Raw genomic sequence first — 60,906 nt, 5'->3', positions numbered from 1 at the left:
AATTCCCATGTCTCAGCAGATTAAGGAAACAAGTTTGATCCCGGCCCAGAAACTTCCACATGCCTCAAGTGTGACCAAAAAAAATAAAAATAACAAATAACATAAAATAAGACAACACATGGAGTTCCCGTCATGGCTCAGTGGTTAAGGAATCCAACTAGGCATTGCCGTGAGCTGTGGTGTAGGTCGCAGACTGGCCTGGATCTGACATTGCTGTGGCTGTGGCATAGGCTGGCTGCAACAGCTCCAATTAGACGATTAGACCCCTATCCTGGTAACCTCCATATGCCATGGGTGTGGTCCTCAAAAGACAAAAAAAAAAGTTAATACAGGAGTTCCCATCATGGCTCAGAGTAAACAAATCTGACTAGCATCCATGAGGACTCAAGTTTGATCCCTGGCCTTGCTCAGTGGGTTAAGGATCTGGCCTTGCCATGAGCTGTGGTATAGGTCGCAGATGTGGCTCTGATCCCAAGTTGCTGTGGCTCTGGTGTAGGCCAGCAGCTGCAGCTACAATTCAACCCCTAGCCTGGTGGAAACCTCCATATGCCGTGGGTGCAGCCCTAAAAAGACAAAAGAAAAAACAGATAGATAAATAAATAAAATAAAGCAAAAAAAAAAAAAAAGTTAATACAGCTTGTGTATGCCCTTCTAATTTTTTTTTTCTTTTTCATCTTATGGCCAGACCTGCAGCATATGGAAGTTCCAGGGCTGGGGGTCAACTGGAGCTGAAGCTTCAGGACTACACCACAGCCATGGACAACACTGGATCCGAGCCTCATCTGCAACCTACACCACAGTACCAGGTCCTTAACCCACTGAGCAAGGCCAGGGATCGAACCTGAGATCTCAGGGATACAATGTCGGGTTCTTAACCTACTGAACCACAACAGGAATTCTGCATATGCCTTTCTAAACTGCTTTTTAGAAAATGTTTTTAAAGATTTAAATAATACAAGTGAGATTTAATAGATTTTGACCTATATCAAGAGCATAGGGAGTTTCCATCATGTCTCCGTGGTAATGAACCCAACTAGTATCCATGAGGACTCAGGTTTGATCCCTGGCCTTGCTCAGTGGGTTAAGGATCTGGCATTGCCGTGAGCTGTGGTGTAGGTCACAGACTCTGCTTGGATGCCATGTTGCTGTGGCTGTGGTTTAGGCTGGCAGCTACAGCTCCAATTTGACCGCTAGCCTGGGAACTCCCATATGCCATGGGTGCGACCCTAAAAAGACAAAAAAAAAGTCTATTTTCTTCTTTTGTCAACTTTACACTTACGTATTCATGGACAGAAAATGTACTTGAAAGTGAAAGAGTTTATTCTACCACAGCCAAGAAAACCAACAAAAGGAAAATGCAGACTACCCAATAGGAGAAAATATTTGCATCATGTATCTGATAAGGGTTAATATTCAAATTGTACAAAGAACTCATACAACTCAACAGCAAAAAAAAATTTGATTGAAACATGGGCAGAGAATCTAAATAAACATTTTCTAGAGAAGACATACCTGTGGCCAACAGGTGCATCAAAAGGGGCTCAACATCACTAATCACCAGGAAAATGCAAATCAAAACCACGATGAGATAGCATCTCCAGCCTATTAGAATGGCTATTATCTAAAAGACCAGAGATAAAAAGTGTAGGTGAGGTGTGGAGAAAAGGGAACCCTTGTACACTGTTGGTGGGAATGTAAATTGTGAGGCCACTATGGAAAACAGTACAGAGGTTCCTCAAAAAATTAAAAATAGAACTACCATATGATTCAGCAATTCCACTTGTGAATATTTATCCAAAGGAAACAACAACAACCAAAAAAACTCATAATGATATATGGAGCATTTTTACTACAGCATTATTTACAATGACCATGACATGGAAGTAACCTAAGTTTCCATCAGCGAATAAAGAAAACGTGGTTTACATATAATGGAATATTATTCAATCATAAAAAAGAATGAGATCTTGCTATTTGTAGCAACATGGATGGACCTTGAGGGCATTATGCTAAGTGAAATAAGGAAGATAAAGACACATACCATATGATCTCATTTATATGTGGAACCTAAAAAAAAAAAAAAAAGAACTCATAGGTACAGAGAACAGACTAGTAGTGATTGCTAGAGGCAGGGCAGAGATCAAAGAGAACAAACTTCCAGTTATAAAATAAATAAGTCCTGGGGATGAACAGCATGGTGACTATAAGTAATAATACTGTGTTGTATATTTGAGAGTTGCTAAGAGAGTAGATCTTAAAAGTTGACATAAGAGCTCCCCGAGTGGCACATCGGAAACGAATCCGACTAGGAACCATGAGGTTGAGGGTTCTATCCCTGGCCTCGCTCAGCAGGTTAAGGACCGGGCATTGCCATGAGCTGTGGTGCAGGTCGCAGACCCTGCTCGGATCCTGAGTTGCTGTGGCTCTGGAGTAGGCTGGTGGCTACAGCTCCAATTGGACCCCTAGCCTGGGAACCTCCAAGTGCCACAGGTGTGGCCCTAAAAAGAAGAAAAAAAAAAGTTATCATTAGAAAAAAATTGTAACTGTGTGATAAATGTTAACTAGACTTACTATGGTGATCATTTCACAATATATGCAAATACCGAATCACTGTGTTGTACACCTGAAACTAACATGTTCTATGCCAATTTTATCTCAGTAAAAGAAAGTAATGGACTTATGACATAAAAGTAATATAAATGAACCGTGATGAAGTTCCCTGGTGGCTCAGCAGATTAAGGATCCAGCATCGTCACTGCTATGGCTTGGGTCACTGCTGTAGCTTGGGTTTGAATCCTTGGCCTGGGAACTTTCACATGCCATGGGCATGGCCAAAAAATAAATGAACCATGAAATCAGTGGAAATTATTTTGAAGTTGAAAAGCAAACTGAAAAAAAATTTTTCAGATTATAAAAAAAAGGTAATTCAATAAATGGAATAGACAAATTTTGAACAGAATAAACAAGTACTTGGACTTTGTAATAATCCAACTAAAAAGGGGAAGAAATTCATATAAACATACTGAGAAAATAGTGAATTTCTTGCCGATTTGACATAAAACATTGACACTAATGGAAATTGCATAAAATTCACGAGTACTGTAACAAATCTGACTAGTATCCATGAGGATGCTGGTTCAATCCCTGGCCTTACTCCGTGGGTTAAGGATCCGGCATTGCTATAAGCTGTGGTGTAGTTTGCAGATGCAGCTCAGATCCTGCATTGCCGTAGCTGTGGTGTAGGCCGGCAACTGCAGCTCTGATTAGACCCCTAGCCTGGGAACTTCCATTTGCCATATGTCACGGGCGCAACCCTGAAAAGAAAGAGATAAAAAGAGGAGTTCCCGTCGTGGCGCAGTGGTTAACGAATCTGACTAGGAACCATGAGGTTGAGGGTTTGATCCCTGGCCTTGCTCAGTGGGTTAACAATCTGGCATTGCCGTGAAGCTGTGGTGTAGGTCGCAGAAGCGGCTCAGATCCCGAGTTGCTGTGGCTGTGGTGTAGGCCGGCAGCTACAGCTCTGATTCGACCCCTAGCCTGGGAACCTCCATATGCCGCTGGAGTGGCTCAAGAAACGGCAAAAGGACAAAAAATAATAATAATAATAAAATAAAAATAAAAAAACGAATAGGAATTTACCAACAAGAAACTGAAACCAAAGAAATATTCTAATTTATCAATAATAACAGTGTTGGTCAAAAGCATGCCAGAGGAAAAACTGAATTATCTCGATTCTCTATATTAAGTAATATTATAAAATCATTGTCACGTGATTAGACAAAGAATAAGCAGCCAAAAAAGGTAAGGATGAAAACTATTTGAGTTGTTTCAGGCAGCGAATTCATACAAATCTTATGTTACTCTTCCAGATGTTATGGTTATAATATTTGCCAGATTGTTTTAAATGTATAAATTGCTGTGACTTATTATTCTAAATAAATGTTTACTCCTGTAATTAATTTATATATATATATATTTTTAATGAGAATTCCAGGATTTCCCGTTGTGGCACAGTGGAAAGGAATCCAACTAGGAACGATGAGGTTGCAGGTTCGATCCCTGACCTTGTTCAGTGGGTTAAGGATCTGGCGTTGCTGTGACTTGTCGTGTAGGTCACAGACTTGGCTTGTATCTGGCACTGCTGTGGCCAGCAGCTGTAGCTCCAATTAGACCCCTAGCCTGGGAAACTCCGTATGCTGCAAATGTGGCCCTAAAAACAAAAAAAAACTAAAACAAATAAATGGGGATTCCAAAATTGTATAAGCTTCAGGCCTCAAAAAACACAGTTCTGCCCTGATAAGTGGGGAGGCAACTTTTCCCTTCTCAGCAAAACTTGGCTTAAATGCACATGGGTGTCTGATGGGGCTGAGGGGTGCCCTTGCTCTCACCTCCCAGCCTCAGGCTCGCTCCGCCCACTCCTCCCCGCGCCATCCTCCTCCACCTTCTTCCTTGTGCCCTTCCTTTTCTTCCTCTCTTCCCTACTTGTTGTGCATCTTTGGGACTTCTTCCTTTCACTCCAACCCCCAAGCTTTCATTTCTCTCTCCTCCTCGGCTCACCCCCTTTTTCAGCATTCTTATTGCTCACCAAGCCCAGGGATGAGAACAGTGAGGGAGATTTAAGGTCACAGACTCAGCTCAGATTCAGCATTGCTGTGGCTGTGATGTAGGCTAGCAGCTGTAGCTCTGATTCGACCCCTATCCTGGGAACCTCCATATGCCTTGGGTGCGGCCCTAAAAGCCAAAAAAAAAAAAAAAAGGAGAGGCTGCAGCTGCCTGAGGAAGAGGGCAGGTCCAGATTCTCTGCCCAACCCTAACCTCACTTCCAGCTGCCCAACCCTTCCTAGCAAGTTGCTACTCCAGGAGAAGTCTCAGAGTAAATCCTGGACTGCAGAGCTGGGATCATTGCTGGCTGCCTCAGAGCAGGGAGCAGAGCCCTGGAGCCAGGCTGTATCCCACAGCAACTCCTCAACCCACCAGGCCTTGGGCTCTTGGTCAGAGAGGCCCAACTCTCCAGAGATACTCCCCACACTGGCTGAGACAGAGCCGATAGGAATTTTGACTCTGATGAATAAGCACATTTAAATGGGAGGCGCCTGGGAGATAGGACCCAGAGGAGCTGTTTGGTTAAAATGAAAAGTCTGGCCTCTCACTAGAGCGTGTCTCCTGTCTAAGAGCATAAGAAAGGAGACTTTGATTCCCTGCTTCTCTCTCTCACTGAAATGCATTTGGGAACCTTCACTTCTGAGCTCAAGGATCTGAGGTGCTGCATCTGGAACGGGGGAGCAGGGCCACGTAGGGACAATGGTCCAAAGAGATGGGGCTTCTATGGAACTCAAGCTGCAGCATATCAGCTCCTAGACAGAACTCGAACACTCATGACAAGTCTGGCTTTCTTCCCATAAGGAAATGATTTACCCCACCAATCTCTTATTCAGTGTGAGGAAAGGTTCAGACCCCAGCCAATCAGCAGAGGCCCACCATCCTTCCCCTTATCCTCTAGCTATAAAAATAAACAACCAATTCCCATGAGCACTGGGCTCTCCCTGATCATCAGGAAGTCGGCCCGAGGTACTAACAGCATTTCTCATCTCAATAAACTCGTCTTTCTCTTCACCTTGCTCTGAGTCTGGAAATTTTTTCCAACCCTACCATGGACCACGACAGCTTCCACATTTCTGTAGAAGAGTTCGTGTTAGGTGCATGGAGTTGTTGGTCAGTGGTGATTTATTGCCCTTCTTTTCTCTGAGCTCCTTTGCTGTATACACACATCCTGGCAGTTCTCCAGGACTGAGGCCCCACCTCCTTCCAGGACAGCTCTCCGGTGACTTGTTCTCCTGGGGCAGCACAGTGAAGAAGGAAAGCAGTGACTGATTTTGGAGCCAGACCAGCTTGAGCCCCTGGCGCAGCCACTTAGAGCTGAGAGACCGCAAGTAATCTGCCGAACCACCTGGGCCCCGTGTCTCATCTATGAGATGGATAATAGCCCAAGAGAGAGGTGCTGTGAAAAGAGCAGACCGGGCTCAAAAATCATTTTGCAGTAGTTCCTGTCGTGGCTCAGTAGAAAAGAATCTGACTAGCATCCATGAGGATGCAGGTTTGATCCCTGGCCTTGCTCAGTGGGTTAAGGATCCGGTGTTGCCGTGAGCTGTGGGGTAGGTTGCAGATGTGGCTTGGATCTGGCGTTGCTGTGGCTGTGGTGTAGGCGGGCAGCCACAGCTCCAATTCCACCCCTGGCTGGGGAACCTCCATATGCCGAGGGTGCGGCCCTAAAAAAACAACAACAAAAAATCATTCTGCACAGTGCCTGGTGGTTTTCTTCCCTCTCTCTTTCCGCAGAGCAAGGGGATATAGGGGGGTGGGGACAAATGTCTTTGTCCTCAGGGTCATGTAAACACAACCAGGAATCAGATTGTAAATCCTTTAAGTTGCACAGATGCCCGAGACACTATTTCACGACCCCCTTCTTCCTGGAATACTTGAACTCTCAAAATTGCCTCAAGTCTTTCTAAAACAAAGCGTGGCTTAAAACATAAATAACGACTTACATGCATGAATTCTTTTACTCCAGGAATTTGCTGCCTTCCTGCTTTCTTCAAAAACCCTCTCTTTCCCATTCTTTACACTGTGGGCCTTCCTGCTACAGCCTGAGAGACCCAGGCAAGGGGCAGAGGTGGGGGAGAGGGCTTGAGGAGTAGGAAGATTTGGGGAGGCAAGAAGAAAGAGTAAGGGGGGGAGTGGAACTGGGGGAGGAAGATGGTTAGGGTGAGAGTGGAAAGGGGAGTACTAGGCAATGCCTGTGGCTGGCTGGAGGCCCTGGGTCCAGAGCTGGGAGGGAGGGAAAGGGAGAGGGTGCAGGCTAGAAGGGCAATGTCACCCTCCATGGGGGAAGTGCTCCTTCTTGGGGGGAGCCATGCTCAAGAAGCTGAACTTCCAGAGCCGTGACAGAGGGAGCCCCACGTGGGCTGATCATACCTCCCCACTACCTCAACCTTCTTACCGGGCCACATTCCCAATGGGCAGATAACCCTCAGGCCAAGGAGAAAGATATGAATAAATCTGCGGCCTCCCCTACTTTTTCAGAATCTCATCTCCACTATCCCGCCCACTCCAGGCCCTAGGGCCAGCGTTGCCCTGGTGCCCTGGACACGCCTCCACAGGCCTGGCACCAGCTTTCCCTCCTACGTGACCAGCACGGGCCCTGGACTGGGTGGCGGATGCTGAGATAAGGCCAAGGAAGGGAAAACCGCCAGAGCCAGGAAGTTACACAGCCTGGTTCCCCTGGTAACCCAGCCACAGTCACCAAAACAGTACTGGGTGGGGGTGGGGCGGGGACAACTCCCATTCAAGGCACAGCCAGGGCTGGCCCAGACCTCAGTTTTCTTGTTGGAGAAACTTCTCGATGAATCTCCTAGGACAGTGCTGCCTAAGAATTATGGGGGAGGCCCATTTAACAGGCAAATTCAAGGCACGACCCCCACCCCCTCCACCACAGATTCTTGGCCTAATAGGTCTCATAGGACTAATGCGGATCTGCATTTCTAACCAGCACCCCCAGGAGATCCCAATGCTGGCAGTCTGAGGACATCGCTCAGAGGGTGGCAGGATTGGGGGAAGATACAGGATGGAGCCTGAGCATCCCAACCATCCTGTGTCTCCTGGCGTCTACAGCCAGCACATCTCCAGGGATGCATGACGTGGGTATTTTCAACATCCAGTGACCTGCATGCTAGTACATGCAGAACCAATTCAAAACCATGAACTTGGGCTGAACTCCTTCTGGGCCTGGTAGGACTCATCTGAGAACCATGAGCCATCTGAAGACGCATCTGATGATTCTGGCCCATCGCTTAGAGTCTCTAGGTTTTAGTTTCTCCCTTCTCTCCCAAGGATGTAAATGTATTCAGGCCTTCCTGGGAGGTAACACAGCTCCCTGGAATTAATAGGCATGGCTGTACTTGTGAAAGTACAACCCTTAGCTATTGTCCCGGTGGTTGGGACAGCTTTTTTTGCTGGAGGTCAGGGAGCCTTGAGGACAGAAACCCCAAGGGGCAGGATCCTTTCTGTAGCTGCCAGATCTCCCTTTGCCCTGGAGAGGTGGCTGCTGCAGAGCTGAACTTCCGGTACCTCTTCCTCAGCCTAACCGCTCCCTTCCTCACTGTGGCCCTGGTCTCCACCCACAGAAAAGCCACAGTGCATGCTGGCTGCAGGCTGAACCCTTCCCCAAGGTCAGCCACTAGGCTGGGGAGCTCCATGATGGGTCGAGCAATTAATTTGGACTTCTTCTGCCACGAGTTTAAATCCCAATTTAGGAGTTCCCGTTGTGGCTCAGTAGTTATGAACCTGACTGGTATCCATAACGACTCAGGTTTGATCCCTAGCCTTGCTCAGTGGGTTGAGGATCCAGTGTTGCTGTGAGCTGTGGTGTAGGTCACAGATGCGGCTAGGATCTGGCATTGCTGTGGCTGTGGTGTAGGGCAGCAGCTATAGCTCTGATTCACCCCCTAGCCTTGGAACCTCCATATGCCCTAGGTGCGGCCCTAAAAAGACAAAAACAAACAAACAAACAAACAAATAAATCCGAGTTTAGTAGTTCCTGTTGTGACTCAGTGGTAATGAACCTGACTGGTACCATGAGGACACAGGTTTGATCTCTGGCCTTGCTCAGTGGGTGGAGTATCTGGCATTGCTGTGAGCTGTGGTGTAGGTCACAGATGTGGCTCAGATCTGGCGCTGCTGGGGCTGTGGTGTAGGCCAGCAGCTACGGCTCAGATTCGATCCCTAGCCTGGGAACTTCCACATGCCGAAGGCAGCCCTATAAAGAAAAGAAAAAAAAATCAATCCAGTTTAGCTACCTGTTGGGTCCTGCAAGTTACTTTTGCTCTCTTAGCCTCAGTTTCCTCATCTGTACAATGGGAAAGAATAATGTTTTTTGCCAGTGGTCAAGCCCCTTCTCCTGGATTTCCCATCCCAGCTACAGACACAGTTGTCTTAGTGGCTGAAGCCAGTAGCCTGTCTTTCTGGATCCCTCTTCTGCTTCCTCACTCTGCATAGTCAGTCAGGGTACTAAACAATTTTGAAATCCATTCTCCTTTTTCCATCCCCACTAGCCCTCCTTGCGCAGGAGGCTGTCATTTCTGCCTAGACTGCTGTAGTAACCTCCTGGAGTCAGCTTGCCTCACTCACTAGTCTTCTCCAAGCCGGGGCCATTCTCTAGCCTTACAGCCTAAGGAAACAGGCTGAAGTAAAACCCAACTCTTGGAGTTCCTGTCATAGCACAGTGGTTAACGAATCCGACTAGGATCCATGAGGTTGTGGGTTCCATCCCTGCCCTTGCTCAGTGGGTTAAGGAACCGGTGTTGCCTTGAGCTGTGGTGTAGGTCGCAGATGTGACTCGGATCCCGTATTGCTGTGGCTGAGGCTGTGGCTGGTGGCTACAGCTCTGATTAGACCCCTAGCCTGGGAACCTCCATGTGCTGCAAGAGCAGCCCTAGAAAAGGCAAAAAGCCAAAAAAAAAAAAAAAAAAAAAAAAAAAACCCAACTCTCATCTCTCTGCTTAAAGTTCTTCAGTGGCTCCCTATGCTCCTAATGAAAAGTCCAAAACTCTGCATTTGACATTGAAGCCCCTGTGATATATGCATTTCTCAGCACCCACCCCTCCTACCTCTAAACACACCCATCCTACAGTCCAGCCGGGCACCTTCCCAGCTCCAGGCCACGCCCATGCTGCAGCCCGACCGAGGACTCTGTCAACCACTGGCCTCTTCCTCAAGTTTCTAATTATCCTCACATCCTCACTTCAGACCTTAGCACCTTCTATAAATCTTCACGGATGCCCCTCCCTGAAAGGCTGGGTTAAGTCCCCTACTCTGAGTTCTCACCTAGACTCCCCTTAGCAAAAGCCACAAATCACACTATATTACAATTGGCTCCGTGCAAGTCTAGCTCCTCGCAGGAGGGCACAGAATGCATTTGTCTCTTGACTGTGGGCTTCCTCAGCACCCAGTAGAGACCTTGCCCTGAAGAGGTGCTCAACAAATATTTTTTGAAATAATGAAAGAACAAATACAATATCCAGGTAAAGCTCTTATCACAGTGATTGGCAGAAAAATGGAGTGAAGCACCATCGTTACCACCGTGGTGGTCCAGCCGCACACCCAGCCACATTTCTCTAGTGGAAACACAGTGCAAAATTCAGGCTCTGCCATGGCGCAGTGGGTTTAGAATCCGACAGCAGTGGCTGGGGTAGCTGCAGAGGTGGGGGTTCGATCCTGGCCTGGTGCAGCAGGTTAAAGGATCTGGAGTTGCCAAAGCTGCAGCTTAGAGCTGTAGCTCGAAATCAGTCCCTGGACTGAGAATTTCCATATGCTGCAGGTGCTCCCATAAAATGAAACAGCAAATAAATACATAAAATTCAGGCTCTGCCAAGAGTGAGGTGAAATAGTGTGACAGCCCCAGAGTCTAGGGAGATGTTTTTATGACCCCTCTCCCCTTACCAGGGATGTTGATAGGTCCCCACCCAGTGTCCCTGGTTCTCACCCTGACTTGAGCCTCTTTGCCCACCTCCACTCCAGACAGGAAAGGAAGAGCCCCTTCAGCCCCACTGAAATTTGACCTCTTGGAGTTTCTGTTGTGGCTCAACACTAACAAACATGACTAGTATCCATGAGGATGAGGTGGGTTCGAGCCCTGGCCTTGCTCAGTGGGTTAAGGATCCGGCATTGCCGTGAGCTGTGGTGTGGGTCGCAGATTCTACTTGGATCTGGTGTTGCTGTGGCTGTGGTATAGGCTGGCAGCTGTAGCTCTGATTCACCTTCTAGCCTGGGAACTTCCATATGTTGCAGGTGCAGCCCTAAAAAGCAGAAAGAGAGAGAGAAAGAAAGAAAAAAAAAAAAGAAAGAAAGGAAGGAAGGAAGAAAGGAAGGAAGGAAGGAAGGAAGGAAGGAAGGAAGGAAGAAAGAAAGAAAGAAAGAAAGAAAGAAAGAAAGAAAGAAAGAAAGAGGGAGGGAGGGAGGGAGGGAGGGAGGAAGGAAGAAAGAAGGGAAGAAAAAAAGAAAGAAAGAAAGAAAGGCCATAGAGCCAGCGACTGCTCCTTTTTCTGGAGGAGCCCTCCACCCCTCTAACCAGTAGCCCCACTCCCCTGGCCAGATCAAGAAAGAGGGTCCCTGTGACTCGCAGTCTCAGCTCACATGACATCACCACCAGCCTCCACTCCAGAAACGATCCAGGCCGCAGGAGCTTGGCAAGCGATCCTCCCAAAGCCCTATTTGCATTTCTCCAAAGGCTCATCTCACCGACTCCCTGAATTATCATGGCTCCTATCCTATTTTATCTCCCCTGCAGGACTATGCACTTTTTGAGCAAAGAGATCATGCATTAATAATCTTCATATTCCCCCATATAGCCTGGCATCGACTAGAATCCTAATAATTGTTGAATGAACGCATACATGAATGAAAAAATGGGTATGTGTATGAGTGTTCCCAGGCAGAATTGCCCATTTTCCACTTGAAGAAGATGAGCTTTGTCCTATTATGGACGACTTTCCTTCTGATGCTTCAAAGAGTCCAGGGGCTAATTATACCTCAGAGTCAAGAGGATCGTTTTTCCTTGTCTAACCTAAATTTCTCTAGGTGCTACTTCGGTGCATTTTCTTTTAATCTCCCTCCCTAGCCACTGGACTTGAAACTCATTTCTTTGCAAGAAGACGCTTACTAATTTACCCTTTAGCTTCCTTTTCGACAAATTTAATCCTGGGCCCGTTATTGCTCCCTCCCTGGGGCCCTAATGTCCAGCCCTTTCCCTGTTCCACTGCTTCTTGGGCCTTTTGCCAAGCTCCCAAAGGCCTCCCTGGACTACACAGGCAGGAATGAACACATTGTTCTCCACAGAGCCATGTGCAAACACACAGACACCAGACACACACCTCTTTGCACCTGCAGTCCCCAGGTCTTGGTAAACACACACTCATAGGCGACCTCCACACACCACCAAATTTATCTGCTCCCACGTGCACCCCCGAGCCCTTGATTCTCACACACCTGAACGCACGCTCAGTGTCCATGAATAGACTCTATTGCTTTTCCCCCTACAGGTGAGCCACAGTCTGAAGTCCTTCTCTGCCTCCGCCTCCTCCTCCTCCCCCTCCCTGCCTTCTTCCTCCAGCTCTCGCCTTCCCATCAGCCACCTCGGGCAAAGCCTACGTTCCCTTTTCCTTCACAGCGATTTTCCATTTCAAGGCTGAAGGCAAGGTGTTAAATGAACCAGAGGTTGGCTCCTACTTCTCCCTCCTGCCCTCCTCCCATTTTTTCTGCCCATTCCTCAAGGCACCTTCCATTTGCTCAGAATGCACCCACCCCTCTGCAGTCTTCTCCACCCCTCGGTCGGTAGGGAGAACAGGCTTCCCAGGGTTTTACCTTTTGCAGGGAACTTTGGAAACTGACAGATGGGCTGGTTCCATCTCAGATCCAATGACAGGCTGGGTTGCTGGAACCCTGGGCTGGCTGGGCAGCAGGGGATTCCAGAGCTGGGCACCGGGGGATTCGAGATTCATTCATTCATTCCTTCAACAAATATTTACCCAGCACCTACAACATGCCAGGCACTAGTCTACATCAACAAAACCAACACAAACCTGCCCCTTACAGTGTACATTCTATGGGTGGAGACGGAAAATGAATAAGTAAAATACATTGAGTATCAGGTGGTGATAGGAGAAAGCAGGGAGGATGGGGTGCAGGCCGAGGTGGAGTGCGCCCTTTTTTTTTTTTTGGTCTTTTTTTCTAGGGCCGCACCGGCGGCACATGGAGGTTCCCAGGCTATGGGGTGAATCACAGCTGTAGCTACCAGCCTCTGCCACAGCCACAGCAACGCGCAATCCAAGCCACATCGTTGACCTGCACCACAGCTCACGGCAACGCCATTTCCACTGCGCCACGACGGGAACTCCGAGTGTGCAGTTTTAAATAGGGTGGCCACAGAATTTAAAAGTATCCCAGCTGTGGTGTAGGTCGCCCATGCAGCTCAGATCCCGTGGTGCTGTGGCTGTGGTGTAGGCCGGCAGCTACAGCTCCGATTCACCCCTAGCCTGGGAACTTCCATATGCCCTGGGTTTGGCCCCAAAAAGTAAATAAATAAATAGGGTGGCCAGGGAAGGCAGTACTTAGAAGGTGGTATTTGAATGAGGACCCGAAGGAGAGAGAGGAGGGAGCTTCGGGGATGCCTGGGAGGGGAGACTATTCAGGGCAGCAGATGCAGGGTATTAGAAAACACCAGTGTGGTGAGCCATGGGGAATGAGTTGCTAGGAGACAGAAGGAAAAAGGGGTGCTACTCAGAGCTCTTCCTTCTAATCCCAGGGCTGGGACCCATTCTGGGCTGCAGTACCAGGAGAGGCAAGAGGAACCAAATTAGGGATGAAGCTGTGACCTCACCTGGAATGGACTATTAAAAGGCAAACAGAAAACTAAAGTTTTGAGGTGTCAGAGTTCCCATTGTGGCGAAGCAGAAACAAATCTGACTAGGAACCATGAGGTTGTAGGTTCGATCCCTCACCTTGCTCAGTGGGTTAAGGATCCGGCGTTGCCATGAGCTGTGGATCCTGCATTGCTGTGGCTGTGGTATAGGCCGGCAGCTGTAGCTCCGACTAGACCCCTAGCCTGGGAACCTCCATGTGCTGTGGGTGCGGCCCTTAAAAAAAAGGTTTTGAGGTGTCAGTGGAGGCCATTTCCAGAAGGAAGAGCTGAACCTGCAGAGATGGATTAAGAGGAGCCGTGGAGGAGCCTCAGAGCGTGTTGGTGGGCGGTGGTGGCAGCCAGGTGGGAGGCAAGCCCTGTGGCCAAGCATCTCTCAAGTCCATTCCCGACTGGAGCAGCACAGGCTGCAACTCCCACACAGGATGACCTGGGCTCAAAATCCCTGTCCCTCCACTGACTCCTTATGTGGCCTTGGGTGAGTTTCTTGCTCTGAGAACCAGTGTGCTCATCCAGGAAAAAAATGAGGGAGCTCCCACTGTGGTTCAGTGGATTAAATCCAACTAGTATCCATGGGGATGCAGGGTTGATCCCTGGGCTTGCTCGGAGGGTTAAAGGATCCTGTGTTGCTGAGAGCTGCGCTATAGGTCACGGAGCTGGAAGTGCTGTGGCTGTGGTGTAGGCCAGCAACTACAGCTCCGATTCGACTCCTAGCATGGGAACTTTCATATGCCATGGGTTCAGCCCTAAATAAAAAGAATAAAAAAAATAAAGGAAATAATACAGTAATATCCACCTTGTGGACCACTGTGGGAGTCTATTGGGAGAAGGCAGCAGTCCCCAGTCTTGGCTCCGTGCCACGCTGGTCTCAGAAAGTCTTGAGGTCTGTGGCCAACAATTACAGAGTTAAATCAAAGAAGTGTGTGAGTGCTTTGTTTTTTTTAGTTTTAAGTATCAGTGGATTCAATGTTGTCTCTGCAGTGACATCACTCTTCCTCACTGGCATTCCACATAGCCTTCCAAATGGGAGATAAAGGGAGGGAGTGACAGCTAAGCCCCTGGGAATTTGCACATAGGCTGTCGCCTATCTTATCTGTGCCACAGCCCAAGGGAGGGCAGCAAGCAAGCAAATACCATCTCATCCAGCCCAAGGCGTGGGGCTTGGGTAAGGCTGAGGGCCACTGGGCTGATGGTTCACATACAACAGTGTCATGGGGCCTGGCGCCCAGTAGGTGCTTCTTGGCAGAGGGAGCCTAAGTGGGTCAGGAGAAGGAATGGAAGCTCTCTGGTTATCCACCCCTGCACTATCTGTCACCCTCAGACCCAATGTTGTGGCTTTCCCTTCCTCAGGAAACAGTTGCGCACTGAAGTTGAAAGCAGGGGAGGGACAATAAGGCCCTGGACCCGCGCAGCTGGGTGATGGAGATGGGAACTGATGGGGGGGTTGGCCCAGGGTCTCTAGGGAGACGCAGGGTCTGATGCAAAGGCCATGGGTCTGGAAACTATAGGTGGAACATTCATGCCTTGGTCAGGGCTTGGAGCCTGGGACAACGGGACCCCAAAATTGATTATTTTGGCTCAAGGCCACCCATCTAGAAGAAATGGCTGTTAGGCTCTCACCAGCATGCAGCTCACAAGTGCCTGGGATGGTCAATAAGGCTTTCTCCCTCCAGCCACCACCAGCAGCTCCTTCCTGCTCATTCCCTGGCTCGCCAGTTCCTCACCATGCAACCCCCACCCTCGCCCCTAGCCCCCAAGCTCATCTGGCAGCTCCAAGGAGGCCACCTTGCTTCAAGCCTGCCTGAGGGGCCTCCCACCCAGACACTTGCCGGGACCCTGGGATGTGTGAACAGCCATCGCCACCCTCCTGCAGCAGCTGGGGGAGGGGCCCAGCCAGGAGAACCTGGCTCCCCTCCCAATGCACACTCCTAGCCGGAGGGCAGCTGCAAGGGATGGTCCCTTCTCAACCCCACCTAGCCTCACCTGAGCCAAGTGAGAAAAAGAAGGGGAAGGAAATCGAAGTGGAACGGGGTGTCCCTGCACCTTTTCATCTCAAACCCCTCTTCCCCTGAACCAGTCACGACACCTGCTTCCACATTCCTCCCTTCCCAAGAGCAGGCTCAGCCGCCCCAGACACAGCCAGAGTCCATCTCAAAAAAGACAGAGATTCTTTATTTAAATCAGCAAACTCAGGTTCTTCAAGCCCCAGCCCGCAGTGGGCAACCCTCCCTCCCCAGTCCCCTCACCCCTACCCCTTAGCTGGGCGAGAGGAATGGAAAATGAGAAGCCAGAGGACCTCTCTCGGGGCAAGCTGCCCCAGAACTGTGGTGAGTGCAGTCCAGCTGGGCTGGGGTGGCAGCTGCCACAGCCCCTCCCTAGAGATTAAGTCCCTGCAGCCACGGCTGCGGGCGAGGCATACTTGTGGGGAGAGGGCCATTAGGCAGCATCCTTGACCCCTAGCCAAGGAACAGACTAAGGCACAGAGCCCGGGTTATTGGGGCTGGGGTGGTGGGGGGGAAGCCCGAGAAAAAGAGAAGAGGCTTGGCGGGGAGAGGGGCATGGGGCGAGCAACCCCCACCCCTCAGTTTTGGTCCCAGGGAAAAAAGTCCATTGGTCCAGTTCTGGTGGGTCTGGAGAAAGGAATGTATTAGTAAAGCACAGGGGAGAGGCCACCGCCGGGCACCCCAAGAGGAGACAGGCCAGGCCCCCACCCTGGCAGGCGGGAGTGTGAGAGCTCCCGGGGCTCTCGGGGAATGTCATTGCTAAAATATATATATATATTAACCATTCACGGCGGGCGGGGGCAGGGCTGTGGGCAGGATCAGAGGATCTGGCGTGGCATGCCATAGCCGGTCATGCCTGCCTGGGATGCCCCGCGGTTGGTCCCCATCTGCAACCCGATCACATTCTTGCCCTCCTGCAGCTGGTTGTCGGAGAAGTTCCGGGGGTTTTCCTTAGATTTCCTGGGTGGAAAGGGAGCCTTGGTTAGGAGGAGGGTGGAGGCTGCCGCCGTCAACATCCTCCCTGGACAGGACACGGGCTTTCGGAGGTCTTGGGTGCAGGTGCCGGCTCTGCCCTGGAAAGCCTTGAGCTCTCTGAAACCACCCCCGCCCCCCACCCCCATCTCTCAAAAGGGACAGTCATCTGTCATTCTGGGAGATTGTGAAGATTTTTTTTTTTTTTTTTTGGTTTTTTTAGGACGGTACCCACGCATGTGGAAGTTCTCAGGCTAGGGGTCCAATGGGAGCTGCAGCTGTCAGCCTACGCCACAGCCACAGCAACGTGAGATCCGAGCTGGGATTGCAACCTACAATGCCAGATCCTTTAACCCACCGAGCAGGGCCAGGGATCGACTCTGCATCCTCATGGATACTAGTCGGATTCTTAACCTGCTGAGTTGCAAGGGGAACTCCAGTTGTGAGGATTAAGTAAGATGAGGAAAGGGCATTCCCTAGGGACCGGAATGAGCAGGATCACCAGGCCTGGACTGCCCCAGCAGCACTCACTTGGGAAACCAGTTGGGATCCCCGGAAAAGAGCCCATCATCCCGGGCTACCGCTAGCCCGCCCAGGTTCATCAGCGTCCGCTGCACACAGGCCATGTTCTTTCCTGGGAAGCAGAAAGGGCTGTGTTGGCATCATCAGGGCCAGGGTCCTGGATGCTAGGCTTCCATCTCTATCACTAAGTCAGCAGGCCCAGCCTAATTCTTTTACTCTCAGGCTCCCTACACTTCTCCCAGCCCAGCCCCCAATGTGGCCAACTCCTCCTCAAAACACACACAAACACACACACACACCCCCCACTCTTTGTCCTCAGGGTGCCAGAAACCTGTCCCTTCTCCCCGGTGGAGATGGCCCAGCCCAGCCCCTGGTCTTCTGGATGACAGTGCCCTGGCCCTGGCCCACCTTCCCAGAGGTCCACAGTCTGGAAGATGTCAGTGGTGTTGATGCCATAGCGCTCGGCTGCTTGCAGGAACTGGGAGATCTGTTCCATCTGCTTGAAGGCCATGGTGGAGGCCTGGATCTTCTTCACGGGGGCCTGCCCCTCGGGGTACAGCCCATTAATAAGCTCACACAGCACCTGGGTGGGGACAGCAGGTGTGCAGAGGTGAGGCCATGCACCATGCGTGGCGCCAGAGAGAGTGACCCACAGGGATGCCTCTCCCACCTGAAGACACAGCTCCGAACCTACCTGGAGCGAGTCTCCAGCTCTTTCCGCCCTGCCCCCTGCCTCTGGGCCCAGAGTATAAACCCTGCTATTCCAGGGTCAGTGACTAGAGCCCACCTCCCCCAGCTCTTCCCATAGACTCCTTTTCCCGGGTCCCCCGGGCTGGGCTTCCATTGCAGCGAGTCACATTCACACCCACACTTCCTTCAGCAGGAGGGAGGGAAGCAGGGAGCCTCTGTACGATGGAGACAGCCCAGCTCAGGAAAGGCTGGGACAGGGCTGCTCCTAGTTCTCCAGCTGAGACGATCCCTGGTCCCCTCGACCCAACCCCGCTCTCCGGGCACTTCTGGTCAGAGGCGCCCAGCTCTCACCGTGCCGTCCTTGAGCCAGTTCTGAAAGTTTTCGCGCCCAGGCTGGGGCCGGCCCACATCCTTGCGGCACTGGGTAGTGATCCACTGGATCAGGATCTGCTCCAGATCTGCATCGTATTGTTTCTCAATCTTCTGCTGCACCTCCCGGCTCAGACCATAGGCAGGTCCCCTGTTGGCCATTCCGAAGGGCAGTGGTGGCTGTGTGGAGCTGGGGAGACACATCCGGGCCTGTGGTCAGTGCTCTGCAGCCCGTGGGGTGGGGGATTCTGCCAGCAGGCACACACAGCATGTCCCCAGGGTGGGCCCCAGATGTGAGAACAGCTGCCAAATGGAGGAAATCTCACCTTGATCCTGGACACAGGCTAGAGTCACCCAGCTCAGAACTCTAGGAGGGGCTAAAGGACCAAGCAGGCACCTCTGGGTCCTCCCACCCCTATGACAGGCGGCCTGTCTCGCATAGTGAGGTGTCCCATTAGATTTCATTTGAATGCTTCCACTGCTACAATGAAGTACAAAACCCACCGGCATGGAGTTCCCGCTGTGGCACAACAGGATCAGTGATGTTGTCTCTGCAGTGGCAAGATGCAGGTTTGATCCCCGGCCTGGCACAGTGGGTTAAAGGATCCTGCCTTTCCACAGCTGTGGCGGAGGTCAGAGCTGTGGCTCAGATCTGATTCCTGGCCCAGGAACTCCATATGCCATAGGGTGGCCCAAAAAGAAAAAAAGAAAATCACTAGAATAGAACATAGGGTCAATGAGGCCAGGATTGCGGGTTTAGCCTCTCATTTGGGGTGGTCAGCTTTAGCAAAGGTAAACTGGTCTTTCTAACCCCAACCCTGCCTTTTCCAGCACAGGGAAGAATGGTTTGGGGAGAACATGCAGTAGCTTGGGAAACGTATGCCAGGAACTAGAGGACTGGATGGATCTACCCTCAATCAGCCACTGGGTTTTAGCTGAGCACCCACTCTTTGTGCTGGGGATTGTGGAACAGACAAAAGTCCTTGGTCCCAAACTTGCCCCCAGTGCCACCAAAGAAACAAAGTTAGCACATATGAAAGGGCAAGCATTGTACAGGATGAATATTAAACTACACAGTCAGACCATATGTTGCAGGAATTGAGGGGAGTATGGGCAGAAGCAGGCTGGAAGACTTCCTGGAAGAGGTGGGTCTGAGTAGGCCCTTAACAGGCAAAAGGACTTCCCATGAAAAACCAGGCAATACCTAATGCTACTTTCCTTTCTAGAGGCGGTGGTAGGCAGAATCAGCCTTCCCCCAAAGGTGTCTATGTCCTAATTTCCAGAACCTGCGAATGTTACCTTATGTGGCAAAAGGGATTTCTGCAGATCTAACTGAATTAAGGATCTTGAGATAGGGAGATTACTTTGGGTCATACAGGGGAACCCAATGTACTCACAACAAGGATCCTTGTGAAAGAGGAAGGCGAGTGAGTCAGAGTAGGAGAAGCGAGAAGGAAGCCAAGGTTGGAGTGAGACAGGGCCATGAACCAAGCAATGCAGGCGGCCTTGAGAAGCTGGGAAAGGCAGGGAAATAGAATCTCCCCTAGGTTCCCGGATGGAATGCAGCCCTGCCAAGACCTTGATTTTGGTCAATGAGACCTAGCACTGGAAGGTATGAAATGTGTGTTGCTTTAAGTCGCCAAGAGATCATTTGTTCTTTTTTCTTTTTAGGGCCCCACCTATGGCACACGGAGGTTCCCAGGCTAGGGGTCGAATTGGAACTGCAGCTGCCGGCCTACACCACAGCTGCAGCAATGCCAGATCCAAGCTGCACCTGAAACCTACACCACAGCTCACGGCAATGCCGGATCATTTGACCCACTGAGCAAGGACAGGGATCGAAACTGCATCTTCATGGATACTAGTTGGATTCTTAACCTACTGAGCCACAATGGGAACTCCCATGATCATTTGTTACAGGAGGAACAGGCCACTAACCAGGAGCCTTGGGTGGTATTTCTAGGGAAACCTAGAAGAGAGGGAGAGATGGGGAAATACACAGGAGGGTTTCTTTAAATGAGTTTGAGGACCTCGGGTAGGAAGAACTGGGCAGTCTCCCGACTACTGGCCTCAGCTGGCAGCACCTCCCAGAAGGTAGTCTGTTCCCACCCACCAGCTCCCTGTCTAGATCTCACACTCAGGACCCCTGCCAAGGGGAAGCCAGGACCAGAGAAGGGACAGGACCCCATATCCTGCCCCAGTCCCCTTTCTGCTCTGAAATAGAGCTGTCTGACCTTCCTGAGAGGGGATGCCCCAGGCCAGGCACCTGTGACAAAAGGAGAGGGAAGGAAGACACGCCTCTCCCCATACCTGGCCCCAGGCCAGGTCAGACTCCAGGGATGAAGTCACTGGCCCCCTGGAACAACACACAGCAGGTTGAACCACCCTACCACCACCTCCTCAGTGGGCCCCGGGGCCTGCCCTGGGGACAGCAGCCACCTCATATCCCCTCATACCTCTCAGCCCCTGAGGTGGCGGGCCTCAGGCCCGTCCCCTCCCCCACACTCCAGTGTGGTTGCTCCAGCTTATCCGAGCTGCACGTTTCCGGCAGAGATCCTCCCCATAAATCAGTTATTTTTAAACCTCATTAAGAGCAACCCACCCCCACTTCACTCAGCCTGAATGCCGGCCAGAAAAATGTCAGTCTGGGCCTTGACCCACAGCGCCAGCCACACATACACACTCGGCTGGGGGAGGGCAGGCCAAGTGAGTGGCTGAGGCCTGTGGAGACAGGAGACAAGGTTGCCTCCCCCCAGCCCAGCTCCAACTACTCTGTCGCCACTCAGTCTCTGTGAGCCTTTGACCCCTGACGCACGGGGGGGGGGGGGGGGGGGGACACATGGTGGAGAGACTTGGAAGGGGAGATAAGGGGGCTGGAGGGACAGGAAGGAGGACTGTGGCCATGGATGAGCCCCTTTTCCAGCCCTATGTCCAGACCTCAAGTCTGGGAGCCACTTCCCTGGGGTCACCTGGGCCTCAAGACTGTCCACAGGGAGCCAAGAGGGCCCGAAGCCCAGGGATCACTGTGGCCCCAGGAAAGAGACCAGGAGAATGATTAACCAGCACACCAGGGTTAGGAGGGGAGGGCCAGCCAAAAGCCTGACCTCTCCAGTGTCACCTATGGGCAGGACAGAGTCGGCCTTCCGGACCCACCTCTGGATGGGTACTGAGGGCCCCTCCTAAACTCTGGAGCCTGGACACAGCTGGCAAGGTCACAGCCTCCAGCTGCAGTGTCTTGTCTCCACTCTGGGGCCATTGGCCTAGACCCTGAGGTGCCAGAGCCCTAAGGCAGCGCTCTGGGAGGAGGGGAGCCGCCGGGCCCAGCCAGGCTACAGCTATTCTCCCCACCCCCATGGGTGGGTGGACGGAGTGCTGAGGGGCTGTGGCTGCTGGAGCTGGAGTGGCCCACCCCAGAGACACCCAGGGGACTCACCCTGGCTCTCCCTTCAAAGAGGGAAGTCACCAGTTGCCTACTGGGGTGGGGAGGAGCTGTGTGGGAGATGCCCACCACTGGGGGTCCAGAAGGACAGCTGCACCGCATGGGGGATGGATTGACTGTGAGTAAACTAGAGAGCTGCCTAGAGCTGTGGGAACAGCCCTCAGCCCCTACCCACAAGCTTACAATACTTGGGACAGGGGGAGGGGCCACGAACGGCACTCCAGCCCTCAGCCCCACCCAGGCCCTGGGCTGGAAGCTTACCTCATCCGACCCGGGCTGACGACAGAGAAAAGGCGGAGGGATGGGACAGGGGTGGGGGGTGGGAAGATTCAAGGGCTCCTGGCTGGGGTTTAACTGGGCAGACAAAGGGACTCTCCATTCATTGAGCAGAGAAGACACAGGGGAACTTCCCAATTCAGAATTGGCATTAAGACCATCCTGAAAGGGCAAAATGGGGTACTTGCTTCCAAAAAGTAGTGCCACAGGCAGCAGGCAGAAGCAAGGGTGGTGGGAGACCTATGATTGAGGGGCTGTCCCAAGGCACTCCCCTAGCTATCAAGAGTCAGTGAGCAGAAGAGAAAGCTGAAACTACACAAAGAGGAAGCCACAGGCTTTGCACCAGGGGAGGAGGGGTACTTGGCGGCTGTTGCCATGGCTTCTGTGTACCAAACACAGGAATGGGGCAGGGTGGGGGCTCCCAGGCTGAAACATCCACTCGACACAGGAGTGGTGAAGAGGCTCTGAGCATGGGGTGGGGCAGATCCTTGGGAAAGGGGCTCCTTCAGAGCAGTTGCCAGGTACAGACAGGTGCAAGGGATTCCTCAAAGAAGCAGCTGTTAAGAGTAGGGTGGAGGAGACTGGAAGTTATTCGAGTTTGGGAGTAGCGAGGGAGACTTAAGGAAATAGTTCAGGAGAAGATGAAATGCCCTGGGAACAAGTGAGCCCCATACCTGAAAATCCTGGAGGGAGAGGGGATGGGGGGTGAGGGGAGGTGGGGGGAGAAAAGGAAGCCAGTCCCCAGTAGGCAAAAGAGGGATTGACTGGGGCAGTGGAGTGAGGGTGGGGGTGGGGATGGGGGGAGAAGTGCAACTGGACAAAGACCCTTTGGATTCTGGGCAGGTAGGGCCCTGCTGCTGGCCCCACCCTACCTTGGCCTCCTCTGCAGTTTTAAGTCTTCTCTGTGGACCAGGAAGGAGAACTCGGGAGTGAAGCTGGAAACGGGGAACCGGCCCTCTGTCTGGTGCTCTGGAGTCAGAAAACTAGGAGAGCCTCCTGCACCGGATCTCCACACCAGTCCATCCTCACTTCTGCTCACTGATAGCACGTTTCCCCCTGAATCTCACGGGTACCGGCTCCTGGAGACTCCAGGAGGCCTGCAGAGCCGGGGTGAAGGGGTGGAGGCCAGGCGGCAGTCCATTTCCGGTCCTGCTGGTCCGGCCCCCACAGCCGCCCCCCTCGCCACACCCTGGGCCGTTACTGGGATGAGTCACCCACCGCCCGCCGCTGGGGTGACGCAGTGGTCTGGGCAGCCCGCCCGCCCGCGGCCACCACCGACTTTCCCAGCAGTAGGGGGCAAGGAGTGGGGGCATCGGCTCCCGTAGGGGCTGGAGGCGCGGGAAAGCCGCCACCCTCCCCCAACACCACCGCCTACAGGCAGGGCACCCCGGGGCGCGGTCAGAGCTGCAGCCTCCCAGATGTCTGAGATCAGGGGACTCTCCTCAAGGCGACTGGGGCTTTAACTCCCGGCGCCAACCCTGGAAGGGGAGGCCACTGCGGGACCCGCGCACGGAGCCCCCTTGCTCCAAACCGCGCCTCGGAGTCCCTAGAAAAAAGATCTGCAGGAGAATAAAGAGAAAGGACTGGGACGCAGAGGGCAAGCAGCACCCACACGTGTTCCTGGAATCAGGAAGTGAAGGGTCGCGCGGGAAGCCCCGGCGGCGCGGAGCGGGCCAGGGTGGGCGCTGGGACCCTGTACGCCCCGTCCCTCGGGGCCAGTCCCTGACGCCCTCCTTTCCTCACCCTAGCACGGATCTGGAGCTGAAGTCCGCGGGAGGGACGCAGTCCCCACGTCCCTGATCCAGACAGACGCCCCGTCTATGCACCCGCAACACCGCCTGACCTCATGGCTCAACAATGCGGGGTCAGAGTCTGAGGACAGACCTGACAGCCCGGGGCGGGGCAGAGCAGTCATCGGACCCCTGCCTGCGAGCCCTTGGTCCCCAAGCTCACAGGAGCAGGTCGCAAGCTCGGGCTTCCTGCAGCCTAGAGACCGCGCACATCCCCCCTCCCCCGCCCCGACGGACCCCCTCCCTCCAGCTCACCTTTCACTCAGGCAGGAGAATTGCGCACTTAAGACTGGGGCTGCCGCGCGAATGGAGCGCCTGGGCTGGGCCGGGGGTTTTCAGCAGGCTCCCGCCTCGGACGGGGCGGACCAAAGGCGGGGCAAGGCCGAGAGGGTTTAAAGGCGCCGCACTGCAGAAGCGGAGGGCAGTGCTTAAGAGATGGGGCTGGAGACCAGAACCTGGGTTAAAGGATCTCAAGACAGTAGCCTCCGCCCTGGAGAACTTCTACACCTACCCTAGAACCCGTAAACTTGTGCCCCAGTGGGAAACTTTCTGCCTAGGTTAGCGCAAGAAGGGCGTTTTTTACGTGCGAAGAAGCCTCTTGGTTTAAAAAGGATGTTTAGGTAAACAGAGGCACAGGAAGACACTCCCCACCCACCCCCCCACAATTGACTAGGGTGTGACATGCAGGCCAGGACAGCTCCCGGACTTGGTCTTGCTCCCCACCTTCTTCAAGCCTGGGCAGAGACTAACAGTGAAGTCATTCCTTTCTCAGGGCCTAAGGGGTGTGACCAGTGTTGGGACCCAGGGTTCAGACTTGACTTTTTCCCCTTCATCTCCTCCTCCATGACCTGGCATCTCTTTTTTTTTTAATTTTATTTTATTTTATTTTTTTTATTTTCCCACTGTACAGCAAGGCCTGGCATCTCTTAAATCCTGGAGGGATCAGAAGAAGAGCCCTCAGGGAGTTCCCGTTGTGGCTCAGGGGCAACAAACCTAGTATCCATGAGCTGTGGTGTAGGCTGGCAGCTGCAGCTCTGATTGGACCCCTAGCCTAAGAACTTCCATATGAAATAGGTGCAGCCCTTAAAAAGAGAGAGAGGAGGAGGAGGCTGGCAGTTCCTCCATCTCTGATGGTGGAGGAGAACATCATTTGTGGTGGATGGAGTCCCTGCTTGCAGCTATCAGTGTAGTTTTATTTATTTTTTGGTTTTTTTTTTAAATTTTTTTGTCTTTTCAGGGTCGCATTTGCGGCATATAGAAGTTCCCAGGCTAAGGGTCCAATCAGAGCTGCAACTGCCAGCCTATACCATAGCCACAATAATGTGGGATCAGAGCCGTGTCTGCAAACTGCACCACAGCTCACAGCAACTACAGATCCTTAGCTCACTGAGCAAGGCCAGGGATCGAACCTGTGTCCTCATGGATACTAGTTGGGTTCGTAACCTCTGAGCCATGAACTCCATCAGTGGAGTTTTCATAGCTGTTAGACGATCCCATATATGCTGGTTTTTAAGGACATCAACAACCAATGCCCTCCTACTTCTCCATTCTCTCTTCCCCATACTCCCTTCCTGAATATTCCAGTGCACACTGACACCCTGGGAGGCCAAGTCTTTTCACTCCTCCATGCCTTCACATAGGCTGTTCCTCCTTCCCTTGACTGTCTTCTCACCTGCCCTACCCCTCATGGACTTTGTGACCTCGGGGCAAATCACTAAAGCTCTACACCCCAGCTCCCTGGTCTATAAAAATAGAGCTAATGGTACTACTTACCTTAGAGTGGTAGAGAATTAAATGATACATGTGAAGAGCTTAGAGCAGTGCCCGGCACACAGTGAGTGCTCAGCTGACAGCTATTATCATTGCTCCCACTTTCTGTGAGGATGCCTGCAGAGGCCCACCCCAGAGGTAGCATTTGTCCCAGCACAAGCTGTAAGCATTCACTGTTGGCTGACTCCTTCCTTCTTGCTACCCTAGTAACCAACACATAGCTTTGTCAGAGGACTTGTCATATCATCCTGTGACTATTTTTTTTTTTTTTTTTGCCTTTTTGTCTTTTTAGGGCCGCACCTGCGGCATATGGAGGTTCCCTGGCTAGGAATCTAATCGGAGCTGTAGCCACTGGCCTATGCCAGAGCCACAGCAATGCCAGTTCTGAGCTGCATCTGCAACTTACATGACAACTCACGACAAGGCCGGATCCTTAACCCACTGAGCAAGGCAAGGGATCGAACCCGCAACCTCATGGTTCCTAGTCAGATTCGTTTCTGCTGTGCCATGACGGGAACTTCCTGTGACTATTTCTTTGCTTGCCTGCTTCATCCACTAGAAAGAACTCCCCTGAGGGCAAAGACATGACTTTTGTACTTTCTACTTCAGTATCTAGCTCAAAGCTGGTCTTCAGATTCAGAAGCTGACCTCTTTAGGCATTCAATAAATGCTTTTTTTTTTTTTTTTTTTTTTTGGCTGCGCCTTCAGCATACAGAAGTTCCGAGGCCAGGGATTGAATCCAGGCCACACAGTGACCCACAGCCATGACAATGCATGATTCTTACCACTAGGCCACCAGGGAACTCCAATAAATGCTTTTTGAATGGATGTTGAATGTATCTGTCCTTTTTAAGGGCTCAGGGATTTTCCTACTTCTCTCTCAAATTCAAAACCAGATGATACACAGAAACATTTTTCAGACTTTATTCACCTGTAAAAAGTCCTCACCCACACCACAAACAACACACACACACACACACACACACACACAGACCTAAGATCCCTGTTTCAGTCCCCCAGGCTCCAGGGGCTCAGCACATACACCCCACACCAAGCCTATGGTCAGGATGTGTGCCTGGGCACCACAGGGGCAGGGGCAGTGTCCCAGGCTGGAGCTAGGTCTTGCTGGGGGCCTCCTCTGCAGGGTCTGTGTGCCTTCACCCTGCCTCACGTTGGGGCATTCACAGCAGAGTGGCCTGTTCAGGGTGGGAGATTGGCTGGCGATAGGCTGGTAGCCGGGACCTGGCAGCATCTCGGCGGCGGCGGAAGGCCAGGAATTCCTCCCGAAGAGCAGCACAGCGGGCCTCAGGGCCAGGCCCATGGGTGGTGTTTAGGAGGCAGCCCTCCTCTGAAGTCTTTGCACCTGCAAGAGGGCAGAACAATGAAAGGAGAAAGTCTTCAGCTTCCCTGGGTGAATTCTTGAGGTTCACCGGGATCATGAAGCTCTCCAGGGCCTGCCAGTGCAGAGGAGCGAGCCTGGGGCACAGGGCCTAGCTGGGAACAGACTGGGTTCTAAGGCTACGGGCATGGGACAGCGAGGCCGGGAGTGCCCACCTTCCTGGAGAGCTCCCACACCTAGGTCTGGCTCAGCTTCAAGTCTGGATCGAGGGCCAGCCAAGCCCAGGTGCAGAGTCTCCAGCAGTTCCATGTCCCCTGGGAATTCTGAGTCCCATTCATAGTTCTCATCCACAGATGTGTTCCTCCTGCCAAAAGGGGGAAATGGGTGGTGTGGGTAGAGAAAGAGAGGGGAGCCAGAAAAGCCTGAACCCGTGGACCCCAAGTTGAAGCTGGACCACGGGTTTCCTCTGAAGCTCCCTGAACCTCAGCAAAAGCTTCCAAAAGGAGATAAGCTCTCCTGGTCCCAAGTGCCAATGGAGAGAAGGCAGAGGGCATAGGAGAGGGGTGGGGAGAGTCTGGATAGGACAGAGTATTGCAGGACTACCCTCACCTCTTGCTGACTGTCACCACATGCTCCCTTCGGGGCCACCTCTCAGGGCCACTGGCCCAGCTGCTGGTGTCTCCTGAAGCGGGGCTGAGGTAGCTGCCTCCTGCAGAGGGGGCCGTGGAGGGGGGCCGAAGGAACGAGGCGCTGCCCCGCCCACTGCTCTGGCTAGTGAGGCTGCCCCGAGGGGCGGCAGGGAGAAGGCTTGGCAGCAGCCGTTCCCTCAGTGTCCAGTCAGCCAGTGCTGTGTATGGGGGCTCTGGGGCAGCCCCGACCCCAACCATGGCCCCAGGAAGCACAACCCTGGGGGACTCAGAAGGGGAGTCCAGGGGGCGGAGGAGAGATGAGGGGGCACAGGGCCGGGTATCCATGTAATCTGTGGGTGGAATAGGCCTGGGTTCCTCCAAGGGGGGCCAGTCCCCATCTACATTCATCTCCCGGAAGAAGGGGAGGCTCAGGTACTGAAGCAGGGGTCCTGGCCCTGGCAAGGGACTGGGTGGGGCTGCGGGAGGGGGTCCCACAGGGCTGATATCTGCAATGCAGAGGGGCTGTGGCATCCCGCTGGGGCTGCTGCTGCTGCAATCATAGGACCTAGCCTGGCGCCGGGCTGGGGTCCAAGGCTCGGCCTGCTCAGAGCCCAATCTTTCTTGGGGGCTCCCCACGTTTGGTTCCATCACAAAGCGCCCATCCGGTCCCCGGCAAATGGGCTCCAGGGGTAAGGGCCCCCGGCTAGGTGGAGGATCCGGAGGGGGGCTGGGGGGTCCAGCAGGCTCCCCCCAGAGCAGACTCTGGCGCAGGCTGGGGACTGGGGAACCCTGGAGCTTCAGCTTCGCCACGCTGTCAGGACTGCCCGAGCCCGGAGCAGAGCTGGGGAAGGACAGGAGAGCAGGGTCGGTGATAGGGGGCCAGTCCCCCTCCCAGGAACCAGCGTCAGGCCTTGAGAGGTTTGATGCAGAACAGAGCAGAGCTAGGGAGAGCAAGGGAGAAAAGGACCCACATGGTGGAGGGGCGGAGGGAAGGCACAGGCAACACTGGACCAGCCCCCAGGCCGGGGCCTCTGCACCTCCATCCTCACCTCCCTCTCACTTCTATTCCACTTCTCCCACCCTTCCCAAGGGTTCAGAAAAGGAAACAGAGAACCCTGGTGCTCGCAGGGAGATGGCAGAAGGAAGCCAAGGCAGTGGAAGGACTTACTGTGGCGCTGACTTCCCCGTGGAAGAGAAGATAAGAGGTGGATCTGTAAGGGCAGGAAAATCAGAGGTGACAGTAACCCAAGCCCCACCAGACCCCACGGCGCAAACCGTCTCACCCAACCCCATCCGGCTGGGAAGACCAGTGAACACCAGTCAGGAAGCAGGGCCAAGAGTTGGGGAAACACATCTGGCCCACGCAGAAGGGAGGGGCTGGTGGAGGGGCGGGGCCCCTCTGTGGGCGGGGCCCCAGGTGGCCTACCTTGGCGTAGGCGTTTGCGGCGGCGTCGCGCAGCCCTGCGCCGGTTCATGAGGCAGGCGGCCAAGATGCTCACGAGGACAGCCACGCCCAGGAAGCAGACCCCGCCCACCACGCCGGCCAGCACAGGCTGCGGCAGGAGGCCTGGCAGCTGTGTGCGCGAGGGGTAGACCTCTAGGCCTGGGCAAGGGGCCACGAGGGAGGCTCGGTATCCATGATTTGGTGGGCTCCGAGACCCCCAATCCCCAGGGCTCTGCCCTCCTGCCAGGGTCTCACCGGAAGTGGAGACGTTAGCCGTGTTGCTGGGATCACTGACATAGTTCCCGGCGACGGCCACTAGGCGGAACTCGTAGAGAACATCCTGAGGGTAGGGGTCCAGGAAGCAGGTCAGGGCTCAGCACTGCTCACCCCAACCCCGTTCAGAAAGACTTTGCAGTTGGAAGGTGAGGGTGAAGGACAAAGCCGGAGAGGAGGATGGTCAAATCAGGGTGAGATCAGGTTTGGGGAGTGGAGCAGGGGGCGGCAGGGGGCTGGACCCTCCCGGTGTCCGCCTCCCACACCTACCTTGATAAGTCCTGGCACCAGCAGCTGCATTTCCGTGCCTGCCACAGCCCGATCCAGCACCTCCCAGCCTTGGGAGCCTTGCCGTCCCTCCAGGACATAGCCATCCAGTCTCTTAGGAAGCAGTTCCGGGGGATCCCAATGCAGGAGTACCCCCCGGGGTGTCCTCACTGCCACCAGACCCCGCGGAGGGGACAAGGGAGGTGGCATCTCTGTCGGGGGAGGGCTGGGGGCAGCTGGTGTGGTAGGAAGCCCTGAATGGGACAAAGAGACACATAAAGAACAGATTTCCAGTGGCCCTCCCATGCTCCCCTGGCCTTCCACATCCCTCCGACTATTCTCCCAGAACCCTGATGGACAAGCCTGGAGTATCCCCTATACATTCCTCCAGCCCCCAGGCTGCCCAGGACCTCTGCCCCCTCCCAACCAGGTTCTCCCATGTCTGGGCTTGCCCTCTGGCCCTTCCCCATCTTTGTCTGCTGCTCTGGGTAAGAGGTCTCTCACCTTCGGGGGCAGACAAGACGATCTCGCTGAAGGGCCCACTGCCCAGCTTGTTCTGAGCTAAGACACTGAACTGGTACTGGGTGTGGGGCTGTAGCCCTGGCACTAGGAGGTGGGCAGCCCCCACAGGCACCGCCAGGGACACCCAGTCGTGGTGGGCTCGGTCAGGACGCTTTGCCCTGGAGGACAGGAGGTCAGGGGAGGCGGGGGGGCTCATGAACTAGGAAGAGCAGGAAGGTTGGAATCCAGAGAGCTGACCTCTTGCCCCCAACCCCCCCGGCCCGCTAAACAACCAGGGTCTCAAGACCTGGGGTCCTGAACACATGAGATTCTGTGGAAACTGGGCACCAGAATTAGGGCAGGACTGGGCTGGAAGGATGGGAGAAAGGGCAGGGTGTCAGACAGAATCAGGGTTGAGGGGGAGAGGACGAGCAGGGGCAGGTCACTCACAGTGGGGTGTACCAGACACTGAACTTCTGCAGATAGCCCCCATCAAAGCCAGGCTCCCAGGAGACATTGGCACCCTTGGGCAAAGGCACCACGGACACATTGGTGACAACGTGGGGGCTGGTGCCTGCGTGGGGGGAACGGAGAGGTAATGGTCAGGGCTCTGAGGGGACAGTGAAGAGCTAAGGGGGAGCTAAGGGGAAGCCCAGGGCTTCTGCCCTCCACCCATCATCCCAGTGGCTCCCCACCCAAAATCCCCATCCAGGCCTCTGAAAATGAGTCATTCCCATGTCTCCTGTCCCCCACAGTTGCCTCCAGCTGGCTCTATAGCCACTAACCCAGCACGTAGACGTTTGTGGAGGTGGCCACTCGGGCCACGCCATTGCTGGCTGTGCACTCCCAGCGCCCGTGGGCCTCCTTGGTCAGTGGTCGCAGGATGAGGCTACTGTTGCTGTCCATCTGCGCCTGGCCCTGCAGCCCCCGGCCCACCTACAGAACCACTGGTCAGCCCTGAGGACACACGCAGCCACCCCTCACCACGGGCGCCACTCATCTCTCCCAGCAGCTCCAGTTTCCTCCCAGCGTGCCTCTGTCAGCCCCCTCCTCCCACCTCCTCCCTCCCACAGAACCGAGGAGAAGTAGGGCTGCAGCAGGCGTGGCTACAGGGAGCCTTACCTTGGCCCAAGAGATGGTAGGAGAAGGGTCTCCTCGGGCAGAGCAGGGGATGAGGAGCTCCCGCCCTACTTCCTGGAAGTACTCTTCCTTGGGCCGTTCTAGAAAAGCTGGGGGAGCCTGCAAGCCAGATCTGGCATTGGGAGGGGGCTCTCTCACACTGCTGTCTAAAGGTCATCTCTCCATCTCTGGGGTCCCCTGTCACACCACATTGGTCCCCATCTCTCAGGGGGCCTCTCTGGAAGTGTACAAACCTCTACAGAACACCCTTCACCCTCCCCTTTGCTGCCCACTCTCTTCCTTCCAGAGGGAGGCAGCCTGGTTCAGGTGAAGGTCGGGGCGGGCAGCATATCTTACTGTGTGGACGTGTTGTTATGAACCATCCCTGTGAAAACCTTCGCGATGGTGTGTGACAGCTGCTGCTGTGGCCACCGTGGAAAACACAGACTTGGAAGTCACCCCTCCCCACGCTGTGTTGGTCCCCCCGCCTCCATCAGCCACGGTGTTGGCCCCCTGGCTCCCACCTTCAGCCACCAGATGCGCTGCCACTGCTGGCCCACCCTGAGCCTCACCTTGAGCAGCACACGGGTCACCGGGGAGGGCCCTGCGGTGCCAAGACTGTTGTAGGGGGTGCAGGAGTATTCTCCCAGCGCATCCTCGTTCCCCAGAGCAATGATCAGGGAGCCTTCTGGGCCCTGGGACCAGCCAGGGAACTGGAGGTAAGAGACAACAACCAGAGGGAGAAACTCAGCAGAGGCCAGATGGACATGGAGAGAGGCGGTGCACGGGAGGGAGCCACATCCATGCAGAGGACACACAACCCCACCGCTGGGCTGGACCTCTCTCAACTTTATCCTTTCTTCCTCCCCTCCCCAACCCCCCTCCCCCCCCCCTTTTTTTTGCTATTTTAGGACCGCACCTGTGGCAAATGAAAATTCCTAGACTAGAGGTCAAATTGGAGCTGCAGCTGCCGGCTTACACCACAACCACAGCAACTCAGGATCAGAGCTGCGTCTGCAACCTACACCACAGCTCATGGCAACACCAGATCCTTAACCCACTGAGGGAGGCCATCTAACCTGCAACCTCATGGTTCCTAGTCAGATTTGTTACTGCTGAGCCACGCCAGGAACTCCTGATCCTTCCTCTCTGTTTCAGTCAGAGGGGCCACTACCAACTGGTAGGAAGGCCAGGACAGCAGACTCCAGGGAAGCCAGGGTGAACAGCGCCCCCTGGAGTTGAGCCATGTGGATCTCCCTGCCTGCTGGGATCTCACCCAGACATTTTCCCAGCACTCCTCCACTACATCCCTTACAATCCCCATCTTCCACCTCAAAGCCACTCTCCTGCCAGGCTTCCCTAGTTCTGGGTTAAAGGCTAACATCTGACTCCTCCCTCTCTCTCACGCCCCACATCTGTCCTCCTGGGAAGGCCTTTTGTCTTGTCCGTCTTCATGCCCTCCTCTCTAACACTGGCCTCGTAACCTCCCACCTGCACCCTCATTTCAGCAGCCTCTGCCCCCCCACCACGTGTCCACTCTCTTCCCCTCCGTTCCCTTTCTTTCTTTCTTTCTTTTCTTTTTTTTTTTTTTAAATGTCTTTTTGCCTTTTCTTGGGCCACTCCTGCGGCATGTGGAGTTCCCAGGCTAGGGGTCTAATCGGAGCTGTAGCCACTGGCCTACGCAGAGCCACAGCAACTCAGGATCCGAGCCACATCTGTGACCTACACCACAGCTCATGGCAATGCCGGATCTTTGACCCACTAAGCGAGGCCAGGGATCACACCTGCAACCTCATGGTTCCTAGTCGGATTTGTTAACCACTGAGCCACGATGGGAACTCCCCCTCCATTCCTTCCCACAAACTCAGCTGCTCACAGCTCAAGCGACTTTGCTGGCTTCGAATGCCTTTGGATTTTTTTTTTAAACCTCCAACAAAAATTTATTGAGTACTACTATAATGGCAGAAGCCCTGAGGACGCTAGGATTGAAAGATGCAGTACTAGCCCACAAGGAATTTATGGTCTTTGCAGACAAACAAAAGATCTCAATCACTCTGGAATGAGGTCATATAAACTTGCCATCCATAGTTCTTCCTTTTGGTCCCAACCCATCTTTCCAGATGTCTCTGCACCATTCACATCCCCACAGGCACTGGAGCGCCCACCCAACTGGACAACGAGGACTCATTATGCCATGAAGGCACCATACTGTTTCCTGCCTCTGGGGCCTGGTTTCAGCATGGAAAGTCTCCCCGCCCTTCAAGGCCCACCACCAGTCTCAGAAGCTGCTGCTGATTTGTCTCAACCAGCCCTAAGAAGAAGACGCTCGCTCCCTCCCTTCCAGCAGGGTGTCTGTGTGGCTGTCCCGCCGCCTCTAGGCATGGATGTCCCTCTGCTCGCCACTGAATTGAATTAAACTGATCACACACCACCCGAGCTGGCCTGACTGGAATATACCACACCAAGCTAAGCCCTCTCTGCCCTGCGGCCTGTACCTTGTCCAGCTGCAAGGCCTGCCCATCCTTGGTCCAGCTGACAAAGAGCAGTGGGGGGTTGGCTCGAACTGGGCACCGGATCACCCCCCGCATGCCCACGGGCAGGGGCGTCTCAGGAGGCATCGAGGTCACCTGGGCTGGGTCTGGGGGAGGGGGAGGCAGTGGTAAGTTGTGGGGGAGGAGCTTGGCCTGGCACAGGGGAGGGAGGCAGCCTGGGGAGGGAGCTGGAGTCAGACTCACAGAGCACAGTGAGGTAGGCAGAGGCCGAGGGCGAGCGCGGGAGGCCATTGCTGGGCACACACGTGTAGCGGCCAGCGTCGTCAGGCTGGGCAGCCTGCAGCTGCAAGCTGCCATCCACCAGGATCCGCACTCGGGGCTGCAGGCGGCTGCAAGATGACACATGTGGAGAAGGGTCCAGGCCTCGCTCAGCCAAGGGCCTCCTCACACTGCCCACCAGTTCCCCACCCACAGCCCACCCGGAGCCCCACCTAATGTGGAAGACATTGGTGCTGTCCTGGAACCAGCTGTAGGTGAGGTTGGCAGGGTACGCCTCGGCCCGGCAGGCCAGCAAAACATCCTGGGAGGCATTGACCGTGCTGTTCTTGGGGGGCACCACGATGACTGGGGGTCCTGTGAGGGGGGTGCACAAGGGGAAAGAGGGCCTCAACCCAGGCTTCCAGGAACTCTGAAGTCACTTCTACAGTTCTTCCCAGGTCTGCGCTCTGGAACACAGGGCTGGCTGGTACAGGACCCCGGGGATGGAAACAGGTCCTAAAACTTTTATTTAACACAAGTTCCTTCTTTCTCCCAGCCAGTTCCCCTTCCTACCAGGGACAGTCCCATTCACCCAGTTTCTCATATGGGGTGTGCGTGTGCGTGTGTGTGTGTGTGTGTGTTGGGGAGGGGCAATCTATGTTTTAACCCTTTGCTCACCCTTTATACATTTACACCCGTTATTTTAGGGCCTCACTCACAGCACATGGAGGTTCCCAGGCCAGGGGTCGAATAGGAGCTACTATTGCTGGCCTACACCACAGCCACAGCAATGCAGGATTCTAGCTGCATCTGCAACCCACACCACAGCTCACAACAACGCCAGATCCTTAACCCACTGAGCAAGGCCAGGGATCGAACCCGCAACCTCATGGTTCCTAGTCCATTCGTTTTCTCTGCACCCTGATGGGAACTCCATCTGTCACATCTTAAATCACCTCTGTCCTCTACCTTAATCTGGGCACCCAATATCTACAGCAATAGCTACAGCAATCTCTAACTCCAGGCTCCCCCATCTCTGCCACTCTGATGGCCATTCATACAGAAATGCCCCCTCTCCTTGGCCATAGAACACTTCTGCTCAAGACCCCACAGCATGTCCTGGCTCCTAGCACAAAAGGCTCAAACTTCTTGACTCAGTCCTATGGGCCTTTGTGAGCCCCGCCTGGCCAACCATCTTTTCAGAGATCAACCCTTGTGGACTCTTTCAGGTCAGTAGGGGCAGCTCACAACGCCCCATGCCAGGCTCACCCCCATCTACACACCTATGTTCTCTGAACCCAAAGTCAAGAATGCGCTTGCATGAAGTTCCTACTATGGCTCAGCAGACACAAACCTGACTAGTATCCATGAGGATGCAGGTTCAATCCCTGGCCTCCTCAGTGGGTTAAGGATCTGGTGTTGCCATGAACTGTGGTGTAGGTCACAGACCCCTAGCCTGGGAACCTCCATATGCCACATGTGCAGCCCCCCCGCCCCGAAAACCAAACCAAAACAAACAAACAAAAGAATGCTCTTCCCTGAGAGCCTGGCCAGGCCACAGAACCCCTGCCAAACCATCTCTATAGCACCTGCAGCTCCCTTGCTATCTCCCTCTCTGGCTCCAACAGCATGAGTGGTCAGTAAGAGGTAATGATACGAGCCAGCGTATAGAACACATACCAGCCCTCGGATGCACCTGAGCACCTTACCTGCATCATCTCATTTAATCCTCACAAGAGCCTTTTGTGATAAGAATTATTGTCTCCACTTCACAGGTGAAGAAGTGAAGGCTCAGAGGTAGAGATTGTGACATGACTTACCTGAGATCAGTGGGGAAGGCAAGATTCATGTGCAAGCCTTGCCGGCACCAGTCTTCACCCTGAACCACTGCGGGGCACTACCTTTCCACAGCACCCAGGGGAGCAATGGCTCATCGCTGTACCTTATTTCCCCATATAGACCACAGGCTGCCTGAAGCACAGCCTGTTTCTCTGCTTTCCTTCTAAAAGGAAGGGTTTGGCCAGGAATTACTGTGCTCGGCTGAACCTAATTCTTGTAACAATCCCAAGAGGTAGATAGGAACCTCTTTGTATAGATGAGGAAATTGGGGGGGGTGTCCAAGGTGGTCAACACAGCCCTATGCCCTCCCCACTATGCCACACTCCTGGCACTAAATATCTTTGTCTGTTCACTGATCCTTTTACAAGGCACAATGCTGGTTTTAGAGGAACAGCCTGTGTTGGTAGTTCCCTCCCTCTCCATGGGCCCCTGTCTCAGGCACAAGCCTCCTTTCCTGCTGTGTGCACTCCCAGCCACAGGTCACAGTCATCTCATATGGGTGTCCCATTTCCCCAGCTCTCCCCTAAGACAGCACCTAGCACCAGCAGCTGGGTGGCGTGGATGGCGCTGCCCTCAGTGCTGGAGGCTTGGCAGGTGTAGACACCGGAGCTGCCTCGCTCCACTCGCCAGATTCGCAGTGTCCCGTTCTGCACCTAGAGTAGGGGTCAGAGAGGAAGGACCCACCACTGGCCTCAGACCCTGCACTTCCAAGGCCGGCCAGCAGAGGGAGGCAGCATGCCAGGCTCAGGAAAGCCAGTGCCAAGCCCCTCCTCTGGTCATCTCAGGGACCCCTTTGTCCCCCAGCCCCACTCCCAGGCCACCACCTGCCCTACACTCTGTCTGGCCCACCCTGTCCAGTCCCAGAACTCACTTGCACCTGACTCTGGCCCTGGCCGAGGTCCCGTCCTCGGAGCTTCCAAGTCACACGAGGCTGGGGGCTGCCTCGGGCCACACAACGCAAGGTCACAGGCTCCAGTTCCCGCACTTCCAGCACCTGGGGAGGCGTCTCTAGGAATTGAGGGGGCGCTGCAAGGAGAGAGGCATCAGGGGCTGCTTGAGGCATGAGGGGCTGCTTGGGACCCAGCTTAAAGAGAAACCTGAGAGACAGATCAAGGCTGCAGCCCTGAGACAGATCAAGGCTGCAGCCCATCAGCTGCCCAGCTTCATGGAATCCAGCCCAGAGCCACCCTGGCTGCCGCACCCAGGGCCCAGTGAGGATTGCACCAACCCATGCCCGCATTGGCCTGTAGAGTTGACAAGGGAGCTGAGCACAGCTGGGTGCCCTCTGGGAGTGCACTGTCCTGGGAGTCAGGAGGTCTGGGTTCTAGGCCCAGTCTCCCAGCACCCTCGCCTAAGAAATGGGAATAATATGACCTCCTTCCTTCTTAATGTCAAGAAAGAATTCATGAGGGACCAGGTCAAAACATGTTTTGAGAAATAAAGTGTATATGTGTGAGCTATGTTTCACTCAGGGCTCAGTAACTCATTACTGGCTCCTGGCCTGGGAGGGGGTTGTAGGGAAGAGAGAAGAGTTAGTTCCTAATGCAGAGCCGAGCAGGCTGATTGGATTTACATTATAAGAAACGAAAGAGCAGGAGTGGGGGTGGGAGGGGTAAGGGAGCCAGCAGACAAGGGGCATCAGCCTGGGTGGGGCTTTGGGACTGCCCTCCCCTTCCTTCTCCACCGCCTGCTCCCAGCTCCCAGCTCCGTACAGTTGACCGTGAGATGCACCCAGGAGCCGTTGGCAGAGTCCTCCTCGGGGCTGTGCTGGTCCAGGAAGAGGACGCGGCACTCGTACCAGCCCTGGTCTTCAGCCCGGAGGCCCTCGATCTGGAGAGACGCCCCCTTCTGGAGCCGGACCCGCCCTGGGGGAGGAGCCTTGAATCAAGGGTGTCGAAAGGAGCCCGCGAGACGCCCCAGACCCCAGTCACACTGGTCACTCTCAGAGCTCAAGAGCAGGCTCAGTCTCTCCCGGTTACCTTCACCAAGTGGGGGCGGGAGAGGACAGATGGGGTTGGGGTCACTGAGGGCAGATTCCTCCCTTCAGCCCCTCTGATTGCTCCCGTCTCTCGGCAGCTGGGACCCAGCTTAAAGAGAAACCCAGAGTGGCAGCAGGGGAACAAGACCTTCCACTGAACTGCACCCGCCTCCCAGCACTGGGGGGAGGCACGGGCGGGGGACTGAAGAGCCCTCACTTAGTCTCCTCAGTTGGTATCGAATCTGCCCATCCTGGAGCTGTCTTTGTAAGGGGGCTCCCGGGAGTACTCCTGCCAGAGGACTCTGTCCCCAGAAACTACAGCAGTGTTTGAGGCCCCAGCAGGGATCCAGACCTCGCCGACCAAAGCCCCTAATCCGCCAGGGCTATTATCAGAGGCCTAAGCGCCTTAGGGTGGCCAGAGTCCAGCCCAGCCAGGCAGCAAGGTCAGCAGCCTCCTCACCCCGTCCCCTCACGCCTCAGGGCATCCTGGTCCCCGCTGACAGATGACAGAGAACTCCACAAAGCACCCAGCCCCAACCGACACCACCCTCCCACCCTTAGCACCCTCTGCTGCTGGAGCTTCCTGGGGTCCCTGGCAGTGCAGCTGAGTGAGAAAAGCACAGGCTAGGAAGCCAGAGAGATCTAGTGTCCTGCTCTGCCAGCTACTCCTTTGCTTAGACGGCTAATCTCTCAATATAAAATGAGATCAGGAAAAAATCTGGGCAGGGTGGGTAGAAGGTAGGCAGCACGGTGCCTGGCATCAGCAGGTGCTTGAATAAAAATGGTTAACCAGGAGTTCCCGTCCTAGCGCAGGGGAAACGAATCTGACTAGGAACCATGAGGCTGTGGGTTTGATCCCTGGCCTTGTTCAGCCGGTTAAGGATCTGGCATTGCTGTGAGCTGTGGTGTAGGTCGCAGATGCGGTTCAGATCCCACGTGTCAGTGGCACAGGCTGGCAGCTGTAGCTCCGAATAGATCCCTAGCCTCGGAACCTCCAAATGCCACAGATGCGGCTCTAAAAAAAAAAAAAAAGAAAATTTAAACAAATGATTGAACTCAAGACTTGAAATCAGCAGCCTGCATTCAACCTTGGCCCCATCCCTCACCAGACCACACACCCTGTCCCTCTTCTTCCCCGAATCAGTGAATAGCTCCACCATGCATGTCACCCAGACTGTTCTCTACCACCCACCCCATCTGCTCATTCAGTAAACCTTTCAGATTCTACCTCTTAAACAGTTTCCCTCTCTATCACCTTCACTTTAATTTAGTCCCATAGCACCTCTCACCACCAGGGTTCCTCCAAACAGCCCACTAAGAGGTCTCCCCGCCTCCAGCCTCCCGCCCTCCACGTTCATCAGTTGCCCATCTCATCTTGACCTCTGATGGGGACAAATGACATTTTCTAAATCTTTTGGGTTACGCAAAACAAATGCAACCAGACGGTGCCCCTCCTTAGCCCTTCCTTAGACGAGACAGTCTGAGGCTATTGTGCACTTGCCCCTTCTAATCTGCTTCCTTTCTGCCTCAAGGGTGACCTTTCTGAAACAGTTGAAGCTGTGGTGTCCCTGAAGCCATCAGGGAAGGCGAGGCGCAGGATCAGGCTTCGTGATCTTAGGCAAGGAACTTTTTTTCCTTCCGAGAGTGAGTCCAGGGGTTCTGATTCTCTAGAAAGGGTGGAGCTGCTTAAAGGGCTAGGTGTTTCAATCCCCACCTAGAAGATAAGCCTGGGTCTTGCCGGTAAATATTGAACATAACCGCACCCTTCCACCCCCCAGTGGGATTCCTCCATAACCCTAACCTGCCTGGCCGTGGAACCCCACAGTCCCCAGTGCAACCTCTTCTAAGCCCCAGTGTAACTTTTTTCATTAGGGTGATCTTCAAGTTCTACAAAGAAGGAAGAAGGGGGGGGGGCTGAGTTTTGGATACGGGCCATGTAACATGAGGCACTGTCATCCTATTTAATCCTCCCAAGAATTCCATTATAGAGGGAGGAACTGATGTTAAGCCTCTTTCTGGAATCACATGGCTGGTCAGGGATACCACCAGGTCTTCTTTCTATGATGCAGTGTACTCTCCGTTGCACACTGTGTGAGGGTCAGATGATGCTCAGCCAATCATCACTGAGCACCGTCAGTATATTCTCACTCGGGGATATGAGTAGCCCATAGCTCCAAATATCTGTTGATCAGACCATCTGATAAAACATACCCTATGTCCTGTCCTAACTTCTCTGGGAGATCTGGACTGCTAGACCTGTAGTGTTATAGAAGAACAGGAAGATGGCCAGGAGCAGGCACTCCTGTGTCCTCTTGGGTCCTGGGCCCCCCTCCTGGAAACCCACTCTCCACCTGCAGAGCCAGAGCCTGATGGTCTTCAGATGTCCCCGCATACAGGGGTATGTAGAGGAAGGAAGGAGACAGGGTTTCCACTCTTGAAAGCTCTTAGAAGGCAGGGAACCCACACTCACATGCATGTGCAAGTTCACATACATACAGAAGTTCAAAAAAATGGCACTAACTGTGCTCAGATATCCCTAGAGATGAAGAAGCAAGAGGAGTACAGAAGGCTTCCCAGAAGAGGTGACTCTGCAGAGGGTATGCAAGAATAAAAGATAGTGGGGGAGATGAGAGGGAGCAGGGGTGTTCTAAATGCAGGATGAAAGAATGGATTTTTTTTTTTTTTTTTTTTTTTTTTGGCAGCGCCTGCAGCATATGGAAGTTCCCGGGCCAGGGACTGAACCCATGCCATGCAGTTGACCCAGGCCACTGCAGTTGGATTCTTAACCCCTGTGCCACTGTGGAAATGCCCTGATTTTTTGTTTGTTTTTTTGTTTTGTTTTGTTTTGTTTTTTGGTTGCTCCTGTGGCATGTGGAAGTCCCCAGGCCAGGGATCAAACTCTAGCCACAGCAGTGACAGTGCATGATCCTTAACGCACTGTGCCACAGGGGAACTCCCAAGATAACTGATTTGTATCATACAACTCAGGACAGAGAGAAAACCCTGTCCTTCTGCTCTGTGGGGTATCTTGAAACTCCCAAGAAATATAGCATAAAAGTCAAAGACCAGGAGTTCCCATCGTGGCTCAGTGGTTAACAACCCGACTAGGAACCATGAGGTTGCAGGTTCGATCCTGGCTTCGTTCAGTGGGTTAAGGCTCTGGCATTGCTGTGAGCTGTGGTGTAGGTTACAGACACAGCTTGGATCCTGCATTGCTGGGTCTCTGGCGTAGGCCAGAGGCTATAGCTCTGATTAGACCCCTAGCCTGGGAACCTCCATGTGCCGAGGGGAGCAGCCCTAGAAAAGGCAAAAAGACAAAAAAAAAAAAAGTCAAAGACCAAATGCCAGGCCCGTAAGTTAGAAGAGCTGGTCTAAGATCCACTCCAGGAAAGCTGGTGTAGGGTAAGCAGACCTCTCTCCTCTGAAGGCCTGGTCACCATTTCAAACCATGCAGGGTCTCTGTGCAGACTCTGTGCTAGATCATTTACCTACAATGGCTAACTTCATCCTAGCATTTAATCCTGCCTTTTTTATACTGCTGTTTACGACTTCTGTGCTAGCCTATACGTTCAGTCTCTTTTGCTAGACGGATTCTAGAACCCTCAAAGATGGGAAGCCTTCCCTTCACTGTAATCCCTGAAGCTCCAAACAGTCTCTTGTGCTCCCTCCCACATTCTAGGCCTTGGGCCTCACACACAGTCCCAGGCCATCTCCCCTTCAATTGCCCAGAGGGTTTATGACAGGACAGCATTGTCCTTAGCAACCTCCACCTCCCGTTGCCTAGCAACTGCAGTTCAGAGTCCCCTACACAAAGACAGAGAGGCCCCTTCCACCCTGGGAGGCAGTAAAAGGGTTAATGGGTGCACGGGCCTCCCCCCAGGGCCCTGACTCCCCAGACGAAGCCCTGCCAGACCAGGAGCGCCAGACTGGGTGCGCTGAGGTAGGAAGGAAGCCCCAGAGGTTACTGCTCACAGCCCTTGCAGCTCAAAGGAACACCACAGAGACAGAAGGAATGCCTCTAGGTGGCAAAGCTGCTACCGACCAAGGGTTCATGTGCCTGAAGGACCTCAAGACAGGACAGAGGGTGGGGAGGCGGAAGACCTGCCCATCTGTCTGGGGGAGTCCCAGGAAAAGCTCTTCTCCCCTCTGTCCGACACCTCCCCCTGCCTTGCCCTCAATCGGGCAACGTTCTGTGCCTGCGAAGCCTCAGCCCAGCAGCCCAACCCCTCCCTACTCAGGCGGGCAGAGGCAGGGAGGGCTCCTGGGCACAGCCGTTGTTTCTCCGCGTGTCCTAATTGGGGCCCCACTTTCAACAGTCCTCCCGGGGCCTGTGTAGACACATACACTCGCACCAGGCTGTTTGCCAACAACTGCCCCCAGTTTGAAAATAAACCCTTCCCTTCTGCGCACCTGCTTGAGCCTCCTCCCCTCTCTGCTCAGCCTGCCCCAGCCGTGAAGGCTTGGCCAATCCTGTGGCTTCTCCCAGGATTCAAACTAAAGAGGGAAAAGGGAAGGGGTCTCCCTCCCCCTCATCCACGTCCTCCCAGGTGGCCTCTCCTGGGTTCCCCTTGAAGAGGAGGCAGCTAGATGCTCTGACCGGCCAGCCAGCCCTAGGCCCTCCCATACACCGCCCTCCAAGACCTGCACTAAACCGCTCAGATTAAGGCTCCATCAGGGGATTAGGAGGAAGTGGAGCCTTTCGAGGCAGCCAGCTGGGGCACAGGAGAAGGCCCCCAGGGAGGCCCATACACTATCTTAAATCCATACCTACAGGAGCCGCCTGAAGTAGGAATACAGCCCAGCCCCACCAGTATGCTGATCTTCAGGGGGGGCCCGGTCCTCCCCAGCCCACCCTGTCTGTGCGCAGGCTTTGCTGTACTCAGAATCAGAAGCAGTGGAGAAGCAGACAGGTCACAGACCCACCCACCCCACTGACCCATCAGCCCATGTCCTAGATACCTAGAACCCCCCAAGCTAGCATTTAAGACAGGAGGAGAGGAGGTGGGCAGAGGAATGAGCAGGAGAAGGCCACGCAGGGAAACTAGGGAGGATCAGGATGGAGTCTAGGAGGTTTCATGATGAGAGTGATTAGAGAATTAGGACGGACACTGGAATAGGGCTACGAGATCTCCTTTGGAGCAGACCATGTGGAATTCCAAACAGACTGGGTGCGTGCGTGCGTGCGTGCGTGCGTGTGTGTGTGTGTAAATGAATGAATCCTTCAATGAATCAACACTGCTTGGGAGCAGAGCAATACTTGTTAAGCACAGCCCAGGTAGTGTTGCTGGAGAGGAGGTTGGGGCAGGGATGAGGGAGTTAAGAAGAGGTCTTTTTTTTGGGGGGGGTCACACCCCCGGTATATGGAAGTTCCCAGACTAGGGGTCTAATCAGAGCTACAACTGCTGGCCTACACCACAGCCACAGCAACTCAAGATCCAAGCCGCATCTGCCACCTACACCACAGCTCACTGCAATGCCGGATCCCTGACCCACTGAGTGAGGCCAGGAATCGAACCCGCATCCCCACGGATACTAGTCAAATACTCAAATACGTTCCACTGCGCTACAACAGGAACTTCAAGAAGAGGCCTTGTTCCCACTCTATTCAGCCCACCCTTGTTGGGGATACCTCCCAACCTCCCACCTGAGGACAAACCTTACCCACGTAATCAGGGTCAATGCGAGGAGAGTAGAGGCCGAACTGGATGAAGATGGGAAGCAGGAAGCCAAAGCGCAGCCACTCGATCACGTGCAGAGGGGGCCGGCCAGCCGGGGGCAGCAGGTCACAGCCCAGCACCGCACTCTCCCCGGCCCGGCCCACCACTGACACCACCTCAGGCTTCCCTCGACCTGCAGGGCAGGACAGGTGGCACGAGGACACAGCAAGGGACCAGAATCAGGGCTGGGAGGGGAGATACCCTCTCTAGCTCTGTGGGGCTCCCCAGGCCTTTGTGAAGTGATGAAGGGGATCCTCGACTTCTGTAGAACGGGTGCTAGCCCTCCCCTCCCCTGAGAACCCCGGGGGGACCACCGCCCACCCCAAGGCCAATAGGGATTTCTGGAGCCCAGCTCACCGTCAGCCCCCTGGCTGATGATGAGGCTGAGGATGGCCAGACTGAGGCACCAAACCATAGCCCAGCTGCCTGCTCGCCTGGCCCCTCCTATCCACAGGGGCCCAGATGGAGGGGCCCAGGGATGTCCACAGCCCAGTGAGCTGAGTCAATCCTTCTGATCAGGTAACAGGTATCTGCTTGCACTCTTCCGGACAGTTAGGGCTTAGCTCACAGAACGCCTGCCGAAGCCGTTCTCAGGAGCACCATCAGATCTAGAGGCAAAATGCAAAGCAACACGCAGAGTGGGCCAATGTTGGAAACCAGAACAAACGCTATGGTTAGAGAAAAGCTGGAGGTGAGCAAAGGAAGAGAAAGGAGAGAGGAGAGCAGATAAGGGGGTGAGGGTGGGGGGAGAGTCCCAGGAGAGTGAGGGCATGCTGGGTGGGGAGACCAGACAGGTGAGGACACGTGGGGAGCAGAGGAGTTGGAAAGATCTCAGAGAAAGCAGAGGAATTATGGGGATACCCAGGTTACTAAGGCTCTTGGAAAGCTGAGCCAGGAGGGAACTGAGGTTCCTATATACCTGGAAAAGGACTTGTCTGGAAAGTATGGGAGACAAAGAGCCCCCATGGCCCAGCCTCCTCCCCCTCCTCTTTGCTTAGTTCTGATGCTAATAACAAGGTAGCAGACAGCAAGGTGGAACCAGAATTATTGCCTCCGCCCCACAGTGACAAATAAGGACCCTGAAGATCTCAGACAGCCTTGCTTGGGGGCACAGAGCCCACTGAGGGCAAAGCCTGGATGAAAACCCCCAGAAAGTCTCCCAGGGCTTCTCCCCCCACCCCCGACAAAATCCTTGCCTCATTTCCCCAGCTTCTGTAACCCCTGCAAGCTGGAGACCCTGTACATCTTTCTCCACTCAGCCTCCCAATACTGCTTGAGCTGTGAGTCAGACATTGCAGGAAAGGGGGGGCCCAGGCAGCATCCTCCAGGTCTGGGCAGGTCCCAGGGCTGGCGGCTGGTGCTGCTTCCTCTTCACGATGCTGCCAGGCAGCCCTCCTTCTCTGCCAGACAGCATGACCCAAGTGCCAATTCCAGTACCTCCCACTTACCTCCCCCGCTTCCCGTATCCTCAGGGCCCAAGGTTTGCCAAGCTCTCCCTTCCCCAACCCCCGGGGGCATGGTCCCTGAAAGGCCAAAAAAGCCTTCGAGTCCCTAGGGTGTATAAAGTGAGCCCTGGGGCATGAGAGCCAGAATTCTTGACAGCCCCAGCCCCTGAGCATCTAGGGAAGTGGCAGCAGGCTTGGGGTGTGGATGCTGTCTTGAGCCTGGCAAATCTAAGTGGACTCTGCTCCGTGGGCCTCCACCCCACTCTTGGTGGCCTCACAGTTCGGGACTGGCTATAAAATATCCTTCTGCCTCTACTTAATGGCCCTGTGCACCTAACTCCTGACAACTCCCCACAAACACCCCCCCCTCTTGCTTCTCACTGCCCCCAGCCAGCTCACCCATCCTTCCTGGACAAGTCTTCTGCCAAATGTATAGGAACCCCCAGTTCCCTCCTGGCTCAGTTTTCTGAAAACCTTAGTAACCTAGGTTTGCACAGGATTCCTCTGCTTTTCTAAGATCTTCTGCCCTAACCATGTCCTCATCTGATCCTCTCCCCACCCAGCACTCTCTCATTCTCCTATTCCAGTTATCCTTGATTCTCACAGTCCCCCCGCCTTTCACACCTGGTCTCCAATTGCACTAGGTCCTCTGCTCTTCAAGGAACTCCCCATCTACTCCAGAATCGCCACCCACCCATTTCTCCCATCCTCTCCTCCTTAGAATTTCCCTCCCCAGAATTCTCCTGCCTCAGCCCACAATACACTTCTGATACCCCGCCCCCAATTCCCTTCCCCCTCGCCTTCTCCGGACCCCTGGAACTTCTCCCTGCTTTTGGAACCCACCAAGAATCACCCTCCCCGCTACACACACGCATTACGTCCCGAACTCCTCCTGTTCCCCCGGAGCCTCGACCCACCCACCAAGAATTCCACTTCGCTCCCCAGGACTCCCCTAGTTCTGCTCCCCAAAAGAATTCCACTTCTCGCCACGGGTCCCCCGCTTTCTCCTGACCCTTATAACTCCAGAACTGTTCTCCATCCCCCCGCCGGCACCTCCATTCAATTGCCCCCCAGAACGCCCCCGCCCTCACCTGCTCGGCACCGCTCGGCTCCACTCTTCCAGCTACACAATAGGGGGCGGACCCGCCTCCCCGCCTCGGATGCCCCGAGCGCCTCCCGTCGCCCTGGAGACCGTCAATCCCCCTCCCGCGGCGGCCAATTGGAGCGAGCAGAAGACAAGCTGAGGCGGGCGCGACCCCCGAGCGGCCTGGGAGTTGTAGTTTCGCGAGGGCAGGACTCGGTGGCACGTGGGCTCGGGTTGCCCCCTGGTGGAGCTCGATACCACCGAGCGTGGCAAGACCGGTCGGCAGCTTCCCGCCGCAAGCTTGAGGGGCTCCTAAGCCTGTCAGGGCCCGCGCTCCAGGGGTCGCAGGCGCTGGACCTCAGCTGGCCCCTTGCACACTCCCTTCCCGTGGAAGCCACCGTTGGACCCTCTCCTCTCCGCTAACGGGCTTAACCGCAGATGCGGCATCTAGGGTTGAAATCTGAGCCTGGGGGCAGGAACAGCAAGCGGGGAGCAGGACTCCCCGCCCTCCTCCCAGGGGATCCACCCCGCTCCTCTGGTCTCCTCCCCCATCCCCATCCCCATCCCCACCTTCATACTTTTCTTTTCTGGCCGAACTGGAAATACCTGTCTGCTCTGGCGAGCTCCCAAATCTTGCCCAAGCGCCTCCCACGGAGTGCAGAGGGGAAGGCTGCGCTCCCAGCTCCCAGCCCGAGCTTGCCAAGTCAGCTCCCGCTGCAGCTCCCAGCGCAAATCACCCAGAGAAAGGGGCCGGAGGGGAGAAATGAGAGAGAAAGATCCTGGCACGGGAGACTGAGAGAGGAGGAATGAAATAAATGATCACTTAGTGAACCCCCACCGGGTGCCAGATTTCGAACTACATGCTTTATGACTCTTACGTAACCTGTACAGAAAGACTATGAAGTAGGTGTAGCTCTGCTGAACTAATGAAAAAAACTGAGGCTCCAGGAGGTGAAGTGACCTGCTGGAGACTTCCTGTCTAGGTCAGGGCAGAGCTGGATTCAGCCCCCACAAAGACTCCCTCCATTCCATCCACCCCCTTGGAGTCTTCAACCTCAGGCAAAAGGACTCTTGCATATCTACCCCACAGAGCTCTCCACTTCCTCAGCTTGGTGTCACCTTGGGGACACGGGGTTGTGACACCTTCCCCACTAGGCTTGAGCGGTCTTCAGCCTGTCCAGGTGCTCCCCTGGAAGCCTTCCCTGAAAGCAGCAGGCTGATCTCACCCCAGACTGAACTCCTGCCACTCAAAGGGCGCACCAGGCACCTGATTCCCAATTATGGGAACTCCAGCATCTCACCAGTATCCCTGCCACATTCCCCCTCCCGGTGGTCACCCAGCCCCATCTGACCACATCCTGGACCAGGAAGCACACTGCCCCTTGTAGTAACGCATTCCATCTTCAGGGACTTTGACTGATAGAAGGTTCTTCCCAGTATAAATGTCTGGGTGCTTTTTGCCACAACCTGAGATGAAAATGTTGCGGGGGAGCGGGGTAGGGGAGGCAAGAGCAGTGGCTTGCTCTCTCCCACTACTGCTCCTGTAAAATCTCCCCAGGTGGCAGCCACCAGCATTACTTTACAATGTAGCAGCTTGGTGCTAAAACTCTAATGAAAACATGTTAGTGGACACAGGATGAAAGCCAGGCCAGGCAGACTGCCTCAGAAAGATGGCTAAAGAGTGAGGCTTTTTTTACATCTTGGGCCCTCACCAACCAATGGGAAAGACCTCCCACCGGTGCCATGTTAGTATTGGCTATATCACTGGTTCAAAGGTTTCATTTCTGCTGTCTCTAGTGTTTTCTTCTGAGAGGTAATTCATCTCATTTGGGCATTGAAATAACTGTTTGTAAAGTTGAGGTTTACAATGGTTTCCAGGAGTTCCCATCATGGTGCCACAGAAACAAATCTGACTAGTATCCATGAGGATGCAGTTTCGATCTCTGGCCTCGCTCAGTGGGTTAAGGATCTGGCACTGCCGAGAGCTTCGGCGTAGGTCACAGATGCTGCTCAGATTCCCAGTTGCTGTGGCTGTGGTGTAGGCCGGCAGCTGTAGCTCCAATTCGACCCCTAGCCCGGAAACTTCTATATGCCTCAGGTGAGGCCCTTAAACAAAAAAAAAAGGTTTCCAATTTTAAAAGTTTGATATGGTCATTTTTTTCCCAGGAAATTTATTTTGTGTTTTATTATTATTGTCATTTTGGTCTGATTCAGATGCATCTTGTTGGCTTTTTGGTAAGGAAAGGAACCTAGCTCTAATTGTTCCCCCACCATGCCAGAAGTGAAAGTTAATAAAACTAGTCCCTGAGGCTCAAAACAAAAGATTTTCCTTTGGGTTGTCCTCCATCCATAGTCATTACTGTCTGGGAAAGTTTATTCAACCAGCTGGGATTCTACTTAACCAAAGCATCAGCCAGCTCACCTATATTTAACTTATTGACAAGAAGACCAGACCAGACAATGTTGTCAATTCCAGGGACTTTGCAGACCACATGCTATAAGCACTGGTCCTATCACCTGATCAGAAAAGAGTTTTTTTTTTTTTTTTTTTTTTTGTCTTTTTGTCCTTTTCAGGGCCGAACCCATGGCATATGGAGGTTCCCACGCTAGGGGTCTAATTGGAGCTGTTGCTGCTGGCCTACACCAGAGGCGCAGCAACACCAGATCTGAGCTCCATCTGTGATCTACACCATAGCTCACGGCAACACCAGATTCTTAACCCACTGGGCAAGGCCAGGGATCGAACCTGCAACCTCATGGTTCCTAGTTGGATTCATTCACCACTGAGCCACGACAGGAACTCCACTAGTCGGGTTCTTAACCCGCTGAGCCACAATGGGAACTCCCTGGGTCTCGTTCCTCCTTAAATTCCCCAGAGCCCTTAGCCTATCAGAGGGGCCCAGCCCACTTCTCCAGAGCCACTTATCAGCTACCCCTTCATCCCAGGGCAGCAGCGTGTGGCCTTGTAGTCCCTAGAATTTGCGATGCTTGTTCATGTATCAGTGGCTTTCCACTTCATCTGGCTGGAATGACTTCTCTCCCTTCCCTGACTCACTGCTAATCACAGTTCAAAATTCTGTTTACCTCCTTCTTCCAGGACACCATCGATGACTCCTCCCACCACGCCTTCACTTTCACCCATAGCCCTTGTCGCACCTCTGTAATTATGTCTGTACACACCCCACAAAGAGTTCCTCGAGGGCAGACGGTGTCTTTTCTGCCTTTCCTCTGCTAGCCCAGTTACTGACACATAGGAGCTTAAATATTACCCTCTCCCCACCTCTTTCAAGAGAACAAACTTTGCAAAAGGTAAAGTGCTCTCGGGATTATTATCCTGGCTTCCTGCAGGGGAAGAGGCCTGGGTGTCTCTGGGCTTATCGTCCACCTTTTTTTTTTTTTTTTTCTTGGGCTGCTCCTGCGGCATATGGAGGTTCCCAGGCTAGGGGTCCAATTGGAGCTGTAGCCGCCGGCCTACACCACAGCCACAGCAACGTGGGATCCGAGCTGCATCTGTGACCTACACCACAGCTCACGGCAACGCTGGATCCTTAACCCACTGAGCAAGGCCAGGGATCGAATCCGCAACCTCATGGTTCCTAGTCGGATTCGTTAACCACTGAGCCACAACGGGAACTCCTCATCCACCTTCTTGAGTGTCTGAGCTTTCCTCTTCCAGGTGCTCTGGACAGCTTGGGGACCTCAGCCTTTCTCCATTCAGAGACTGGGTGTGAGAAGAAGGGACCTGGCCAAATTCCAGGGAAGGCCTTGGGCTAGCCATCCAGGGATGAGTCATTACCTTATTTACTTCCTGTCCCAGACTCTGAAATACACAGGATCTGCCCATGTGTGTGCAAGATGGACTTCCTTCTGTTGGCCTTTTCCACTCCATCTTGGGAGAGGTAGGAAAGGAGTTGGAGGCATTGGGGGCTGCAGACTTGGCCTGAGAACTGCAGGCCTTTTTGGAGGTCAGGCTGCTCGGGCCAAAGGGAGGCACAAAGAACCAGCCTAACTCCAAGGGCTGCCTTCCAGCAGGACAAGGACTCAGGCCCTCAGGGAGTAGCGTGGATCCGTTGCTCGTCTTAGCTGCTCTGTGGGGACAAGTTTTCCACCCTCGCCTCCTCTTTCCTAAGCCCGGAGGGGCTTCCTCTCCTGCATAAAAACCTAGGCAGGGAGTTCCCATTGTGGCTCAGTGGAAATGAATCCGACTGGTATCCATGAGGATGTGGGTTCGACCCCTGGCCTCGCTCAGTGGGTTAAGGATCCGGTGCTGCTGTGAGCTGTGGTGTAGGTTGCAGACCCGGCTCGGATCCCAAGTGGCTGTGGCTGTGGCGTAGGCCAGCAGCCGCAGCTCCAACCCCTAGCCTGGGAACCTCCATGTGCTGTGGGTGCAGCCCTAAACAAACAAACAAACCAAAAAACCTAGGTAGGAAGCCCCAACTTACCTCCTGACCCTGCTTTCTTTCCAACCCTGGAGACTCTGCCTCTTGGCTACCATGGAGCCCTCCTCCTGGGGTGTCCCAGGGCCTGGTCCATGTGTCCTCTTTTCCCCAAAGCCATCCTTGGTCTCCATGGTTCTCCAGTGTGTCCCATTGCCCCCTCACAGTCTCAGTGTTCCTCTTCTCGGAAGACACTCCAGAAGGCAGCGTCTTTCTCCTCACCGAGAGGGGAAAGCCAGGTGCAGAGAGATATCCAGAATGGCTTCTGCCACACGACCCTGTCCCTACCCCTCAGACCCTCTTCTGAAAGTCCCCCAGGAGATTTCTCCTTGCCCCTCTAGGAGCCAAGGCGGTCACTGAGCCCTGTCCCTGTAAGAGGACCAGTCAGCTGGCCCTGTGCCTGCCTCTCCTTCAAAGCACATGTTCCTGGTATAGAGGGGCAGCACCTGCATGGATGCCTGCTGAGCAAAGTGTCCCAAGCCAGAGGCGAGAGGCAGAGCACAGCCCAGATCTCTGAGGTCCCACCCAGTGCTCTGCCAACGGTATTCTTACACCACCTCCTTCAGATCACTCACTCTCAAGCTGAATCCTGTGCTTTTGTTTTTGTTTTTTTAAGGGCTGCACCTGAGGTACGTGGAAGTTCCCAGGCTAGGGGTAGAATCAGAGACATCCACAGCAACAGGGGATCTGAGCTTCATCTGCGACCTACACCACAGCTCACAGCAATGCCAGATCCTTAACCCACGGAGCAAGGCCAGAGATTGAATCTGTGTCTTCATGGATGCTAGTCAGGTTCGTTACCCCTGAGCCATGACAGGAACTCCTCAAGGTGCGTCCTGTGGCTCAAGTGGCTTGCAATACCTCCCCACTCCGCCCCTCTCCCCAGGCTGCCATGGCAGCCACATTAAGTAGCATCCATGAGACCTGATTTGGGGAGGGTGACCAAGACTTAAGCAGTGGTGCATCTGGCCTGGGAGAGGCATTCAGTCTGGTCACTGGGCTTGGGAAGGAGCAAGAACATAAAGACCTTTGTAGGGGAGTCGGGGGCGGGTAACCCAGGACAAGAGTCTGGAGAGAGGGTGTGAGACATGCAAATCTATGCAGGAGGAACAGACAGCACAGTAAGAGCAAGGGCAGACAGGGGTCAAGGGTCTGGACCTCCGCTATTCATCCGGCCGAGTTGCCATCCCTCTGGGGCAGCTGGCGTCAGGGACGCCAGTCATCTACTGACAGGTCCCCGGACCCAACTGAGACCCTGAGTGGGACTGCACTGGGGTGCTTCATAGCTCCTAGGCAGGACAGCCATGAGCCTAGGGTGGGTGGGTTGCATTAGCTAAGTGAACTCATCCGTCCGGGTTGAAGGAGGGCTGAGAGCAGAAGAATCCACAGCAGTAATCGCTCTTATGTGGGTTCTCAGTGCCTAAAAGTCGTCCATGCAGGAGTCACAGCTTCCTGTTGTGGCTCAGCAGTAACGAACCCAACTAGGATCCATGAGGTTGCGGGTTTTACCCCTGGCCTCAATCAGTGGGTTAAGGGTCCAGCGTTGCCGCGAGCTGTAGGATAGGTCGCAGACGCGGCTTGGATCCCACGTTACTGTGGCTGTGGTGCAGGCCAGCAGCTGTAGCTCCAAATGGACCCCTAGCCGGGGAACCTCCATATACTGTGTGTGCGCTACAGCCCTAAAAGACAAAAAAAAAAAAAAAAAAAAAAAAGGAGTTTCTCACTTTTCTTACTCAAGTGTAAATGTTATCTGTGTTGGTGACGAATGGGGTGGGTGTGAAAAACAACATCCTGACACCTCAATGGGAGTGGGTTTTTTTGACTCACTTTCCTCCCCCAAAGGCAGCTGTGGGAGAGGCATGTGGGCTCGGAGGAGGGCACCTAGAATGGAAGAGACATAGATGATACAGGTTTTGCCAGAGTCACCCAGTGAAGGACCAAACAGCTCCTCCTGAGTGGGGTCACCTAATCTGACTTTATTGCCAGACAATCTTCCCTCAGGGACCATGGCCCTTGGGACACCCACCCCTGGGCGCCCTTGGAGGAGAAGAGCCTGGGGGAGGAGAAGAAGGGATCCCCGGGGGCTGGGAAGAAACATCCCTCAGGACAGGGGTCCCCAAGGGGCCATCAGGCCAGGCTGGGGTCAGGCTTTCCCTTCTTTCTCAGTCTCATCCTGTTTCTCTTGAGCTTCCTCATTTTTGGCATCTTGCATCTGGTCTTGACTCGAATGAGCCAGAGCCCCACAGCCAGAATTACAAAAAGCAAGAGGACCAGCAACCCTTTGGCCAGGAGACAGAAGGACGTGGAAGCCTCCGAAGGGTAGCCTGGATCTGGAATAGAAGAAGGCAAGGAAAGAGGGGCTCCCCAAAGGGAAGGTCTGGATTAGGGGGCAGACACCTACCCCAAATTCCACAGTGGGTGGTGGGTCTCAAGTTCACGGTGGTTGATGGCCTTGGCAAGTATCTCAGGAAACGTATAATCCAGTCATAGAGTCTCAGGAGCTGAGATTGCAGCACACAATCTCAAGCTGAGTGAGAGACTAGAAGGGACCTTTAGAAGCTGGGAGCCCTAAAACGAAGCATGAGGAAAAGGGGGCCCCTCCCTAATCCAGGGTGATGTCTCCATGGCATGGAGGGGTTAGGTTCTAGAGTCTGTGTTCTCCCCTGGGGCCCTGGTACCTGCACAGAAGGGCCCAGCAGGGATGGGACGGGAACTGGCATTGCTGACGGGGTTGCTGGCCCTGCAGGTATACAAGAGGGTCTTGTCCCCGGGCCTCCAGGATGTGCTGAGGACAGAGCCTTCATGGGCCGTGGCAGTGCCATCCTCCCAGGATATCCAGCTGTAGGTCACGTCCAGGCCTGCTTTCTCTATGGAGCATGCCAGGGACATGGTGCAGGTACCTTCTTCCCCAGAGATCTCAAATTTCACAGTCAGGTGAGGCTCTGAGAGCCGTCCTAGATGAAGAAGGAATGCAAAGACACTCTAAGTCATCGGGAGTCGGGTCTGTTTTCCTAAGCTCTTCAACACTGGGGTATGGATGCCGCCCGCTGAGATCTGCTTCACCTAAACGACAAACATACCAAAGTAAAAGAACCCAGCCACCAGCGAACCTGTGGTCCCGGCATCCCCAGGGCAGCTACTAAGAGACAGAGCTGCCTCCAGCATCTTCTACCTCTCCTGTATGCCTTGACTCCCCTCTCTTATCTTTGCACCCCACCTTCCTCCAAGCTCTCTGTCCTGCCTCCTTGATCCCAGAAAATGTCATCACCCCTCCTAGGGGCATTTATACTTTAATCAGTGTCTCTGCAAGACGCAAGAGAGATAATCCATCTATGTCACAGGCACTCAGAAGAAATTTGCGTTTAGGAAGAGTACAGACACTGATTAGTAGCCCTCCAAACGCACAGGCGGATGAAGGGCTTAAGGGTGGAGGTGGCATTCATGCCCAGGATGAGAAATCTCACTGGGAGAGACAGCCTCCCTAGACATCTGTAGACAAAGCCCCTGATCCCTCTTGATGCCTTGGGCACATTCATGGGAACAGCCTCAGTGCCAGGGCCTCCTCGTCCAGGTCACTGCCTGCAGCTCAGATACTGGGGTGGGGCACACTGGAGACAGTCTGCCTGCCAATCCCAGACCCTCAAGCTACACCTGGAAGTCCTATGACCCTTGATCCTTTGTGTGGGAAGCTCCAGAGAGCCAGAAAAAAGCAGCTTTATGGTTCCCAGTAAGACTCACGGTAGACATGGAGATTGTAATGCTGCGTAGTGAAGATCTGGGATGTCCTCAGGTTGACTTGAGCTTGGTAAGACCCCGAGTCCTCCCAGCTCAGATTGCTGATATGCAGGGAGAAGGTGGGCTCCAGAAAGCTCACTCGGCCCTGGTATTTAGGGTCGGTCACTGTGATGGTACCTGGATGGCCCCCTTTCCCTGGCACCACGGTGGCGAGCCTTCTGTGGGAGAACCAGATGATGCTCTCAACCTCTTCATCCAGGGGTATCTCCAGGGGGAGACTGATGGACTCCTGAAGGACCGCAGCCACTTCCTTGGTCTCCACACCATCTCCAGAGTCCCCGTCAGCTGCAGATAAAGATAGGAGATGGGAACAGCCCAGCAGCTGCCTCTGGGCTGCTGATTCTGGCCGAGGGATCCTGGTCTCAATCTCAATTGAGTAGTTTCTATGACCCACACTCCGTCTGGTCCTCCAGCTGCCTCTTCTGGCTCTAGGTTTTTGCTGCCCCTGACTTGAGCACCTAACAGGGCTTGGCTGCCCTCTGTGCTCTCACCTTCCAAATTTTCTCCTCTCCACTAGCTGTCCTTGGGGCTAATACCACTCCCATAGCCCCAGCTTTCCTCATCTCCTGGTCCTGCGCCGAAGCCACACCCTAGTCCTCTTCACTCCAGCAGTGCTGAAGGCTTCAGTCCCAAAGGAGGTGCCCTGCTTGCCCCCAGCCCAGCAGAAGAGGAGAACAGAGGCAGAAAGAGATACTCTTGTCCTGGAGCTGATTGCCTGCCTCACCTTCCTGGAACAGCAAGAGGAGGAGCAGCCAGGGAAGAGCTCCCATATCAGCAGTCCTGCGCCTCAGGAGGTGTGGCCTGGGCAGCTCCCGAAGACAAGCTGTCAGGACGCTGCTAGAGACAGAGTGACTGGTTGACAGTCCTGAGGAGTGGGAAATTATTCTCACCCTATCTAGCGGCTCTAACTTCCTCCATTTCGCAAAGCCCCTCCCTGTCCATCTTGGGAAGAGTTCTCTCTTTGAGCCTGATTGGCAAGATGGCTTATCCACTGACTCACGTTTCCTGTTCATCAAACTCAGCTGAAATCCCACTTCCTAAATGAAGCCTTCCTAGATCCCTCACTTCTGTGTTCCCAGACCCCCAACTAGGCATACCACCTTCCCCAAAGCCTTACACTTTTTTTCTTTTTCTTTCTTTTTTTTTTTTTTTTTTTTTTTGAGCTACAGCTGCCTGCCACAGCCATAGCAATGCAGGGTCCAAGCCATGTCTGTGACCTACAGCACAGTTCACGCAACGCTGGATCCTTAACCTGCTGAGCAAGAACAGGGCTCGAACCCATATCCTCGTGGATACTAGTTGGATTGTTTCCACTGAGCCACAATGTCAACTCCAAACTCTTACACTTTCTATGCAGGCCTGTCATTTGGCTCCCAGGATACCCTGCTTTGGCTCTCCCTTGGCCGTTCCTGTGTTGCTGTGATCATTTGATTTTATAAACATTTTTCTCTCCCTAGGCTGACTCCATCTTTTGGGACATCTCTGGATGTCCTCCTGTGGCTGGTCCCCATGCCAGACACACATAGCACCTAACTGATATTTTTGGAATAGATGAATGAATGAGGTCTTTCTATTTCAAGTTAGTTAATGTTCCCATCTGAACGATTTTTCACAGGAAGAGAAATTTCAACCCTCTTGACAAAAAGCAGTTTGGACCAGCAAGCCAATCTAAATTGTTGATATTATCAAAAGACTTTAAATCATTCTGTGAGAACGTGATATGGACCAAAGCTATAGGAAAGCTGATGGTCAGAGCAGTCCGGGACGCAATGGTGGCCTTGCAAGGTAGTTTCTGTCTCTGATATTCAAGCTTAGACTGAATAATCTTGGATTGTTGGATACTCTACCATGTCTCTGGCATCAGCTGGGTACTCAGATGGGACACTTTAGTTTCTTCTGGTACTGAATTCTTTGAGTCTCACTGTGATCAGGAAGCAAGAGTGATGCCCTCAAGACCAAGGGCACAAGGGAGGCAGATATGTTCAGTTCTGGTGCTCTGCCAACATCCCACACCTTGCCTTTTTTCTTTTTCTTTTTCTTTTTATGGCCGCACCTAAAGCACATGGAAGTTCCCAGGCTAGGGGGTCTAATTGGAGCTACAGCTGCTGGCCTACACCACAGCCACGGCAATACTGGATCTGAGCGCCATCTGTAACCTACACCACAGCTTGCAGCAACACCAGATCCTTAACCAACTGAGCAAGGCCAGGGGTCGAACGGGCATCCTCATGGATGCTAGTCAGGTTTATAACCAGCTGAGCCACAATGGGAATTCCAACATCCCAAACCTTTAGATTAGCAAATTACACACTCAATCAAATATTTTTTGAGGAACTTCTTTGGCCCAGACACTGTCCTAACTGCTGGGGGATTATCGATGACCAAGAATTTTAGATCGTAGGTGTTCCCACTGTGGTTCATTGGAAACTGACTAGTATCCATGAGGATGTGGGTCTGATCCCTGGCCTTGCTCAGAGGGTTAAGGATCTGGCATTGCCATGAGCTGAGGTGTAGGTTGCAGACACACCTCGGATCCTGAGTTGCTATGGCTATGGTGTAGGCCGGCAGCTGTAGCTCCGATTGGACCCCTAACCTGGGAACCTCCATATGCCGTGGGTGTAGCCCTAAAAAGAAAGGAAACAAACAAACAAAAAATAATTTTAGATCACAACTTCATGGAGAACAGAGGCCAACAACTGACCACAACCACAAAGTAACTGCAAATTTGAGGAGTCCTACAGAAGGAGAAATCAGGAGAGCCTGTGACAAAGGAATTTAACAAAGTTGAAGTCAGAGGGTTGGGGAAAGGCTTTCAAGGAGAAATAATATTTAAGCTGAGACCTCAAAGATAAGTCAGATCTGCTAAGTGAAGAATGAAATAGATAGTTCTTCAAGTTCAATTTATATGAACATCAAACCTCAGGGATGGGGATTTTTTTGAAAAGATAGATCAGGTCTCTCAGTCTCAGTATGAAAACTTTTAAATATAACCTCATTTTTTAAAAATCAAATTAAAGCGAGGAAGAAAATACTCAGTTGAAAAGGTGAGCGTATGAGTTAGGTTCTCTGAGGAGCAGAAGCTAGAGTTAGGAGGGAAAGAGGTTTAATGTGTGTGGGGAGGGAGGGTGGGGGGCGGAGATGCCTGTAAAAGATGAAAAGGGAAGGAAGCAAAAATGAGCCTGGAACTGAGATGCTGAGCAGACAGTCCCTGCTAACTCAGCAGGGAGCCCTGGAGCGGAGCTCCCCACCCCTCACTGTGCAGTCACTGGGACTCCCCAGGAAGCGCGTGAGTCCTGCAGGTGCTGCAGCTGGATACTGTCAGTTAACTGCACCCCTTGCAGCTGAAGATGAGTTCTCTCTTGCAAGGAGATCCAGGGGCACCTTTGTGGCTGCCGCAGTGAATATGCTGATCAGACAAAAGGGGACTGAGTGCAGATTGATTAAACCTGTCTTCAGAAACAGTACATTATGCTTATTGAGCAGAGGGAAATAATTTCCATTACTCCCTTTTCCACCCTCACTTAAGCCCTCCCAGTCCAGTGTGGAGAAAGCCCGTCTCAGAATAGGATTTTCTTCTTTTTTTAAGGCCGCACCTGCAGCATATGGAGGTTCCCAGGCTAGGGGTCCAGTTGGAGCTGCAGCTGCCTGCCTACGCCACAGTTACGGCAATGTTGGATCTGAGCCGCATCTGCGACCTACACCACAGCTCATGGCAACACCAGATCCTTAACCCACTGAGTGAGGCCAGGGATCACACCCAAAACCTCATGGTTCCTAGTCGGATTTGTTTCCACTGTGCCACAATGGGAACTGCCAGAATAGGATTTTTAAGTGCTCTGGAAATCTTATTTTTCACTCCGGCTCATGAATGGTGACCCAAATGCAACTCATGGCCCCTTCAGTCTTATTCAGAGGGGTGGTCTTCCTTGCATCAGATGAGAACCTTGGCTTTGGAGTCTCCTCTCAGTTCAGAAATGAGAACTTGGAGTTCCCATCATGGCTCAGCAGTAACGAACTCGACTAGTATCCATGAGGATGTGGGTTCGATCCCTGGCCTCTCTCAGTGGGTTAAGGATCCAGCGTTCATGAGCTGTGGTGTAGGTCACAGAGGCAGCCCAGATCCCGATTTGCTTTGGGGTATAGGCCGGCAGCTGCAGCTCTGGTTCAACCCCTAGCCTGGGAACTTCCATATGACAAGGGTGCAGCCCTAGAAAGCAAGAAATAAAAGTAAAAAAAAAAAAAGTAAAAAAGAAATGAGGACTTCTGTCCCATATAATGTACAAAATTCCAAACAAATAGAATCAAGCAATCTCCCCTTGCCCTGGCTTGTGGCTGTTTCAGGCTAGAATCTTACAACAGGGCAGTGGGAAAGGTCTTACTCTCTGCTCAGCTTCCCCTTCCACCCCTCAACCTGCCTCCCTAAGCACGTTCCCCTTCTCCAGGAGGATGGGCAGGGAGGGGAGGTGGTGAGATTGTTCTGCCCTGGTTTCGTGGCTTTGCACTCTGTGGACCTGGTGGATGGTTAAGAGGGACTCTTTTGAGGAGCAGTTTTGTGAGTTTCTACAAGTTTCTGCTGGTTCCTTCTCGCCTACTCTTGACCCAGAGTGGATGTATTTCTGTTCTGGGTGGCCCTTTGAAAGTTCTTCCGAAACCCCTGGATGTCTGGCCATATTTCACGTCTCTACTCCTCACCCCTCCAACTGTCCCACTGTCCAGCATCCAAGCCCAACCAAACAGGCTGTGTCTCATAGTGGTCCTTGGCTTCCCACCAAAAACATTCCTTGCACTGACGGATTCTGAGGTCTATAGTACAGCGCCACACTCCTTGCTGCCTCGAGGGAGTCCCACCTCAGTCCAGCCTTGGGTTTTTTTGTTTGTTTTGTTTTCTTTTTACTCCCACACCTGCGGCATGTGGAAGTTCCAAGGCTAGGCGTCGAATCGGAGCTGCAGCTGCCGGCCTACATCACAGCCACAGCAAGGCCAGATCTCATCTGCTTAGCCCACTGAGCAAGGCCAGGGATTGAAGCCTCATCCTCATGGATACAAGTTGGGTTCTTAACCCACTGAGCCCCAGCAGGAACTCCCCACAGTCAGTGTTAATTCTCTGAAGCCTGACTTAACTCTGGTCCCCTTGGACCCTCACCAGTGGGCACATGTGCCAAAGCTTTTCACATCCTGGAAAGTCCCTTCACCTGGCTCGTGTCATGTCAGACGCAACAACATCTACCCTTTTAGGGGATGAGATGGGGGCTGACATAAAATAACAGTATTTTCCTGGAGTTCCCCTTGTGGCACAGCGGAAACAAATCCGACTAGGAACCATGAGGTTGCAGGTTCCATCCCTCGCCTTGCTCAGTGGGTTAAGGAAATCCGGCATTGCCTTGAGCTGTGGTGTAGGTCACAGACGTGGCTCGGATCTGGCATTGCTGTGGCTGTGGTGTAGGCTGACAGCTACAGCTCCGATAAGACCCCTAGCCTGGGAACTTCCATATGCCTTGGGTGTGGCCCTACAAAAGACAAAAAGACAAACAAACAAACAAACAAATAAATAACAGTTATTCCCAAAGAAATCTCTTTCCAATCTCTCTCTCTCGACTCCCCATCCACAGATGAGGGGGTTCTGAGAGCAATGACACACACAGGCTCTCCTTCATTCTGCTTGTAAATTCCCGGGGCATCTCCTCTCCCTCACGCTGCCTCCGATCTCCTGATTCCTGTCCCAGGGGCGCCTCCATGGACCCATGGCAGGGAGAGTTCCACCTGACATGTGGGGTGCCCTTACCACTGGCCTTGACCCAGTCGATTTCTGCAGCCCTGGGTGGACCATGTCCTGATCATGCTGTTCCACCCTGAGGCTTGCCCCCCTGCTTTTCTGCTTCTGGGCTTCCCCTGCCATGGGGGAAAGGCGTCAGTCCAGGCGCCGTGCAGACAGAAAGTACAGGGAGTGTATGGACAGACCCCAGAGGCGAGCCCAGCTAATGGAGCGAGGTGTTGGCAGATAAATGCCGCCATGGCCCCCTGCCACCCCACCATGCGACAATCCTGGGGCTTGTTCTCCAGGGTTCTTTAGCAAATTGAGCCCCAGTTACCAGTCACAAACAGCACAGCAGTTACCAATCACAAACCCACCTTTTAGGGCTTTTTTCTCTTCCCCATCTCAGGTTCCTCATTCTTTCATGTTGGCTTCCTGGCTCATCTCCCAGAAAGACCACCTCCCCACAAGTTCTTGTCAAAGGCCCTGCTTTGGGAGGAAATAGATTAAGATACTATTGCTGGTCCTCCTCTGATGAAAGGATGGGGGCATAGTAAGGGTCAGAAGTTTCATCAGACTTTCTCTTTCAGCTTCTTTTTTTTTTTTTCCTGTCTTTTTAGGGCTGCACGTGTGGCATATGGAGGTTCCCATGCTAGGGGTCGAATTGGAGCTGCAGCCACCAGCCAACATCACAGCCACAGCAACACAGGATCTGAGCCACGTCTGTAACCTACACCACAGCTCACGACAATGCTGGATGCTTAACCCACTGATCAAGGCCAGGGATCAAACCCACGTCCTCGTGGATACTAGTCAAGTTTGTTACTGCTGACCCACAATGGAAATTCCCCAACTTCTTAGATAAGTTCCAAATTAGTCACCTTCCTCCCACAGCAAAGCATGACAGCAAAGCACAATGAGACCTGCCTATGTCTTTTATTCCATCAAGAGGGCTGCGTGTGTGCTTGATAAATGGTTTGTCCTCATCTTGTCTTTTTCATTTATTTATTTATTTTGACCACACCCACAGTATGTGGAAGTTCCCAGGTCCAGGATCAAACCTGTGCCGCAGTTTCAACATGTGCCACAGCACAGCCACAGCTGCAGCAACGCTGGATCCCTAACCCTCTGTACCACAAGGGAACTTCCTTCTTTTTCTTTTTTAAATGTCAAGGTTAAAAGAGAAATCTCTATAAACTGGAAGAAAAGTTATTTGCTGAAACTGAAGGATTGTGTGTG

The 60,906-nt window shown here is 53.5% G+C and overlaps 3 protein-coding genes across 12 annotated transcripts; all 3 read right to left on the bottom strand.

The window, feature by feature from the left end:
- On the bottom strand, positions 15,620-24,110 carry TAGLN2 (transgelin 2). Of its 6 annotated transcripts, none has more exons than XM_013996883.2 (6): positions 23,785-23,832; positions 22,612-22,836; positions 18,007-18,214; positions 17,374-17,548; positions 16,975-17,077; positions 15,620-16,431 (listed from the first exon to the last, which is right to left on the bottom strand). In XM_013996883.2, exons 3-6 carry the CDS (start codon positions 18,184-18,186, stop codon positions 16,290-16,292), a joined length of 600 nt encoding a protein of 199 aa, XP_013852337.1. In that variant the 5' UTR covers positions 18,187-18,214; positions 22,612-22,836; positions 23,785-23,832; the 3' UTR covers positions 15,620-16,289. The 6 variants fall into 6 exon arrangements, with proteins under 6 accessions (XP_013852337.1, XP_020945242.1, XP_003125720.2 ...); XM_021089583.1 differs by lacking the exon at positions 23,785-23,832 and adding an exon at positions 23,483-23,529; XM_003125672.5 differs by lacking the exon at positions 22,612-22,836 and having other exon boundaries at positions 23,785-24,110.
- IGSF9 (immunoglobulin superfamily member 9) lies at positions 26,208-46,616 on the bottom strand. 5 transcript variants are annotated; one of them, XM_021089579.1, is made up of 21 exons: positions 46,291-46,616; positions 43,513-43,763; positions 43,100-43,288; positions 37,173-37,325; positions 36,332-36,486; positions 35,996-36,113; positions 33,855-33,996; positions 33,607-33,752; positions 33,367-33,509; positions 31,444-31,584; positions 30,875-30,991; positions 30,538-30,688; positions 30,203-30,326; positions 29,756-29,931; positions 29,255-29,505; positions 28,967-29,051; positions 28,694-28,870; positions 28,436-28,478; positions 27,248-28,108; positions 26,854-27,002; positions 26,208-26,662 (listed from the first exon to the last, which is right to left on the bottom strand). In XM_021089579.1, exons 2-21 carry the CDS (start codon positions 43,568-43,570, stop codon positions 26,481-26,483), a joined length of 3,561 nt encoding a protein of 1,186 aa, XP_020945238.1. In that variant the 5' UTR covers positions 43,571-43,763; positions 46,291-46,616; the 3' UTR covers positions 26,208-26,480. The 5 variants fall into 5 exon arrangements, with proteins under 5 accessions (XP_020945238.1, XP_020945237.1, XP_020945239.1 ...); XM_021089578.1 differs by lacking the exon at positions 46,291-46,616 and adding an exon at positions 45,692-46,194; XM_021089580.1 differs by lacking the exon at positions 46,291-46,616 and adding an exon at positions 44,604-45,635.
- SLAMF9 (SLAM family member 9) lies at positions 51,887-55,034 on the bottom strand. Its single transcript, XM_013996877.2, has 4 exons — positions 54,640-55,034; positions 53,859-54,200; positions 52,799-53,074; positions 51,887-52,450 (listed from the first exon to the last, which is right to left on the bottom strand). The coding sequence occupies exons 1-4, from the start codon at positions 54,926-54,928 to the stop codon at positions 52,248-52,250; spliced, it is 1,110 nt and encodes a 369-aa protein (XP_013852331.2). The 5' UTR covers positions 54,929-55,034; the 3' UTR covers positions 51,887-52,247.

Source organism: Sus scrofa, chromosome 4 (genome assembly GCF_000003025.6).
Source record: "Sus scrofa isolate TJ Tabasco breed Duroc chromosome 4, Sscrofa11.1, whole genome shotgun sequence".
Classification (NCBI taxonomy): Eukaryota; Metazoa; Chordata; class Mammalia; order Artiodactyla; family Suidae; genus Sus; species Sus scrofa.
The sequence above is the reverse complement of the archived record's forward strand: the minus strand, read 5'-3'. Positions and strand labels throughout refer to the sequence as shown.

Excerpts from the sequence above, each read along its gene's own strand:
- TAGLN2 (XM_003125672.5), bottom strand. The coding sequence starts at position 18,186 with ATGGCCAACAGGGGACCTGCCTATGGTCTGAGCCGGGAGGTGCAGCAG. Across the intron at positions 17,549-18,006 it reads ACTGGCTCAAGGACGGCACG|GTGCTGTGTGAGCTTATTAA; the intron begins GTGAGAGCTGGG and ends GTCCCCACCCAG. Across the intron at positions 17,078-17,373 it reads GACTGTGGACCTCTGGGAAG|GAAAGAACATGGCCTGTGTG; the intron begins GTGGGCCAGGGC and ends TCTGCTTCCCAG.
- IGSF9 (XM_021089579.1), bottom strand. The coding sequence starts at position 43,570 with ATGGTTTGGTGCCTCAGTCTGGCCATCCTCAGCCTCATCATCAGCCAG. Across the intron at positions 30,689-30,874 it reads CTACCATCTCTTGGGCCAAG|GTGGGCCGGGGGCTGCAGGG; the intron begins GTAAGGCTCCCT and ends GTGGTTCTGTAG. Across the intron at positions 28,479-28,693 it reads CCGCAAACGCCTACGCCAAG|ATCCACCTCTTATCTTCTCT; the intron begins GTAGGCCACCTG and ends CTGCCCTTACAG.
- SLAMF9 (XM_013996877.2), bottom strand. The coding sequence starts at position 54,928 with ATGAACAGGAAACGTGAGTCAGTGGATAAGCCATCTTGCCAATCAGGC. Across the intron at positions 53,075-53,858 it reads TTACAATCTCCATGTCTACC|GACGGCTCTCAGAGCCTCAC; the intron begins GTGAGTCTTACT and ends TTCTTCATCTAG. Across the intron at positions 52,451-52,798 it reads TGCTGGGCCCTTCTGTGCAG|ATCCAGGCTACCCTTCGGAG; the intron begins GTACCAGGGCCC and ends CTTCTATTCCAG.